Source organism: Haemaphysalis longicornis, unplaced genomic scaffold, assembly GCF_048455015.1.
Source record: "Haemaphysalis longicornis isolate Haplotype H1 unplaced genomic scaffold, Haemaphysalis longicornis Haplotype H1 scaffold_9, whole genome shotgun sequence".
Lineage (NCBI taxonomy): Eukaryota > Metazoa > Arthropoda > Arachnida > Ixodida > Ixodidae > Haemaphysalis > Haemaphysalis longicornis.
Window position 1 is genome coordinate 134213306 of NW_027526460.1, and position 72089 is coordinate 134285394.

At 46.6% G+C, this 72089-nt stretch overlaps 1 protein-coding gene across 1 annotated transcript; it reads right to left on the minus strand.

Moving 5' to 3' along the window:
* Window positions 1–693: 693 nt before the first annotated feature.
* Window positions 694–38023, minus strand: LOC144151388 (thromboxane-A synthase-like). The gene is made up of 15 exons (XM_077682426.1): window positions 37854–38023; window positions 26943–27018; window positions 26235–26331; window positions 25191–25243; window positions 22456–22552; window positions 20614–20739; window positions 18580–18814; window positions 17568–17707; window positions 16527–16659; window positions 12967–13057; window positions 12306–12414; window positions 8299–8387; window positions 5295–5435; window positions 3554–3719; window positions 694–1164 (listed from the first exon to the last, which is right to left on the minus strand). Exons 2-15 carry the CDS (start codon window positions 26993–26995, stop codon window positions 1087–1089), a joined length of 1608 nt encoding a protein of 535 aa, XP_077538552.1. The 5' UTR covers window positions 26996–27018; window positions 37854–38023; the 3' UTR covers window positions 694–1086.
* Window positions 38024–72089: the final 34066 nt, after the last annotated feature.

The window sequence follows — 72089 nt, forward strand, 5'->3', positions numbered from 1 at the left end:
CGATTTAAAAGCACAGAATATCCCTCCAAGTGTCTTGTCGCGAAAAATCTCCCTGAGACTGCAACTGACAAAAGTGTTAGGCCTCTGGTGGTGCCAAGAATGCCCCTCAAACGTGACGAGAGCTCCAATGATGTCACCACGAACAACGGTACTGGACCAATCCCTGTACATCACTTTAGGTGCCCATGCACTACATATCACCCATATCATCTCATATTCACTCATTTTATTCCACCCGGGTTAACAAGCTGGCTCTCTTTCCTGAGCAAATGTTGCAGGCTAACATAAACCTTTCTCTCTTCCTTTCAAGGATTAATACACACATAGCAAACAAATGCCGAGAAGATGCCAGCAAATCGCTTGCTTTAGCGGCAAAGGTAATGCCAAATTAACTAACCGGGTCCGACCAATGAAGGCGAGCCGAAAATTAATTTTTCCATAACTGAAGGAGAGCGCAAATAAGCAGATACAGATAGAAATGGAGGACGCAAATACGGCTCTGTTTATTTCCACAGGTCTACCCGTACACGCTTCATTTTTTCTTGCGCTTTTGTCACCAGAAAGCAGAGACGTTCCGGGTGCGCGGGAAGCTTCTTAAAGCGGACAGTTACCAGAAAATGCGAAAGCCGTTATGAATACGCAGGGACGTTCTGATAACTTGTTCCGCAACACGATGTAATAAAACCAGTTAAATAGTTGTTTTAGCACATCTTTATTGTATAAATATGGCAAGCCTCAGCTTATCACACAATTTACGCCAAAATAGAAAAACAAAACACTCCTCCATTCGAACATTTTCTTGTAACCTTGAACATTTACACACATTTCAAGACCGGGCTTCCTGTTCCGGTCACTTGGCCTGCATGAGAGTATTTTGCATGTAGGCATTGGCTTAAATGTGAACTTTGCTGAACAGCGGGCAAAATTATATGTTCTCCTCCTGTCATGCCCGCAAGAAATTGACTTCCGGAGCGCGTTGCACTAGAGTGGGTGTGAAGAAAAATGCAGGACTTCGTGGTGAGGCGGAGCTTGCGTCTGTTCCGCCCAGAACACATCGATGCTGAGGAGACTCAGTACGGAGAAGCATCACAAAGGGACGGCCCTCACTTTCACGCCGTTCTTGATTTTCAGAATAATAGGGTTCATCTCTATTGTGGGTGGATCCTGGAAACGAAGTAGCAATAAAATTAGAATCACTTTTTTTCGTTATCTCAAAACAGCGGGTGAATTTTAATAGACCAGAAGTTATAGCAAAGATGTCGGAACTTTGCCATTTAGGCAAGAACGAATAAGAAACAGCGGAATGCTGAAAGTGGTGGAAAGAAGGTAGGCAGACGTGGCGTTTCTATAGTATCAGTGGTGGTGCAAAAACAAAAGAGACTACTTTGAAATAGATCTTCATGTTGCCGTTTCACAATAAAACATAAATATATACTTTTGGAAGTCAAGCTGACCAGCATAAAGAGCGAATACTGAACTTCATACTGCAATTTAACTTCAGCAACGGGCAAAAATATTGTTCAAGCCAGGGGTGGTCTAAATACGCAGTAAGATGCGCTATTATCAGGACGAGTTAAAGAGGGATTGACTTTGTCAAAGTTTGTCAAATATATTATTCTGCGCGAAAACTACTTCTTCCCTTATTACATAAAACTCCCCTTAACGTTCTACTGAATCCATTACAGTAATATATATATATATATATATATATATATATATATATATATAACAGAAAATAAGGGTTGGCAGTTAAGAAAACCTCGGAAAGCAAAGGGGAGGTTGTGCTGGGTCATAGCAACAGATTAATTTTTTGAGTCAGAAAGCAAGTGGTGAAAAAATGCCCGCCGGGTGGGACCAGTTGCGTCTGATTCGCTTCAGATATATATATATATATATATATATATATACATATATATATATATTGCCACCACGTAACACCACGTAACGTAACCAGCCGAACCACAATTTCAATGATCTCAAGCTCTATATTCTGCAGTCAAACTTTAAGTCTCCAAGGGACCGGAAATACAGAGAATCGTACTTAATCCATAAATTCAATTGCCTGGAGCCGACTGGAATCACTGCTTCGAAAGGCAGCTTAGAAACCTTACGGTATCTGAATCGAACAGAAAAACAATGCTCTTACAAAAAGTGGGCATCTCCATTCGCAACATTTCTGCCTGCCCATCCCCGAAGCTGATACTTGAATGCAATTCGACCACTCTCGACATGTCGTAGACACTTGAGTCACGGCCCGGGGGTTAAAAAGAAGGTCCCCTTCACCCCGAGAACTCGGAGTGGCGCTGGCTACCACCCCCAAGCACAGGAAAAAATTACATTGACATAAATACCCCAGAAAGTGGAGGGGAAAATAGCCCCGTCGGTAGCGTTGTGGTTATCGCACCAGACCGGTATTCTGGAGGTCGTGGGTTCGGATCCCACCTGGCGGGCATTTTTTCTCCACTTTCTTTCCAAATTCTTTATCGGTTTTAATGACCTACCATATCCTCACCTTTGCTTTCCGAGGTTTTCTTGAGTGCCAAACTTTATTTCTGTCATATTTTCAACGAGCCCCTCATTTTCTATTCTGATTCGCTACATGCATAGCGAGGGCCTCTGTTCTGGCAGTCTTGGTGCCTTAGGAAGCATAAGACGGTTTAACGCTGGTCGACCACTCTCGACATGTCGTAGAGACTTGAGTCACGGCCCGGGGGTTAAAAAGAAGGTCCCCTTCACCCCGAGAACTCGGAGTGGCGCTGGCTACCACCCCCAAGCACCGGAAAAAATTACATTGACATAAATACCCCGAAAGTGGAGGGGGAAAATAGCCCCGCCGGTAGCGTAGTGGTTATCGCACCAGACCGGTTTTATGGAGGTCGTGGGTTCGGATTCCACCTGGCGGGCATTTTTTCTCCACTTGCTCCCTTTCCAAAATATTTATCTGTTGTAATGACCTACCATATCCTCACCTTTGCTTTCCGAGGTTTTCTTGACTGCCAAACTTTATTTGTGTCTTATATATATATATATATATATATATATATATATATATATATATATATATATATATATATATATATATATATATATATATATATATATATATATATATATATATATATATGTTTAAAATTGAAGCTAATACCTAAGCGTGTAAGACAGCTTCCCTTCCACAACATCAGCACCAGAGTCGACGGCTGTCACTTACGGGAATTCGAGCTATTTACGCACAGCGAGACAAGGTGCACGAAGTTGGCAGAAATTTAGGGGAACTTTTAATACAGCATCAATTTATCATTTAATCCTTTAGCACATGTTGTAGATACGATGCCTGCGATACCCTGCCGTGTAAAGACACCGTACCGAACATTCGATAACCTTGAACGGATTCATTGCTAATACGTCTCGTTTCATGCTGCAAAGGACACAATCGAGTATAAATGTTCATCATAGAACACTTTTTAAAGTGTTGCATATTAACAACTATCGAACTTTCAACACGTCAAACAACGTATTTTGTTAGTTTATTGAAATTGCTGAACCAAACCCATACCTTCTCGCTGTTCTCCGTCTTCTCGAGCCTGTACTTGCGGAGGATGTGCGCAAACGTGTAGCGTAGCTCCATATGTGCAAAGCGCATGCCTATGCAGTTGCGGGGACCGTTGCCGAAAGCCTGCATCGCCATTGTGTTGATTCGGAACTTGTTTTCTGGAAGGAACCTGCGGTGATAATGGAAAGTGCACAAAAATGTAAGGTAGCGGTCTCGTGACGTGGTGTAGAGTGTTTGATTTCATTAATGTATTTCTAAATATAATTTTTCCAGCTGGAAAGTTTGAAAGTAACGAATACATCCCTGTAACGAACACCCCAAAATTGGTTTTCAAGCTCTTAAACAAAAGCCCACCTCACAGCACATCACAATTTTAGAGGGCTATCTTGAGTACACTCTACCCTAGAGAAAGACGCTGCTTTGGTATTGCTTACACGTCAAAAATGACAGCTTATAACCTTAATTGTTTCGCTGCAAAAACGTTGAATAAATATAGCGGTTCAGCCTTTGCGACGTAGTATTAGTACTCATGAATTGAGTTATGAATTTAATATTGAACAGCCTTGCCGAAATTTCGGATTTATTTGAACTTGTGCTAAATTAGTGGGCATTACTTCTACAGAAATACAAAGCGCGTCTCGAAGAGCTGTAAAGGCTATAATATGCCTGTACTTGTGTGCGGCGTTCACCAGAATCTCTGCTGATTATTACAGTGACCAACGGGCTACCCACCAAAATAGACTTTCGGGTGGGTCACTAGCAGGTCACCCATGTGTGACCGTGACTCACCAATCACCATTGCGTAAGTGACCCTCAGTCCACCACGACCACCATTCAGACAGACGCAACTGGTACTACTTGTTTTCAAACTGATTCAAGGAACAAAAACCTAGGACCAAAATTTCTGCAGTTCCCTATACCAAAAAAGGCTATCATTCAAATTAACCACTTGCAAAATGTCCAGAGCTTAGCGGCTCGACGCATCTCTGCCTTATTTGATCAATCCCTTACTTCAGTTGTATTTATAAGATAGATTGGCGCCGGCTTATGACTGTCACAGAATTCCTTTCAGCGTGTCATATATAGCCTTTGTTTTTATTGTCGGTGTTTTTTTTTTCTTATTTCGAGCTTTTCAAAAGACCAAACGAGTCACTTTCAGTACCACAGAACAATGTCTACGCTTCCTTGATTTCTGTTCACTTCCTTCGTTTAATGTTGACTGGCATTTTATTACCAAAAAATTTTAACCGGTCATATTTGGTGCTCAAACTTCTACTAAATAATGTGTAACCTTCTACATACCTTATGTGTGTATGTATAAAGTTTTCATTACCAAAAATCTGCAGTGCTGCGCTATTTTCATTAAACTCCTTTTTCTGGTCGCCGACGTCCTGGTCACCGGCCGTAGTGGTTCAGACGCTAAGGCGTTTTCTCTAAACCCCAAGGACGCGGGTTTGACCCCTACCGGGGTGGCTGGTTTTCAGATGGAGGCAAAAAGCGAAAACGCCGGAGTGTCGAGATTGCGACACACGTTGAAGACCTCCTGCTGGTCAACATTCTTCTGGAGTCATCCACTACGATAGGCCTCACAGCACAGGTGCGGCTTCGGTGCATTAAACACCAAACCTAATCTTAAAATATCCATATGGCTAGCACCAAACAATGTTTTCAGCGGGTCAGAGTATGGTACACGGAACGGGTAATGCCTGTATTTTGACCCACACACATCGCAATGCCTTGTTACCTGTCCGGATTAAACTTGTCCGGCTCGTCCCAGTGTCTGGGGTCCCTGTGGATGTACTCGACAGCCGCCATGACCGCAGTGCCGGCGGGAATCCGTATTTTTCCATATTGTTTTTCCACCACAGCTTCACGTGTCACAAACCTGCGTGGAGCGAAAGAAAGCGTACTGCTACTTAATGCAATGAACTTTGCAGTTCACACTTCTTCTGCGACTGACTTTGCTTTTCAGGGGCACACAATATTTTTTTAGATCCCAGCGTAGTACCATTACAAGCACCTTCCCCTACTGAAATATTTTGAATATAGGAAAATATAAAATTACGGATTTCTTAAAGATTACGGCCCGCCGCAGCTGGTATTATTTCCAATAACAAAGATATCAGTTTATTTCTTATAATTAGAACGCCTGGTACAGTTTTTGCGTTTTTAACTTCAATAGCGGGCTAAATAAGGCTGCACATGTTTTCCTTACCCTTCGTTTGTACGAAATTCAGACGGACAATGATTCGGCATTTCTGGTAGATTTATAAAGGGAAAACCAGTGTCAAATTTTTCGCCTAGTTTGCATTATTTCATTATCCCCTGTTTCTGAAAAATATCTCTAGTGTTACAGGACCTTGTGTAGGCTGGGTTTTATCTTCATATTCCCATAATTCCGTATATATGGAACGTTTCAGGGGAAAAATATAAAAACGCGTACCGCAAGATAGGGACTACAATCACGTAGCTTTGTGATCTTCCGATCTTTGGCTGAATGCGTGCACAAGAGGTTTGAACACAATTGAAATTGCACACACAAAAGATTGTTTTTTACTCTTGGTCTTTGCATACAAAGCAAACATATAGGTAAAGCACACGGAAAAACACGTTTGAGGACACCATCTCGGCGTAAAAACAGGGCCCATTTGCCCGTACGCAAACGTTCCTGATTAAGTTCTTGCTTACGAATAAGACGCCAATAAGTCGAAGTCGGCACGGCAAAAGAGTCGGTTGCCAGAAAACCCGACGGAAACGCTACGTTAACCGAGCGTTCGTATCAGTTTCCGGCAAACGACTTATTACCTCGACAGTGGCAAAGTCGTAGTTGAGGGCTTATTCCCGTACTTATCGCGTTCTGGCAAACGGGCGCAGGTCTTGGTGTCGTTCTCTCACACACAAAAATTAATTACGTTAGCACGTTCACGGCTCCTAAGCAAACCTAATGTTTAATTCGTAAGATATCCGAAACCACATTTACTTAAAGTCACCCATGAACACCTGACACTTCAATAGCGTATCTTGGCAGCGGATCCAAATGCCATTCCCTCTTCATGTCCAGCACACCACTGCACCACTCGGCCGCCTCACGGCATACATTTTCAGCCGCAAGCTGGTAAGCATGCGGCACTTAGCACCAGCATACATGTATTGTTACTGTTAGATTTTCCATTCATGCAGCAGCTTGTGTGTTGTGCGCCGCTTTGCCTGTAGTGTATTGTGGCTGGCTTTCCTTTGCAAGCACGAGCTCTCACGCAGAGATGCTTTCCATAAAACATGACTCGCCACACAGGCCCTTCTGGTACCAGAAGGCCAGCTGCGGCAATTACCCATCTCTTTGCACACAAAATGGCCCAGAAAATGCGCTCTTTGTTAGCTCCGGATTCGGGTCAGCTTTGCTTTGATGACCGCTGCCATACTTAATCGTCCTAATGCTGCGCCACCTGTTGCCACGTCTGTGCAGCTCACACAGGGGCGCTGCTGCGTAGCCCAACCCGTGCTCCCGGGAAGTTATTGTTTATTGTATATTAATAATATCGCCCACCCCCCTCCTGCGAGTTTCTTTGCCTCTCCCACGGGCACGCTGCTAGGGTACCAACATCCATAGAGTTTCATACTAATATGCATATATATGATATATATTAGTATGAAACTCTATGCCAACATCATCTCGGGTCATAAAAAAACTTCACGGGGCGCCCGTTCAGTAAGCAGCAGCAGCAGTCTCACGAAAAACCGAGCGATTGGCTACAAAAAACTTCGCTTTAAAATAATGAAAGATCTATTCCTGGATCGTTAAGAACGCGGATCTAAACCTTTTTTTATTGTGAACGTCAGGTTCGGCCCTAACAGCACTCCTTTCTCCGACTATATATAGAAGCCCGCAGCAGGGCGTTTCCCTGGCACCCCTCGCACGATGCGCCGACCATGTTTGCGTTCGGACCGATTGAGTAGTTTCATTTGCGTGCTTTTGACGGGCCTTGGCTGCCAGTTGCCCCTTTTGTTCCTCGACAGTGTCGACGTTTCGTCGCCGTCATTGCCATCTATAGTTTATAGTGCCATATCCGTGCTGTATTCGGTTAAAAACCAGGCGGCGGGCGACGGACGTCGAAGCCGGAAAGGGGCGAAGAATGGTCGCTTCCAGCTCAGAACATCGGCAGCTGCCCGAAAGTAGCTTCGCGCAACGCTACCAAATCGGCTTTACGTCACCCCTTTCCTCACGCGCTTTGTCGTTCTCTGTTCGTCTGTAGCTCTCATAAAGAAGTTATCCTCTCACTGCGTCCGCGGGTAGACGCCGCAAGTTTCCGCCGAGCTACTTCGGTATATTGCTCAAGCAATATTTAGCAAATGCTTGTTCAAGCGCACTTGGGGCTTAGCAGGTTTTTACTAGTCGCCTTTTGCGCTTGTTATCGAAATTGCAGTATTCATCAATTATAGTAGACGCGCGTCGTGAAAATGGCCCAGATAAGACAGTGGACACAAGGTACAGCAGTAATCATTGGATCGTGTTTAAGCGCGTCAAAGCGCTCGCGCGTGCTAGACATCTAACTGCACGCGCTTTTCATCCCTCTCTTTCTTGTTGCAATGTAGAGAGCACGAGCGCTCAATAAACCGAGACCATCCAAGCCAGCTTGCTGTGTTCCGTGAGACGAAGCAATAATCTTTATCGATGGTCATACGCTGGTTTTCCGTTGTATGCGTATGGAACCAACTGTAGTCCGTCTTGCTCCGACAAATTGGGTACTCACGCAAAGGCAGGAGGGTACATTCGCATTGTCTCCTGAATCACGCAGTTCATGTAAGTCAGCTTCTGTATGGTGCTGTACGTGATGGGTTCCTGGAAAACAAAGAAAATATGAATGCCTTTTCCAAAACAGATAACATAATTGAGATGGCGCCTCCTACGTCCAGCTAAAGCCCGAAGACAACGGTAAACTGGGCGCACTCACCTAAAAATTCTACAAATTTGCTCTATGCCTCCTTTCATTTATCCTCCCCTCCAACCTCCTCGCAACACACTCATCGCGAAACGGGAAGTCAGTGAATTTGTCCTTGCGGCTACGGATCGACCGCTGCCTGCACAGTTAGGGCGGCCCGTTCCTGCATCCATCCACGCCCACAATGCCTTCCGCCACATCTTAGTCAGCATACCTGTTTCTCTCATTGGTCGCGAGATGCACCCGACGTATACAGCCGGAACAGGGCAAGCATGAGTACTGTATTTGCACAGTTTTACCACGCCCACAATTGTAACACATTGGTAACTGGTAAGCTCCCACAGAAAAATTTGAAAAAATAGTTTGACACCGATTCTACCGCGAAGATGCAAAGGACATGACACGCGGTACATGACGGAAGAAATTTTATTTGACGCATACAAATGTGGCACCAAAAATCTCTTGAGTAATTAACTTGCCTGTACAACTCTTGCTGGAAATAAAACTGGCGTGGGAAACATTGAGAGTGTTTGCAATTTTAAATACCTTGACCTTCAAAATTTCAGACGCGACATGCTAACAGCAGGATCATAGATATGTGCAACAGCTGACAATGATATGCCCATTCAGGAATGGGTGGTCCGAAATTTCCCGGGTAATTTTGACGGGTTGTTTTAAGTTGGATTGAATGGGAGAATATTGTGTCCGTGGCAATGCTGCTTGCCGCTTCAAAACTGATTTCTGTTTCTAATACGCACACACATTTCAAGACTTAGCGATAAGCGGTGCGCATTAGAATTGTGCAAATATGGTACGCTTCCGCCAGAATAAAAATTAAAGCCGTTCCACTCAATGTGAACGCTGCCGGAAGGGCGGAGCAGTGATTCGCCATAATGGGCTGCACCGCCGTTATCCGCTCACTACCACCCCATGCACTTCAAATTTCCTTCCTTCGCAGTGCTCGCGCACCCCCTACCTGGTGCTTGCTTTAATTTCGTATGCTGGAGCTGCTTGCGTCATTCCGAATACGTAATTTTTTTCTTGCGCGGCTGGAGCCTCTGCGTCATTTCGAACGCACCATTTTAGATGTGACGGCATCTCATTCACTCGCCTTGTCCCTCCATACGGCGTTGTTGTCCGTCCACACCCCTCCCCCATTCTCCTCGCCGCGCGAGCTGCGCTCTCCGCCGCCCACCCCCTCTCCTCTCCGATAGCGAACACTCTCTCGCGAGGGGCTTTGGATTGGATTCGATTGGCTTGGCTTGGCTTGGCTTGGATTGGATTGGGTTTGATTGGATTTGGATTGGATTGGATTAAAGTGGATTGTGTTGGATTGTGTTGCGTCATAGCCGCGCCACGTTGTGTCATAGCCGCGGCAGGGGGTTCACGGCACGTTTCACGCGATGGGAGAATCAACCTAACGGAAACAACAACGGAACCCCCTATGCGTCGCGTCCACACAGGGGTTCCCGCGAGGGGAGGTGGGAGTAATTTTTTGTCTTGAGCGGGAGGAGCGGAGCCTCTCTGCGGAATTTCGAACGCGCCATTTTCTTCTTGCGCGGCCGCTTTTTTTCCCTACTAACCCAAAAACCAACCCAACGAGCGTTCCTAACTAAATCAAAGCGGGCGGTGCCGGTTAATTACGTATATTTTGCCTGAACTGTACCTATATATTTCTTTGCGCTAAACAACGTGGAAATGTAGGACAAGCGCCAGAGGTTCACGAGTTTCGAACGCTTATTACTATATAAAACGCTTGTCTTTCGAAGCCTCTGGGGTACGCCACGACGACAGCGCTACAACGCAACGCCCTGTTGGTCTACTTGGGTCCAGCGAGCGAGCTACGACGACAAGGCGGACGCCTAATGTGCTCTGCACTTAATACTCAAACAATGCAGATACCTGGTACACAGAGGACGCAGTACACACAACGGAACAAGCTCATGCACTAGTCATCCTCTATTTGAATCGATCGCTCCTACCATAAACCACCCTTGCTTTACGACCACCGCAGAAGAAACAGCCATTGTACTCCCAGCCACTTGCCAAACACACAGGACGCTACGTCAACGTTGCAACCCATTCTCATAAACTATACTGGTACTACGTCACAGGCTGCATATCCTCCCCCGTCATGAAGCTTCCCTCGCCTACATCCAAATAAATAAACTCCTAGGCACGCCTCCCTCCCGAAAAATGAGGCGGCTGTCGCCGCTACCAGCAAATTCAGTTTTTGTGCACTCACTTTGTTAGCGTGGACAACTTAGCTGTACACCCTCTAATTCAAACCGTTCCTCCTTTGCTACCCCAATGGTCTCGACCGCTACCGACGCTGCCGCTTCCCCTATCCGCACCTCGCCCGTCTTAGGCGCTCACTACGCTGGCCTCTGACGCAGACTTTATACCGAAATTAGCTTTAACACCTCAAACCTACGCCTCATCTCTCTCACCCAATACCCATATAAGAAATTGGCCGCGTATATGCTCCTTTCGTTGCAAATGTAGACAAAAGACGGTAGTCTTTGTCGACATTTTCCAAATAAATGCCTGCCTTCGCTTTCCTTTCATTTCTCATGTTGTTCCTCTTGCGTCGCCCTCCTCACAAGGTAAACACGCCAAAGGTTTGCTCAAGTAAATTTAAATTTACCGCGTTCCACTGCTCCAGGCCGGGTGCCAAAATGCCAGCGCTGCCGTACGGCGGAGACGCGCGTGAATCGGGACGCCCTACTTCAACGTTTATAGAATCGAGTTGCCTTAGTCTACGTGCATTCTAAGCAGAACGTGAAACCTATCTTGTGAAGCCTTTTTTAACTGTTGCCTCTTGATTGCTTAAAATGCCGCCAGAAGCTATAGTGGCGCGAGGAACAGCAGGCTACGGTGTGAATTTTTTTTCTGCAGTGGATGTGGTATTTCATTTTGCAAAAATCAAGCATCTATGATTTTTTTTTATAAAGGACCACTGTAACTATCCCTTGTGTTTTATTTTCTGCCTTTTATTTGAACAATTGCTGTTGTTCAACAATTTTGGAGAGTATGGACATATAAACCGGACGTAGACGTTTAGAATTGGCTTTGAGTATATAAGACTATTGCGCTGACTTCGTTTCACTTTGGCCAGGTGGCTGAATCGGGTCACAGACTGGCAGACAGGGAAACAAAGAGACATACAGACACACCAAAATTTGTTGGATTAAGTAACCCAAGAAAACCCATTAAAACCCGTTTTGTCCCACTCTTTTCATTGCGAGCCATCTCTCCTGAGAATACCCCTGTCACCTGACGTCCGTCCCTTCCCCTTACTGGAGTGCTGGTAGTGCGAACTGACCAGCTGCCGGACCAAAGTTCAAAAACAACATACCCAATTGTGCCCAGCAGCAACTAAGGTGGTGGCTTTGTGCTCGTAGGAAGGATCGCACTCTTCTTTTTTTACATTTTTTCTCGGTTGAATGCACTTTTTTCCATCTCATTTACTGTACAGTGGTTGATGAGGTGTAGTAAAGGGCGACGTTGTAATTTATTTAACAGTTTCGCGTTTCAACGATGGCCTAAAGGCTTGCTACAGTGCTACAACACAAGTTAGGCGATGTTTAATTAATGCAGTCAGAATGGGTGCTCTACACTCAAGCCAGTTTGGCATAAGAGGTGATAATTAGCAGTCTATCTTTCCATGTCAACGGAAAGATTTCCTATGACCACACCATGACCGTCTCACCCAACGTCGCATACGCAAATCACTGCGTAAGAATAAAAAAGGCTCAAGCCGCGCTTAAGGCTTTTTGTTGTACCTCATTAGTATCATATTTAAACTTCTTGCTTACTTCAGGACCGAGGACGGACTGAAGCTCCTCCCGCACTTTCTCCTGTACTTCAGGATGATGGCTGAGCATGTGCGTCACAAGTGCCATCGTGTTGCTCGTAGTCTCAAACCTGCAAATCGACCAACGAGAGAAAATAAAAAAAATATATTTTTACTTCGCATAAAGTTGCACCATCAAAGGCAGGGCGGTTTCCCAAAGTGTTTGGGGATGGTGGAGGCGCGCATAAGTTCGACGAAGTTGTTACTTGCTGTCCCAGCTATTCTGATCGTACTATTTTTTTGTGGCCAGTTTCGACATGTTATAGGTCTGGGAGCATCGCCTGCACCTCAAACGAATATGTTATAAGCACTACGACACCTTATTTTTGAGTGTGACGCATTGTGAAGAGAATCGATAACTGTTCAAATAAACATCAAGCTCGATACAAAATCAATGAAAATTTTTGTAAGCCTATTGGAGCATTTTCTAATGGGTGGATACACCAACGAACTGTGTGAGGCCCTAGCCGCCTTACTAGCGAGGCATCCGCCATAATATGTTTTTGACGAAGTGTCTTCGTAACGCACGAGTCACTTTATTAAGAGACACCATGAGGTAGCCTCATAACTTCTTTTTGTTCTTAAGAGAAAGCGATAAAATCAACAGAAATGTCCCCACTTACCCTGCAACTAGTACCACAAATGCGTTCTGCGTAATGTCATCATCGTCGAGTACGGCTTTCTTGAAGACTGAAGTGTCAGATTTTCCACCGTCTGTGTAATGGGATAGAGAAACGAGAACAACAACGGTTACGATATTTCGAACGGTTTTGAATGGTTGCGATATTTCCACATATTTTACACAAGAAATTATAGGGCACGGCTTGTTTATATGAGGTGAACAAGAAAAAGAAGAATAAGAAATTTTAAGAAACTATCAGGGCATAATAAGAAACGTTCTATTATTTTAGGGAATAGTAATGAATTTTATGGGTGCGCTTAGACGACACTGGCCAGTTTAGTGAATGACCATGAGAGTTGTGCATCATGAATTTAAGGATTTGCATACGGCAATGGTTCAGCGAAGGATCTTTTACGCTGACCATGCGATATTTGTCAAGGTTTGTTACAATTTCAATATGAATCGTTACGATCGGGCATCTAGAGCGTTGTGGCGAAGAGAAGCACCAAACATTTCTGAAAGTGCAATGTGTCACTAGAACAATTCTGGGGGGCCGTGGAGCACTGCACGTATGAAAATACGTTGCATCATCTAGAAAAACAAGTGTTAGGTCTTTGCCGTGTGGCATATGAAGGTGATGCAACTTTATTTATGTTTTAAGGCGCTTAGCTATCGAGGCGCATAGCGAGGTTTTCGCTACAAGTTCTAAAGCTCCAGCTCTAGTATCAACCCCTCGTGACGTAGCCGTGCCGCGTAGGTGCAAAACAATTTAGCGAATGTGACTGCCAACACAAATAGGCACAATGCATTTATGTTTAAGGTACGTTATACGGTGTGGCAGATACATTTATCATCGGTTGTTACGGCGAGCTACTCTAAAAATCAGTAAGGATGTCAAAAGCACAATTGGTTTTCTAGTAGAGACTTTGCAACACAAATAAAGCAGGAGTTATTGTTTGGCTACACAGCAAGAAATCCCGGGACATCTCCACTAACATGAAACCCGTGGAGGGGCGAAGCATGCAGTGTATAAATGTATTCAAAGCTTGTAAGTCTCTCTCTCTCTTGCCACACAGCGCTCGCTGATTGGGTGCCAGGGAAGCGCCGGCGAGAGGAGCAATCGCGTGCTTGCTGGGACGGGGGCGCCCTCTCTTGCGTTGAACCGGATTTAAGCAATTAAATGAAAGACAGGCTGGCCGTAAGTTGCCTTCGTGTCACACGCTGCTGCATATAAGAAGTATGCTTTACAGGAAAAAGCCTGGCTTTTGAAACCAATTTCGACACGAATTTAACAAATTCGGGTACCCTGACTATTCCTGTGTTCCAAGTTATTTTAAATCATGTTAGTTTATTTTGGACCGGTTGTATCCGCGATACACTCGTTTTTCACCACTGTTTGACAACTAGATTTCCCGTGACCACATGAGACCACGATAGGAGACACCGACAGCCCGAACCCCTAAGGTGCTTCACCCCTAAAACATTCACATTTCCTCGATTCGTACGTGCTAAATTCCCGTATGGGTGTTTCGCATGCGTTTTCCACACCTTCTGAGCGTATAATAATACGACAGCATAAAAAGGCAGAATTGCGGAAAACGCAGTTTTCGGCGTCTGTTGCAGCAAAATAACTACTGAACCGCTCATTGGTTGGGACGAGGCAACACACACCTGCACACCTGTTAACAACGCCCACTTGCAAATATACATTCAGAGCAGCATTATGCTTCGTAAGATCTAACCGCGAGTGGCGTATTCTGTCTCCGCTTCGCAGCGAACCTAAGTACAACTATATCTTAGGCTACAGACAGGCCCTTGCCTCAGAGATGTGGGTGGTGACTGCGTGTGCACACAACGCTGCGCATCCGCCTCGGCGATGCGTGAGTCCGGTCTAAACGGCTAGGAGCGGTTAGAATATATGCGATCGCATAGATATTGCATCAATTGCTGCCGCGACATCTCTTTGCTGTATGCAACACAGTACGTGACACTAGTACGCTGTCGTACAAGAGAACTACCTAGTAGGCATTTCGTCTGGTATTCCGGGTATTCCCGGGTAGGCACCGGGTTCGATTCCCGGCCGCGGCGGCCGCTTTTCTGATGGAGGCGAAAAGCAAAAACGCCCGTGTGTACGAGATTTCGGCGCACGATAAAGATCCCCAGGTGGTCAAAATTAATCCGGAGCCCTCCACTACGGCGCGCCTCATCGCCTGCGTTGCGTCGGCGCGTTAAACCATACAATCACTCATTTCGTCTGCCTCTAACAATCGCATGTAAAAAGCAGCGCGAAGGGAAGACTCCTAAAGACCAACGCCGATTCGACCAGCCGCCAAGGAAACAGAAACAGCACGCCGGTTAAAGCTTTGGTTACTACATTTACTTGTCTTTGTTCAATTATCTGGAACAGGCATTTGCAGTCGTTGAGGGAGATGAGGTTCGATTTCTAGTCTTCTTAATATGGTTGATAACAGATAAACTTTTATTTTACAATGCATTTGCCATAAAAAGCTTGTTACTGATATTCAACCTGAAACAACGCTTAGAGCGCATAGTAGTGGCGCAGCGTATTTTTTTATCATTGACGTTCTGCGCATTTGTAAAAATCGCGTGTACTGCCAGTTGCCTGATACACTGTTACATGTGTTTGTATACAAGTTTCTACACAAGTTGCACCGAATTTCTGAGATCATTCACCATTTGTGGTGCCAGAAATGGTCGTAAAACAATATGTGCAATGTACGATTACCCCTTTCACTTAAGGTGAACGTTATGGAATGCCAACCAGCCCGAACGCAAGCCCTTTCACTTTTTTGGCATTTTGGCATCCACAAGTAACTGCTGCCTTACTTGAGCGGGATATTTTTATTGATTGCATTCTAACTTACAAAATTACACAGACGGGTTGTCCCATTTTGTCCCCCTTAAAATCGGTGTGCTCGGCAGCCTTGGTTGCGCAGATAATGCGCTCAGCAGACTTCATCAACCACCTCTGTTTTTTTACCTTTTTAAAGGGACCCTGCAACACTTTTTATAAACGCGTTCACTCTTTCCTTCGCGTCTGGAAGCACTGCAAAAGCTACAGTTATCGCCAGCATGGAGCAGCACTGTGTGATTTTCTCGTCGCACCAGATACGCCTTCCGTTTCTGCTTTGTTTTTGTGGCTTTATTTTTAAAGTTGCTATTGAGAAGCGTTCATTGCTGCGACTGAAGGAAAACAGGTCAACAGCCGGTACATGGTGTCAGTGACGTAATTCGGACCGTCGAAGAACTTCAAGACAGGGAAAGAGAGCAAAATCTTTTGAGCGAGTGTCCAAGTTATCTGATGGGCATAGAGCAGTATTTTTGGCTGAGGTACTTTGCTACGCTCTAATATAAGTACTACATGTGTTAATTGACTACGATCTGCAAGCATTTGAGATTTCAAAAAAAGTTGAAAAAGTGTAACAGGGTTCCTTTAACCCAACTGCGATCTATACCAACATTTTTTATCTACCTGCTAAGGCATGCGTAGTAATATCGGAGCTACATATGCACTACCGGCAGCAATACTTTAAATTTTACCGTTTGCCTCTGCAGTAGGCAGCTCCTGCTCGTTGTCGTCCCCTGCGGTGAGCTGGCTGGATGTCACAGAACCCATGTCCATGCGTGCCTCTTTCGCGTCGATCATCAACTGAAGCAAGTCTTTTTGGCGCAGCTGTTTGAAAACAAGATATCGCGTATGGTCTTCGACATATTCACGGCTACTGTATGTGTTGCGCAAGCATGGCCACCGTGAAATGTGAACAGTCGCTTTTGCCAAGTATGCATACCAAAGAAGCCTGTTTTTGTTCACATCAAACGTTTGGTATCATCCGCAAATTTTGTCTCTGGAGAAATTGAATAAATGCCGGTAATAAATGTAAAGGAGAAAAATAAAAATGTAATGGGGAAGGTAATCAATACGTAGTACAGTCTTCACTCTTCTACTGCTTTGGACAGTGTGCCGCTACTGCTGCAACGTTCAGAGCTCTACCAAAAATAGACCAAATCAGTAGAGGACTTCACGAATTATCACAGCAGGAATTTTTTGCACAAGCAAACTTAGGTCGTACGATATCTAGGCCTTAATTTTCGTACTTCTTATCAAGACCTATCATACGTAAAGTATTTATTCTGAAAGATGAAACAGGGCCGGCTACAAATTGTAGTAACAGATTTGGCAACAATCTACTGAAAAGTACTCCTAAATGGTGACCAACTAGATTCTCAGCTTTATCGGTAAGAAACGATTACTGTTTTTCTTTCACTTCTGATTTATTTTTAACCGTGTTATGCCAACCTAGGTCAATGCTGTTTTGGGATGGCTTGTTGACAAGCCATTGCATGCACCGAGAAGCACCGAGCATCACTTGTGGCTACTACAGTGGACTCCCGTTAAGACGAACTCTGTTAAGACGAACACTATGGTTAAGAGGAACAACATTTTTGCTGTCCTGTAATGTCGACAATGCAAAAAACCTCTGCTTAAGAAGAATTGGTGACAATACGAACACATGTTTACGGTCGCTTCGAGTTCGTCTTAACGGGAGTCCACTGTAGTTTGGTAACTACGAAATGTCTCACGGAGAGGTCCTGCTGTCGCTGGGCGACGATTCGCTTGCATTTTTCCTGCACCTCGAGAAAAGGGTGGACGCCGTTGTTTTGGTAGCGCAGCCAACGCATGTTGATGAACTTGAGCAAGGACGCAAGGCCAGGAAATGCAGCTGCAGTAGAAAAGTGACGTTTGCAATCTCATTGACCTTGCTTTGACACCTACATCTTATTATCGTTCCGACTGCTTTCGACCTTCTTGAAAGCAATCTCTAAATAAAGCACAGGATATTTTGTTACATAAAATCGGAATCATCGCGTTTCGCCGTAGTCACGCTCAGCATGACAATGGCCGGACTGTTGAGTTTTCTTGTCAAAGCAGGAACGTGCGATCACAGCTGAACAAACGAAATTGCACGTTAGTTATAATAAAGTCCGCAAGTAACCATCTTTGTTAACGCAGCTTTCGTACAATACCTCATCCACGACTAAAATCAGGTATTGCCAAACATTCCACGGCAATTGAACCTTGCACAGAGTCATGCCTTCAGTTTCAGCCATCTCCTTATCTCCGGCATACGAATTCTTGGGCAAGTTACGTGCTAATGAAAGTGTGATATCAGCACTCGAATGCTGTCAATATTTACATTTACGTGTCTTCCAAATAAAATTAGTTGGAAAATAACGCTCGTCAGAGTTATTTCTCTTCTCCCTGCTTTTTTCCGCAGGGTATTTTTTTCGGGCTTTTTGAATTTCTTCATTTTTCCGAGTAGATATGTTGAGTAACAACTACAGGTGCTTTAATCTTTCGGCCAGAAATGACACGCCTTTATCTTGCCCGCGATGAATTACACTTGTTTTGGTATGGTTCAGTCGGGGCACTAAATTATATTTACTAGATAGATTAAAAGAAGACATTTTTTGTACTCCGGCCCGATTGTAGCGTCATAAATTGTCAACATGGTTTTAATGTGCACTGAGCTTTTGTTGTGAAAACACGAAGAAATAGTGTGTTGCGCACACTGTTTAAGTTGGGATTACTTACTCAAGATGACCGCGATGAAAGAGTATGCACATCCGAATAACAGTCGACAGCAGACCAGGAAACCATGGCGGGGATGGTCCTGCAGATTGTAGTCGATGCCCATAGCGCTTTTGCAGATCACGTCCAAGGCAAGAGCTGCGTACATTTCGCCTGCCTCAAACTCGTCACCACTCTCGGCTTTCCGGTCTATCTTGGACACCAGTTTCTGTACCGCTTCAATGACGCCCGGAGACATCTGCGCCAACGATAACATCCGATTCACGTAATTAATAATGCGAGGAGCGCCTCCTTTAGTGCAGATAAAAAGCGCGTTTGCATTGCAGACGCGCGGTGGTCATATCCAACAAACCACAGCGTTAACCGACGGCGAACACGACGAGGAATTTTTTCTTAGTTTCAGTTCTATGCAGCGCGAAAATTTTGACTCACCTATTTCTTACCAAATAGTGACTAACTGTAAGGACTTATTGTCCACCATACATACAAGTAATATTTGTTCTTTGTGGTGTTTTATGTATTCACAGTTAAAACAGTTCTGCGGTTTCATGGACCTTGTGTGACATGGTGAAATCAAGAAAATTTTTACCGGAAGATTTTGTGAACACAAATCACGCAAAACCCACTAGAACGTATTCTGTGCGCCATTTTAATAACTTTTTTTACAAGTATGACTTGTTATATCCAGAACAAGAGGACGACTTTGCCGTGGAGACTGTGACTGCACCTGCGTACCGGTCCTTAAAATTTTAGATGGCAGTTCGGAATGATATGTAGCATTATCGTTACATATCATTCAATATTTACCAAGCACAGAAGGATTGGTGTGCGCCTTTTCGACTCATTCTGGCAAGGAATACGAAGGCCAAACCAGACGATGCATAAACTGCAGGTTAAGAGAGCATAACTGTAACAGATGGCAGAAGCAGGGCCACATTGGGCAGCAGTGCCGTGATTGTGGGTGCGAGCCATTGCTCTCAAACTCCAAGATTTTGCTAAAAATCAATAATCACACAACTAGAGAAATTGTGGAAGCGCTGAAAATTTCGAAAGCCACAGACAGTCGCATCAGTCGAGCATGAATTGCTTTATTCGGAAAAGAGATTGCGTATTTGTAAGCCCGGGGCTCGAGAAGGGGACGATAATAACGCGTAGTGGTATATCAACTTTGTTTTGCCTTGGATTTGTTTGCGTCGCTTGTTTTCCTTGTTTCTATGTACCGCGATGTTATAGATACGTGCTTTCTCCAATTAACTAGTAATTGAAAGTTAGCGCTGTGTCCTGGTAGATCCTTACTCTCCCTCGTCTTTTGTTGCACTGTACATCCTCTTAACTACGATAGAGCAACTAGCCCAACATCGAGCATTATTGGAGCCAGTTTTCATTTGCGACGTTCCGTTTAAAATTAGAGGAAAACAATGCCAAAATTGTCTGCGCCTAGAACCAACAGCGTGACACACTCAATCCTCCTGTGATATTGCCGACAGGTACACGCTCGTGACATTCCGTTCCCAAATAGGTACACGCTTGGCACTTCTTGTACGCACCCAGCGCCATCAACTGGTTCGTTTGTAACACTCCTTTAATATTTTAGGCAACGGGTAAACCAAATAAGTGACTTGGCTTCAGCGGCATAGGAGTACAATCGTAGGTTTTCGATAGAACAGTGTGGGTTCAAGCCCCAGCAATGCTGAACGGTTTTTTAAGACCCGTGATATTTCGCTGAAAAATGTTCTCTTATGTCAATTCTATGCATTCTTTCCATAAGTAAGGGTGGTTTGCTATCTTTTAGGACGGTGTAAAAACGGAGCGCGGCACATAAATGTGCCTATTTAAAGCGCCGCCTGGCATCGGAAGCGCCAGGCTTGTAGCTGCCTCAGAACAGAATATCGCCTCGTCGACATGTCGGTGCTGGGCAGCGTCGCTTTATGGCCTAAAGCGCAAAATTCAGATTCGTGAACCTGTTTTAAACAGAGTCTACTGAGATACATTCTTCTTCGTTTGCCTTCTGGCTGTTAGGCGCCGTTAGTCACGCACCATTTTGAGCTTGTTTGTCGTGAATGACGGGGTTAGCACACTGCGAACTTCCTTCCACCGAGTGGATGTCAGCTGCAGGAGGCTCTTGTTGTGGGGACTCGGGGGCCTCTTGGCTTGGAACAGCAGCTGGAAAGATCAACACGCACAAAGAACGCCGATTATGGCTTCACAAGACGTGGAAACAAACACAAAAGACATTGCAGCAAAGTTCTCACGTTTTAGTACGGTAGCGATAAAGTAAGGTATGAAACTTCGCACTCTACACTCTACTTTTCAAAAAACTCGGGACGTTCACGATCACAAATATTTGACGCCCTCTTTCACTGACCTTTAATCATGGCGCACAACATGATTATAATTAAAATGCCCAATGGGATCACTCTTCATTTTTACGCATGACTGAGATATCGGTGATATCTCCCAGGTATTGCTTGACTTACAGAGTTAAAAACAATATCTGCGGAAAGGCTGGCAGGAAACAACCTGGGAGTAATTAAACACGCTGACTGAATGGACGTACGTTCTTTGTGGCGGTATTTTTTTTACCCACCGTAGGCCACTAGAAGCCCTTACTAATGCTAACAATCGAAGGAAGGAGGCCAAGTGTATCGCTTGAAGAGCTGTGTAGGGCCGCATTTTGTAAAGCCACGGCCTTCGTTTGAACTGACGGCTATTAGCCAGAGAAATGCTGTGTTCCTTGGTGCGGGAGTCTAGCGGGAATGCGAGAGTGGCAAGAAACCAGCAATTCAGGCATATTAGATGGCCCCTCGAACCGATGCACACATGTTAGCACAGGTTGCAGGTCTGTTTCGTGTGGCGTTCGAAGCGCTTCCAACACGCCGTTATGGGGTGGCCCTTTCTACCGGTGGCCCTTTCTAACACGCCTTGCGCGGATTGGCGCGCCGCGTGCTAGCCTCGTTTGCAGTAGCCTAGCCTTTTCCGTAAACTGTGCCTTTAATACCGGTGTCTTTAGGAAGGTTTTTACAAAGCGGGGCGGCCTTTTCTTATTGTTGTCGGTTTCTGAAAGCTACGAAAGGCTGCGTATAGAATAACTTCTTTGTTTTCTGAAAACAGGGTAATGTGAATTTAGACGGTAAAATAGCGTGATGGCTCTGACCACGTGCGGGTATGTATATAAAATCCACCCGTCAAAATATACTGTCAGGCTCTCGGCTTGAAAGCCCGTAAGCACGTAAGAGCACTTGGGTGTGAGGAGAAGTGTCTTTCGCCATATCTTGAACATGTTGTGAAGTGTTCAGCCGGTGAAGAGAAGAAAAAGAAGATAACATGGAAAATACGGCACCAAATGCTGACACTTGTGGCTTACAAAGCAAGCGACAGACAGCCAATGTTGCTGCTAAAGCAGACCAAATGTGACCACTGAAATGGTTAGAATGCAAAGCACGTTTTTCCCTCGGTGCCAAGGACGTGCGAGGGACGCCATTTTGCGGGCCTGTAAAACAGAAAGATGGCGTGCGTTTCTCCACAAGCCTTACTTCATGACGGAGAGGGCTGAGATGCCCCGTATTTTTTAGGACACCATAAAAATGTTCTATTAGTTGATAATCAATAATTAATTTGTACCGCCGAGGCTCGTTTACCGTGTAGTGAAAAAAGAGTTTCGATAAGACTTATCCCATAGAACATTCTAGTAATAAATACCATCCCAAAAGGATGGTATTTATTACAACCATCATAGGCATTGCCCTCAACTTGAAGTCGGCACAAACAGGCTGACGGCAATGACGATGATGACGACGAGTATGATGATGATGATGATGATCATATGACAGAAAATATCAGAAAAGTGAGGAATTAGCAACGAAATAGGAGATTTGTTACCCCTCGGTCGGTGAAATCCTGGAAGTCCTTGATTTGAATCTCCTTCAGCAATTCCAGGTCGGCCACAAGAATGACCGGCCGGTAACCATTGAAGTACCTTGTGAGAGAAGTTGCAAAAAGTTGCTGCTTTGGTTAACTTCTTTGGAAGCATGCTCTCTTAGAAGGCTACCTAAAGATGGTAGCTAACAAAGCTTATGGAATACAATTTCCCCACATTAACGCTGGTGAACAACAAATGCATCCATTTTTCGTTAGTACGAAGCAAAATAAAGATGTTGACAACAAGCGAGAATTTGCTGTGCATGTTACTTGAGCGGAGGATGTACAAAATAGTTTGTATCAAGTAAATAGATGTCTCATTTGACATGAAGGAAGCAAAATAACTGGAAACCAATGAGCCAGGAAGTACATACAATTCTGCCGATCACAGAAGCATTAGCCCACTCAACGTTGCAGTGGGTGTTACAGTACTTCAATGCGATGGGGCGTTTAAGCACCCTTTTGTCACCGCGAAGAAATCGGCATTAGGCGCCGTCGCAGTTCCTCCGCCTAACATTGCCTATGATCCGACTCTGTAAAAGTATGGGCCTGCAGTGTTTCCGAGGTACCCTTGCAGTTTCAGCAAATCCGACAAGTAATATATCTAAACGTTTCCTATATTGGCGCAGAATGAGTTATTGAAGTATATGCACCTAAAAAAAGGACATATGGATTGAAACATCAGGGGCACTTTGAGTTTAGTTCTGGTTAGCGCGTTCTGCGCGTACCTCTCTGCATACGTTGCATATTCCCTCCCGTCCCCATCCGTCGTGAGCAAGTAGTCATTCAGCAGGTGCAAACATATACACTGTGCACACTCCCTCGGCCCCATCTATTCCAACGCACGCCAGGCACCCCTGTCCCACTCGGTCCCCACTACCTTATACTCCCAACCCGGGACCACATTTAGTGGGGGTGTCCTTACAACCCTACACAACTACACAATTACACCGGAGACTGGTCAGCTGTTGCGGTAAGTCTCCAAGAGCAACAGAAACTGCCGGTCCACATTATCAGTGCGGCCCTCAGCGGTGGCCTGCATTGCGACGACTGATTGATTCCCACCATTTCGTGACTAATAAAGTTGCTATCTGTCTATCCATCACCGAAAATGTGCCGGAAATATTGGCTTGCACGAAATGAGCGACTGAAAACAGAAAGGAACGGCACAAGCCATAAATCAGAGTTCACGTATGGAAATATTAAAAAATACGTCCTGCTGGCATATCTGGGCCACATTGAGCTTCTTCCGAATTTCTCGCATGTCAATTTATCTCGCAATTGGTTATCGCACTGGGTACATGGTAATATTCATTTCAAAAGTCAAAGCCAAATGTAGTGTTCAGTGCACCGAAGCTACACCGTTCCTTTGGGACGCGCTGTAGTAAAAGGCTCCGGATTTTTTTAAAGCGAAGCTTTCTATGTCTTCCTGATGGCCTATGTCGCGTCGAAAACGCACTACAGAACAGTTAACGTCCCCTAAGAATGATAATGACCGTGGGGGAAGTGAAAGAAAAAAACGCTTACAGTGGTGGGAATCGCACCTGAACCCTCGTGTTATGAAGCCCATGTCTATCCGATTGCGCCAATAGGACAAGGCCAAAGCCGTTTGAATTCGCAGAGCGGTGCATGGACGTGCAAAATTATACAGAGAAATCATGCACCCCTCTGTCTAACGACGATGATAGTTAAGGGCGAAGCTTTCTTCATGTCAGATCAAATGGCGAAGGATCAAAGTCGAAGCCACTCTGATCAAAAGTCCGGACTGCGTGTGATCCAGACTCAAAGCTTAACGAGTCAGAGATCAAATCATCTGCGAGGGAAAGTCGAAACTGGTGGCGATTATGATAGTGTTTGCATTTTATTGGTTCAATGCCAACTAAAGGCGAAGAGCGCGAAACGAAAGTCTTTTCATGACAGTGATATGAAAGTAAAAGTAAAGCATTTCATTCTTTCTCATTTCATTCATTCATTTTCAAGTGTTTTCTTTCTTTTTGGCTTTCGAAAATTGTGCCAGCTATGTTGTTCCTTTTCTGCATGATATAAAAAAATATTGTATCTATTTTTTTGTTCATTTGATTTTCTGATGTGTGCTGCTCCCGGCTTCGGTGCAAGTTACTTTGGGAGGAAGGGCCTCGTCAGGCTGTAGCCTCTTGCCCACCTCCTGAGGTGTGAATGTACTTTCACCCCTCGAAAACAACTAAATAAAAAATAAAAAATAAAAACGAAGTAAAACACAAGGCAATGAAGATGACTGGTGTGAAGGGCCAGGTTGTCAAGATTGTCCAGGTTGTATCGTTTGAGTTCGGACTTTCACTCGCAGGCGGCTTGACTCACACGAAGTTTTTTTTTTACAGCAGCAGCCTTGACTTTGTCCTTTCGCCCCTTGATTTGGCACAAAGAAAGCTTTGTATTCAACTGTCGTCGTCGTTAGGCAGAAGCTGCATAATTTTTATGTCTAATTTTTCACGTCTATGCATCTCTTGCAATATACAAACTGCTTTGGCCGTGTCGAAATGGCACAGTTGGGTGTACATCGCTTTTATGACGCGAGGAACCCAGGTTCGATACTCTATATTTGGTATCAATGCATGCATAATGTAATTTTGATACTTATTTTGCTCAAAGCAACTTTTCGCGGGACTGCCACTGTAATATCACTAAGCATAGATCAGAGAAACTGAAGCTTGTCGTACCCTACAACATCGCCGTACGTGTCAATCCATTCTCGGTAAGCTTTAGCTGGAGACTGCAAAACAAAGAGAAACATGTAAAAACAGAGGAAAAAGAAAGGTACAAAGCTTGTATGCGATGTCGGTGTAAACACGTGCGCCTGTAACTGTGCGCTCCATATTAATACTCGTTTGCTGTCGCAAATTATTCGTATCAATGCTTTTATTAAAATGCAGTGATCTTCACTACATTTTTCATTACTTGTGAATTTGAATTGTTTTGGCGTAGATGCGAAGAAATACATTCGCTTATTCACGCGTTTCACCAGTTATGCTTACGACAGAGTCCTGTGTTTGGGTAAGTCACTGTAGGAAAAACTGAATATCGAAATTAACCATACTACTGCCAAAGCACCGGTAGCGATAGAGCAACTGTCGAGGCTCGAGAGCTATTCAAATCGGCATTTCAGCATATGCAAGCAAAAAATTCTGAGCAAGACGCATTTTCCTTGCCCCTTAGAAATACAACAGCGGATGCAAACATAACCTGAGGTTTATTAATACTCGTTTTTATATAGGACCCCCCAGCTGCATCGCACCACGAATATAATCTGCGCGCCTGACATGCGGAGGTTTGGTTTAGTACATTTATTTGCTTAATTACTCAATTCTTTTGCGTTACTTATTATTACTTTATTCGCGGCCGCAAACTGCCGCTTTCAAAGAAAACATCCTTTTGATGTTCTACTAACTGAGAGAAAACATAAACAACTGCGCCAGGAAATATAAAAACGGCAATGACAGCTGACGAAAAGAATGGCAACAACCGTGATACTTCCACTCCTAAGCAAGAAAGCGAAATTTCAACCAATAAATATCCCCCATAATATCACTTCAGTAATACTTTCATGTACTTAAAATGAGCGCCAGCATAACCAACTCGCTGGTATTTTCCTTGCTATTTATAATATTTTTTTGTGTTTTCACAAGCTTCTGCTGAGGCACGGTCACGGCAGGCGTTCACCTACGGCTGCTGAGACTCTCCTTCAAGAAAATATCAGCTCTCACCTTCTTATAGACCTCCAAAATGTTGCCAAAAATAATGTTCGGCTGGGGTCCCGGTATGCCAAGGTTTTTGAAGAAGTTGAAGTGTTCTCTTCTCTTCCTGCATACCAAAATAAATCCCAATGAATGGGATTTCAGTATAATGCAAGTTTATTCAGTGGCAAGAGTAATGCTCGGTAAGTCACAAGATGATATGATTTTACCTAACTTATATTAGTTATTATAATATTTTTACCTTATCATTAACTTCTTATTACTTAACCTATTATTAGTATTATTTCGTACGGTAGTCAGAACAAATAAGTTTCATAATTTCATGAACAGACAAACCCCATTTGTCATCACTTCGCGTGACACCAGTACGCATTATTCCTTACCTATAAACCAGCGGTATCCGTCCGAATCTGCAGCGATTTACCGCAAATTGTTCGAACTGTAGTAGCTACCTACCAGTTTAAAATATTTACAGTTCATGAAAACAATAAAAGATCCGTGAATGCTGTGACGAAATAACTATTTGGCTGTTGATATGGGGAGGCAGTCATAAACACATAAATACATAAACCATTTAAGATTGTCAGGAACTTAACTCAGTACTTCCACCAGCACCTTGCTCACTAATTTCACCTGTGTTCGGTTTTAAACGCTCAAAAGTAGCTAAAATTACCAGAGCTGGAAAACAACGCTTTGAATGAAATGCCAGGAACTCACAACAGCCAGTGCACGAGGAATAAAGTGACACTTGCAATGACAAGTTCCCACATGGTCCGCTCGTCTAGAGAACAACCTGCGCCGAGAAAGGGGTAGCAATAAGAGAACGCAAATTCAAGGCACCAAGAACATTTCGCAACAACCTCGTTCACTGACACCTCTGTAAGCGTGGTTTTACTTTTTAGCGCGGTTTCGCCTTTTACAAAGCTCTGTATAATGGGATATTCAGGCGAAAGGTTAAAATTATTGTGCGCCTGAGCGCATTTCTATGACTCGCCCCAGACGGAAAACTGCCTAGAGCTAGAAGCAATCGACGTCAACGTCTTACCCCGTACATGAGTACACAAGGCTAAGGATACAGCACGAGAGCTGTGCAATCCTGCACCACAGCACAGAGAAAAGGCGCGTCTTAAAATTCGGTCTTTATTTAACCTTCCTAACCATTTTATCTCGTGAACATAGATATGCCCTCTTCACTAGGCCGCTAATGATGAACAGAGCCATGTGTATTAACTTTCTTTGGTGCACAAGTAATTTCCACTCTTAGCGTCCACACCGCCCTGGCTGCCCCAATTCTCAGTGAGAACTACTCCGTAGCTCACGAAGAGCACCGCCTTTTCTCAATTGGAAGGTCGCAAATAAGAAACTGAACAATTTAGCACGTGTCCTACCCCTTACGTACCACAAGTAAGTTGAAAGCAGTGTGAGGCATATTTAAGCTTTTCCTTTATTTTGATAACACTTTCGCCTGAACTCCAGCTCAATTTTTATCATTGAGGACGGAGTGAAGAGTGATGCGGTTTATTGTAAGGTGCAAGGCAGGGTGTGGGGCTTATTGAAAGACCAGCACCTCTCTTTACTTAAGCAAGATAACATAACTTATTTATTTCAGTCGCAAAATATTCCAGTGACACCATAATTTCATCTGTTGGCGAATGAGATATCCGAGACCGGGCCTCAAAATAAAACTGCCAAATTGGGACCATGGGTGTCAGGAAAGGATACGTCTCCAGCACAACTCAATGTCGCTGAGCGCGGCGGCCACCACTAAGAATCGTCGTAGGGCAGTGTTAAGTCGTTGTCCCGAGGCTGAAGAACTTGAGGGATACATTCCGGGACGCCGATGTCCTAAAGGCATCGGCGAAGTTCATGTTTGTTTGTTTGTTTGTTTGTTTGTTTGTTTGTTTGTTTGTTTGTTTTTATTAATTACAGTTTTGTGGTCCAAAAGCCACAAAAGCGGTTCGCATTTCAAACAGTCGGAACACCGGCACGCATTAGCTAATATATATTTTGACTTCCCTCCAAATTTTTCCTAATGCATTTTGCATAGCCCTTTCTTAGTTAGCCTCTTATGCATGCTGTAATTTCATCACCTAACCCAAACACCTCCAAGGAGGTTGGAAGCGAAAAAGCTCATTTTAGTCGGTCAACATAAATTTTTTTGTTTATCTTTGCATTTTTTAGAGGAGATTGAACATAAATTTTCGCGTATTTTAAATACCGTGTGTTTGTTTGGTCTTTTCCGAGCTGATTACAACCGTTTTTCCCATGTTCTTCATAAAGACTCCAAAATAAACGTCTGGGAGGAACAACTTTTAGGACGTTCTAGAAATAGCTGTTTTGACAGCGCCAGATAACCTCGAGAGTGTTGTTTGCTTCTGCATAAGCAGAAAATAAAAGCGAATCTCGCACTTGTATTTCGACTTCTCAAGGGCTTCCAATATGTCTGCTAGGTGAGCGAACACCTTTATCAAGGGGTTTGCTCTGCTTCAGCGCCTGAGCAGTCAGCCAGCGCCGAAGGCAGAACTTTCAAGTGCTGACGCAGCCTCGTCGCTATCACTGCGCCGTCGATGGTGTTGTTTCGAGACTGCGGGACGTCGGCATCTTCGATGCTTGGACGATTCTTGTGAACGCTCCGCCGGATTGAAGGCGCCCAGTCAGCTTGTTCAGAGGTGCTAGGAGCGAAGTTCTCGCCCTCCCTGGGTACATTGTATGTGTATCTTTTCTTAATTTAAACAAACTTCAAACAAACCCGGCGCCGGCGCCACCAATTAGTTAGCTCTACCCTAGTTTTCTGAATCAGTTCTCCCCGAGCCTCTACTCGGGCAGATCCTTCAAAGAGTTTTTCGCATGTAAAACTTTGTGGTATCGAGTGGTGGAAACACGTGGAGTGAAGGAAAGACACATAATACTGGCATACTATAATTTGGAATGATTTCGCCGCTGTATCTCGATGAAGTTTTGTGCCATAAATGTTCGCTAGTTGACACTACACGAAGAAGCGGCGAACCGGCCGTGTTTTCTACAAGACAGCGCACGTCAAATTGCTGCTGGTTGGTGTTAGAATACTGCGCGTAAGTAATCTAGATTTTGAACTTCAGTGGGTTTAAAGCGCCGAAGCTACAACCAGGCTATGCGGCGTGCCGTAGTGGAGTGTTCCGGATTGATTTCCGCCCCCTGAGAATCTCTGACGTGCTCCAAAATCTCGGCCCACGGGTGTTTTCATTCTTGGCCACCATTTGAAAAGCAGCCACCGTAGCTGGAATCGAACCAGTGTCCTTGGGCTCAGCAGCACGATCTAATGCCGAAACATGCACACAGCTGTGCTGCGTCACGCCCTGATTGTATAAAATGTGGACCAGCCGTTCATAACAAACTCATGAGAATGAATAATTCAGGAAAATACATCCATATTTTCTAATCAGGCACACATATATCAGTAGTAGCTGGGTAACAAGGATAGATTTATTTAATACGTAAGCATGTCATATGTGGATTTAACCAGAAAACCATCTGTCTAAATAGTTATTCTCTTTCCTGCCATTTCTACTTCTTTTCTAAAATGCCAAAAATAATTCATAATAGTTCTAAAAACTGCCAAGCTACCAACACTATGGTTTTCTTAACGTCATAGACTAGTACATATGTCTTTGTTCACCTGGGATTTGTTGGTTTTTTTTTTCATTCAACTTCACCATATTCCTTTATTTCTTGTTTCTTCGAGCCAGACATTTATTTATTTATTTATTTATTTATTTATTTATTTATTTATTTATTTATTTAGGAAATTCCAGAGGCGACAACGCTGCCCGCTCAGAAATAGATTACAAAGGGTCACTCACCAACGCATTGTATAAAAGACCGACGGTCCAACATTCAATACTGCTCGCGATAATTCATTAACAATGAATTATTATTTTAGTATTTTTATCACTTGTAGATTTCGTAGTTCATTACGAACTTTTTAAACAAAAAAGTGTTCAGAATAAGTGTTCATGACGTTTTATATATAATTTTTCTATGCGATGTACTGCCAGTGTGACAGTGTCACTAAGCTGCGAAGACGGGCGTGCATACCGATACTTGCGGCTCGTCGCACTGTCTGTGCAATAAAGTTACTTTCTCGTTTAGGTCACAAATATTTATATATTTTACCATAGATAAAGCAAGTATATTAAGCCACCTTCTCACCATTCACTTTATTCTGATTATATTAAGTGCATCAGACCCTCCATGGCGTGCTGTAAGACTTAAATATGCAATATTCCTGTAAGAAATCGAATAGTGGAATAAACTTTTCCGTGAATATATTATTATTCTTCTGCACGTGCGCTAGTGCAAAGTGTAGGAACACTGTTTTATGAAAGTGAAAAAAGTTAAACAGTTCCACTCAATGGGAATGCAGCCAATTGCGGAGCATTGATTGGCCAGAGGGGCTGCGGCACCCTTGCTTGACTAGCTTGATTATAAGCCTGGCTTAAAGTAGTCACGAGAGGGCCCGCAGCCCCTGAAGAGGCCTATAAAGAAACACTAGATGGAGTTTTCATTAGTCTTGGGTAATTGCTGCCTTAATTCGTGATGTTTTCAATATTAAGTGTTATTGTGCACTGATTCGCGCAGCAACGGAAGCCTTCGTGGCAACGGCGCCGAGCAAAAGATCAGCCCCAACACTTTGCGTATGAACAGCGTGTGCCTCCGCGGCGCAATGGGACTGACATCGGCTTCGTAACGCAAGGGACCCAAGTTCTATCCTGGCCAAGAGAAGGGGTGATCTTTCCGAAGCCTATGTTTGGGTGTGTGACGCCGGACGAGCTACGACAACGAGCCTGGCCCCTAAAGTTATCCGCACTTAAGATTTATTGTTTACCCGCCGCGGTGGCTCAGTGGCTAAGGCGTTGCGCTGCTGAGCACGAGGTCGCGGGTTCGATTCCCGGCAGCGGCGGCCGCTTTTCTGATGGAGGCGAAAAGCAAAAACGCCCGTGTGTACGAGATTTCGGCGCACGTTAAAGATCCCCCAGGTGTTCAAGATTAATCCGGAGCCCTCCACTACGGCGCGCCTCATCGCCTGCGTTGCGTCGGCGCGTTAAACCCCCACAATCAATCAAGATTTATTGTTTGTTTGTGAGCGTTTCTGAACGCCCCGATGACAGTCTTATCAACATGATACCACGACTATGTTTTCGACAAGGACACGATGATGCACGGCAGCTCTTTGTTGTTCAATTTTATTTTTACTTGTATTTGGTGATGGCCACTGCGTGCGTGTGCGTGCGTGCGTGTGCGTGCGTGTGTGCGCAATATTGTGTGATTTGTACACATGTGTATGTAATCAAAAGCCCATCCCGCATGATTCACCCGCCATGGTCCCCAGGTGGTCAAAATTAATCCGAGGCCTTCCACTACGGCGCACCTCATCGCCTACGTTGCACCGGCGCGTTACACCCTACAATCAATCAATCCTGTATAACCATCAAAACGGCCTACAGTATAAATGAATAATTAAATAAATAAATAAAAGATCAATCAATAAACTGAATAAATCGCGCAGCAACGGAAGCCTCACATTACATCAAGGTTCATCTATTTCTACGCCGGTACGTCACACGTGCATATTTCGGGGCAAGGTTCCTGTATTATACAATTCCTAAGCACGGTTTAACGTTATTCTAAGTTCAGAAAAGCGTACAATGACTAAAATGTTTTCATCTATTTTAATGACTGCGCAATCAATTAGGCTCTAAGTACTACAAACGAAGAGACACACTCTTACGTAGGCATAAAATACCAGGGGGAAAATATTTAGGGCGAAGGAAAAGCACTAAAAAAGCCTTCGTAGCCGGAAGATATTTGTAAATAATCTAGAGAGCCTTTGTAGGGTGTACTTTCTTCACATGTGCCAGCCACAACCACTTGCGCTGGTTTTAATGACGGCTGGGAAAAATTTGCTTTCATGGGCTATTTTTATTAGGAATACGGCCAGGGCGGAAAATTTCAATCACGGCTTCTTAAATTGACGCTGAATGGCTATAGCCACGGGAACAATGTTGATAGCCCATCAGTCCAGGGAAAGATTCATTTCAGTTAATTTCAGCTCATCGCTCGAGACAGTATTCTTGTGATACGCTGCACATGACCGAAAGTTTAAAGAAGGTCCAACCGTTTAGTTCACTTCAAACGAAAACGTGAATGGGTTGTCACGACATCGGTGAGTGAAGAAGCTAGCAGTCATAACATTTGTATGACATGCTTTGGATGACGCCTTACCCCTAGGGTTAATTATCGCGAGCATCGTGCTGTTTAAATGAAATGAACCACTGGTCGAAAGCTCGAACAAGAATGAACATGATAATATTGCATCTGTTTCCAAATTTTACTTTTTCTATATTTGCGCAAAACATCGCTCGACCTAGGACAGAGATTTAGGCGGAAGGAATCATAACGCAAGTGAGTCCCCAGCTCGTAGTTTTTTATTCCAATTGTTAAGGGTCCAGATGTCTCTAGTGTTATTTCCTTGTGAGCAATTCTGCATAGGAGCCCCTGTTATTTTCACAGCACTGCAGTTTGGGAAAAAAATGGGAATTGTAACATAGCAAGCGTTCCCACGAATGATCTTTTTTTTTAGAAAGTATTTTCAGTTACTTCTTGTTTTGTGGCAACGACGTTTTCTCGCCCGGCAAGCCTGGAATAAAAATAGAGTTAAACTGTTAGGTATACCTCAGGCATGGCATTGCGTGGTACGTCTTCCTCGGCAAGTCAGGCGTTTTCATTTAAAACGTAATTCCGATGTTTCACAAATATATTCGCCCAAAATTAATTTTGCTAGACTTGAATCATTATGATATTGTTGCGGTACAAGTGCACGACCGCTCGCCTTTCTGTATGCCTTTCAGTTCCTTCTTGTTTGCCCAGTACATTCTTTGAAGCTGCTGCAACAAGATCTTTAAATCAGTTGAAGCAGTTCTGCAATGGCTACTTTCATAAGTTTCGAAATCTTGAAAATGTAGGGCGTTGGCATTGTCTGCAACATATAAAACATCGCTCCCGTCGCCGTCGTCACTGTGCGCGCGGCATTGATCGAGAACCAAATTTGGCCCGCATCACTCTTGCCGTTATGTATATAGACGTGGGATGAAGCTTGAAGTTAAATGAACCGCATCAATACGGGCCTGTCGAAGATCGTATCCCAAGACGCGCAAGGTGTCCCAAGTATACCATACAGAAACCTCGTTGTCCAATCACCAGCCAACGTGGTTATCATAGAAAGAGTAAAGATATTCATTGATTGATCATGACGGACGCGGATCGGAACGTGTTCGTGCGGTCAAAACGTCAAGAGCAGCGCAAATGTCTGAATTTAGGGTTTATTTATATCTCTACCGTAAATAAAGTTATACCATAAGATTCAGAAAATAAAGTAATCCACACTGTCTTGTTTCCATTGGGCGGGAAGGACTTGAATAACTTGTGCGAAAAAATGCCGTTTGAATTACTTGTTGCTCGCCGAGGAAACGACCGCGGCAATAAAGATTAAAAAAAACACATTTGAGTTCGCATGTGGTGTGAACCCGGGTACGCGAAGTACAATCCTAATGAGGTTACACATAACCCTGTACGTTGGCGTACTCATAGAAACGTTGTACGTCAAATAAAAGTTGTTTTTGTTGTTTTTTTCGTGAAATCCCCCCCTCCCCCGCGGGGAAGAGGAGGGGGGAGGAATCAGAGATTTGAGAGACTCATGTTCCAGTTTTGCATAACTACGAACTTGATGGCACGTGAGTAAGACCTGGGCAAGGCAGCTGTCCAGAACACGGAAGCAAGGTGTGGCGTGTGCCAGCCTTCTTGTTAAAGTAATGCACGCCAAAGGACGGAGAAGCAAAAGCGGAGAAAGAAACGCAAACACAATATAGCACTAAAAGCCTGTCGAGTACGTTGCTCGAAAACGCGAAGAAACGAACGCGGAGGCAGAGACACAAATACCATGTAGGAGTAAAGAAAACATTGCTGATTATCGCCACGCTTTCTGCTTCAAAGCAGTAAGCAGATTTAGGTTCCGCGGTTCTTTCTTTTTTTTTGTATGTTTGTTTTTTTTTTTTTTTTTGATCCGCCGGATTTCCTAACATAGCTGGCGTGTGCTTCTCTGAGACCAGTCTTGCTGTTTCTGAGTGCTTTTTATCACATGCAACCATTTAAACGATTCGGGAAGACTAGATTTTTATAATACTCGGCGAGTGTTCTGTACGTGTTCGCGCGGAAACACCTGTTTCCTGGTCAGTTTGCATTAACATCTACATCAATCTACGTTTACAGTACTGTTTATAGTCACTGCATACATTGTATAAATCTGCGAGTTTTGTTTCTGTTGATTTTTATTAATATTGGCCAATTCCGCTTGCCGCCTGTCGAGGCTTGGGCTAGTTCCCGGCTTTTTTTCCCGGCTGTGTTCGCGCTAACGTGTTCGTTGTTTTTTTGCGCGAGAATAAACAAGAAAAATGAAATAAAACTGACCCGCAGTTCGTCCGATATTGCTTTTGCATAGCCTGTGTACTTCGACAACTAGTACGTCATTAGGTATCTACATTATGAACCAATGGTTAATGTCTCCTGCGTTACATCAAAGTTTCAAGGGACCCTGCGACACTTTCGATAAGCGCTTTCACTCTTTCCTTCGCGTCTTGAACCACTGCGAAAGCTATAGTTATCGTCAGCACGGAGCGGCACTGCGTGGTTTGCTCGTAGCCGCAGAACCGCCTTCCACTTCTGCTTTGTGTTTGTGGCTTTTTCTGTAGTTGCTATCAAAAAGCGTTCATTGCTGCAACTGAAGGAAAACCGGCCAACAGCAGCTACATGGCCTTAGTGACGTAATTCGGACCGTCGAAGAACGTCAAGGCCGGAGAAAGACAGAAAAATCTTCTGAGCGAGTTTAGAAGTTGTCTGATGGGCATAGAGCAGTATTTTTTTGGCTAAGGTACTTTGCAACCCCCTAATCTGAGCACTGGGTGTGTTGGGTGACTACGTTCTGCAAGCATTTAAGATTTCAAAAAAAGTTGAAAAAAAAAGTGTGGCAGGGTCTATTTCAAGTTCCTGGCAACACATTTCTTGGTCCGGGCTATCAAAAGCAAAGGAATGAAGGATAATACGGTACATCAAAGGCCAGGAAATAAGGAACCGGCGGAGCAATTGCATTGCGTCGTATTTTGAAATCATACCTTTTTATTTCGCCTATTAGTTGATTCTGAAAAACGAAAATCGGCGTAGGGACCAACAGATCACACATGAAACTGTCTATGGTGCAAGAAGCATACAGCCACTTGAGTTGAAAAAAACATATTGAGAAATTTCCGCTATAAAGGAATGCCGAACCCTCGTAAAACAAAATGCGACACGAGCGGAACCCAAAATTTCCGACGGCTGGATGGGTCCAGCTGACTGAAGGTAGACAGGGAGACCCAATAGCGGCGTCGTCTCCTTGGGCTTACGCGAGCTCCAAACATGTACTGGGGCCTACATTAGTATTTTGAGCAGGCTTATTGCAGGTGTAGAAATCAGGCGATTAACAATGGAAGTTTTTGCTAAATGTCATATTTGCTTGGCGTGTACCCGTAGCGAGCGCCATCACAAGGAAAAGTACGGTGCGGCTCCAACACAGGCTAATGGCGGCGTCAATGCGGTCTTGCGCGAGCCCGACTATTACGCCTAACATTACGCCTTGAGTTCTAGTGTCGTTAAGCGGTCCCGCAGCTGGACAAACAGTGAGTGTGGCACTGCTTGGCCCGTCGTAAAGCTCAATGTTGCGACTACTTAACGCTAGATGCAGGCCTAATATGGACAACTGGGAAGGTGTCTCGGGCATAGCAATGGAGAAAAAAAAAAGAGTACCTCGTGGGAACTTCATCTGCTCATGTGGTTCAAAGGCAGAAAACTAGCGATACTTAATACCAACTTATTTACTGCTTCAACTTATTTGCATCTCCATTTTCGCTCCCGTTTATTCGTCCTACGGCGTCTAGTACGTCAGCAAGCAGACTAGCACGCACCACAGCTCCTTCAGGACCAGAGCGCACCTGTTCTGCCAACGTGCCATCCCGTTCACGTATCACGCGGCACACACTACACTACAAACTGACGTTTCCGAAGACGATTACGAAGAATCTTTTGAAGCGGGCACATGGCCCCTCCTGCCAAACCCCCAAGTGGGTAAGCCCATGAAGAAAGGAGCAACAACAACAGCTGTTTTTCTACACTGGTAACGTGTGCAGACATCACATTTGCTACTCTAAAGACCAGAGTTTAAGTCGCATCGGATCACGCTTGTGTTTTATTATTCCTCAACTCTTTGGGGATACGACCATTTTCATGACCGGATAACAACAACAGCAGCGCTTGTTCGCAGAATGAATGCCTAATGCTTTCCCCTTAAAAGGATTGCTGGACTACGTGTGATTTAAGCCCCCGCTGCGCTGTGCCCCGCTCTTACGCTGCTGCCTCATTCAGCAGTCACCAGCGCGACAGGCCTGCTGCATGCGGCGCCCACAATGCCAGCACAGCCAAACACTAATTTTTAGAGCGAAGTCCTTAAACGCCCTCTCCTCCTGTGGTTTCGCGTCGCAGTCCTCGTCATTGCAACCGAACGAATGAAGAGGACACCGAAGGCAGACAAGGTAGAGTGAGCGGGAAAGCGCAGGAGGAAGGTATGGCGAAAGTGTGAGGGGGAGGGCGGTATGCAGAGGCCGCGCGAGACATACTCGGCGGCGACGACGCGCTGGTACATACCGACCGAGTCGCGTGCGCCGTCGCGCGTTCCGTGATGGTACGATCCCTTCCTGAGACGGAGCAGCTATGCTGCGTTACCGAGAAGGCTGCAGAAGGCTTCACATTATGGAGTACAGTAATCCTCAGCCAATTTTTGCGCATTCAATTAATCATGAGGAATGCTTGCGCGCCATAGTAATTTTCTTATTTTGAGACCAGCAGACATCTGAAACTACCCTTACACTCGGACCTTACTCCTGTACTGGAGTTTTTACTCCGTTCGCCATGTTTTTACAGCCGGATAGTAAACGTTTTAAGTTAAACAAAATAAGAACGGGAGAAAATGTGGCCCTCAGGTCACAGAAGATAATGCAAATATTTTCTGTTCCCGTTGTGAAGCTTGTCGCGTAGACTGCAGAGACAGATTCATTTCCCGTGTACTCTGTGAAAAAATACGTCGCTCGAAAGCGTGTCCCTGCCGACGAGAATGTTCATCGAAAGGGACGACGATTCGTTCATGTATCAGGCCAGGGAACTCAGAGAGGAAGAGTTTTTCGGCAAGCACACCTCAACTTTGTGCCCGCAAGCAGCATTTCTATACGCTAACTCTGTCAATCAAAGATAAATTGCGGGTAGAAGAATATTTGAAACTAGTAATGATTTCGGCTGGCGTTAATTTTAGATTGTGATGATTGTGATTGTTTCTAATAATCACGTTGGTTCAAGCAGAATAAATTCATAGTTCGCACCAATGTTTGTGGTATTTTTGACATGCTTTGCACATCGTAAAATAACTTCGCAGCCTTGGCGGCTACATTACATAGCTTCATTCTTCCGGGGAATGGCACCAGATAAAAATGAAACCCCAACGGCGATACTTACCGTTAAACTTTAAAGTCCAAGCAGGTGTTCATCCGATCTACGACGTGAATTCGCGGTTGTGTCCGTCTCCCGCGCGATACTGGGCCCACAATGACGATGGCTTGGAAGGCCCTTTGGGTGCTTTAGAGTCACCTCGCCTTCCGGTGACGCTGTCGAAAAGGGTGGCGGCGAGGATAAAATTATAAGAAAGAGAGAAAGAGAAAAGGGGGAAGAGGTAAGGTTTTCTTTCTATTTTGGTTCGTACTACTCTCTTCTGCCATCGTTATCTCTCCTCACTTTGTCGTGCGCGTACATTTTGACGTACGTCGTTGCGCAACCCGTCGGTGCATTCAGGGGCAGGTGCGGACAGTTGCACTCGCTCGAGTGAGGCCTCTCGCCTCCGTCTGGTGATAACTCCGCTCTTGAGAAAGCGAGCTGCTAGCTGCAGTGAAAGACTGGGGATGAAGGGGCTCGGCCGGACATAGCCCACCGCCCTTACTGCCTTCAGCGGCTCATTATTCCCCTTCTTATCACCGTATCAGCACGCCGACTTCCCGGTTACACTACGTGGCTTAGTGATAATACGGGGTCTGTTAATGTGGAACAACATCAGGTGCAAGAAATTCGTTCTGTCGAAAAAAGGACATTGCGCATACACTAATCAAGCGTTAACAAATCGGGAATTCAGTGCTTTTAGTGCCAATAGAGATCGATTGATTGGACAAGTTATCATTGAGCGCATTTGGTTTTAAGTGTCGTAATTTATGTTCCCTTTATTGTTTTTATTGTTCATACGCAATACGGGGAGGGTGGGTACCGAAGTTACGAGAACTGTCCTGGACCTCCCATGAAACACGTCATGCACTTTTACATGAGAAAAGCAGCGGCAATTATACATTAACTAAATAAGGCAACGAGATCAGTACGATAGGCGAAAGCAGTTGAGATAATGTACAAGGGCAATACATCCCATGAAATAGTAAAAAATAAAAATTTGAACATGTTCATTAACATATGCAGAACATTATTCAGAGGTTAACGTCAAACTCAAAGTTGACGCAAGAAGTACATACAAATAAGCTTATGAAAGTTTCAACGAATAACTCAAAAACAGCTATGAAAAATTATAACATTTGAAGACTGCCGTAAAGTTATAAACCAGTCTCTTATAAGAATATTATAAAATATTGCTTCATCCTACGACTGAACTCTACTGATGTGCGAGAGGATTTAAGATAGCTAGGGAGGCGATTCCATAGTGAAATACCAATAATGTAAGCTGTAAATTGACGATAGTTTGTTTTGATTTGGGTAGTAAAATATTGTAATTTTCGGAGAACCGCGTGTTGTCGTAGTTAGATAGCGCAGTGTCTGTCAAGCTTCCAATAAACATTTCTTGGACACTAGCACGGTGGATCACTATAGTTACTTTTTGCTGAAACATGTAAATCAATGGTTTAGGCTATGAAATGTCAGTTTCGCGAGCCGTTAAAGGAATAAACGTAATGTGCCGCAACGTTTGTAGAGGCTACACATACGCGAGATCAGTGGCGTAGGTTACCCCATGCAGATACGCAGTACTAAAAGTGGGCGTGAACGAGAGCGTCATCCATGGAGATCATAATGCAGCGCAGAAAGTAGTGACGTGATTTGATAAGTACTATCAGCCGAATCCTTTTTTTTAGATAGCATGTCAGTATGTAAGTGGCAGTTTAGTTGTTGATCTAGTAGCACGCCTAGGAACGTCACACCTGATGAGGAATGAATGGTACAGTTTTGTAACAAAAACGGCGATTTTAGTTCTATAGTCCCAAGCATCATGTGAAAAATAATAAATCGAGTCTTTGTAGGGTTAATGCAAAGTTCGTTATTTGCGCGCCAGATGGATAGCTTGCTCAAATCACCATTTAATTGCTAATGTCCCCGTTTGCAGTTTTATTGCGGGCATAAATGGTGGTATCCGCGCATAACATCCGCGCTTAACAAACTGTTGCTAAAACTTTTACATTTGTGCTTGTCCTTTACGTACATTAGCAGTAATGTTGAGCCCAGAATTGAACCCTGCGGGACATCTTTTTCGATGCTTCGCGGTTGTGAAAGTGAATCATTAATTTTTTTACGGTCTGAGATTGGTTAGTTACGTAGCTGCGCAGTAGTGATAAGGTGGGACCGCAGATACCAATGTTTCTACGTTTTTGGCAAGGCTTTTTAAGACAAATGTTATCAAACGCTTTTGTAAAATCACCAAAAACTGCTCCAATATTGTCACCTGCGTCAATAAAGGCATATTATATTGTCGGTAAGAGCTCTTAGAGTTAGATCCGTAGAACATCCTGGGTGGAAGCCATACTGATTTTGTCTTAGAAGTTTGAATTTAGTGACAAACTTTAACAAGCGAATTGGAAATATTTTCTTCAATATTCTTGCTTAAAAAATTAGTGCACCAATCGCACGATCATTCGAGACTACTTCAGAATTTCGATTTTTCAATACAGGATAAACTGTATTAAGCTTCAGGGTGTCCGTAAATCTGACTGTTTTAAATAATTATATTATGGTATGAGATAAAGGGGGTGCGAGATGATAGTCCTAAAGCCTCATTTTTATTGGATGTATTCTGTTGCACTTTCATGTTTTACTTTCGCTTTTAGCAGTGCCGATTTATTTGTAAGCATTTTAAACCTGCTCTAAATTTACCATGCCGAAAGTGTGTCATATTCAAATCGCGACATCATTTTATTTATGTCCTCTGTGAAAGCGGGAAATAATAAATACAATTAATAAAAGGGCATCATTCACAATGTTGCAAATTGCAGTCCGAGAGTTTGTCTTACGAATATTAGTCAAACAATAAAAAACATATCTGTGGACGATAGTAAAGCATCGACTTCGTGGAATAGCCCTAAGTTATGCCCAAAATCAAAGCCTATAAAACGCTGTCATTTCCGCATAAAATGAGAGGAGCAGAGAAATATAACTTCGTGACAACGGTGAAAAGGTCGATATTGTAACGACCATGTTTAGAAAGAAATTACAAGCGACAAGCAAATCGCATTTCACTACATTGTCTTCAATTGGGAAGCTCTTTTGTGGCGAGGAAGAGTTACTCAAGAATTATTCCGTGAAAGGTAGGGTTGCAAGGAAGAATTACTGCGAATTAACGCCCACTTTCCCACGCCTTCAAAATTAGATTTCCAAATCGTTAAAAGAGGAAATCATCCAGTGCCAGCTGCGCGGAAGTGCGTGTGTGCATACGGGAGCCTAGACGCTGGTGTATATCGTTACCCCAATGGGGACCCCAAAACGGAAAAAATGAATCCGTATTGAATCGTGGAGGGATTTTGGCCAACATATAATGCTCAAAACAATTCTCTAGAAGAGCAGGTAGATGAAAGAGAACTTCAGGCTACCCGCCCCTGTAAGTGAACCTCACGCGCTATCCAGCTGGCCGAGGACGCTGCTAGAGGCCAAGGGTTCTTGGCCGACGCCTACGATCACCAGCTTCTCGTAATAAAGTTATTTCTCCCTCTCCCTTCATCGCTTCACGCAGCAGTTTTGTTAAAGGTGCAGCATAAGCCCCGAGTACATCCAGGGATTGCGTCGGAGCCGAAGGCTTGTACACTGCCTCCCACCACTGTTACTATGAGTCCGACCGAAGATCCTGAACGACTCGCCCCCTACTGCGAGCTAGACGCGCCAGAGAGAGCGTCGTGAGTTTTCCGGGGAGCCGCGAAAGACATCGACCAATGGCTCCTGCACTACCGACGCGCTAGTACCGACGTGCTGGGACACCACCGTGCAGATTGCCAACGTCGTATTTTCTCTGGAAGGCACTGCGTTTCTCTGACTCGAAAACCCTAAAGAGATGCTCACAAGGTGGGACTGTTTTGTTGAAGACATCAAGAGGAGGGGGACAAACATTTTATTGAGCCTTTAAAGACCCCCATTTTATTTTATTGAACCTTTAAAGGTCATTTCCGTGACGGATATGACATCAGTCAGATCTTGGTGGATCCCGGCATAAAACACTTTCGTGTTAAAAAACACTGCGACAGTGAGGGCTCGAAGAGCATTTTTTGTCTTTACTGATCTTCCTTCGCTTACGAACCTTCCTAGCATGGCAGCCTGTGGGCGCAGGGGATTTTGTGGAAGCAGAAGTGCAATTTTATCTGTCGAGCATGTCTCGGCAATGCCGGACAGGTCTTGTCTCATCCATTTTCATCGCCTTGTTTTTGAAACCGTAAGCCGCCCGAAAGAAGCATTTCTGCTTGACAGAGGCGATAAAAAACAAAGTGTGTAATGAAAAGCCGGAACAGCTGAAACATGTCGACTAAAAAAATCTCGTGGATGTTTAGGCAACCGTTTAGACATATCTGAGATTACCATGCAGGGTATGTATTGCGTGAGAGACAAATGGGGCATGCCATCCAACCTTCCGCATCACTCCGTCAACAGTACCTCGTCACTGTTCCATTGGTGAGGGCGGTAGAACGGCACAGGACGAAAATAGAGAGGAGAGGCTGTGCGGAGAGCCTTCTAGAACAAAAAGGGTGGCGCTACCAAAGAGACGTTAGTTAATGCGCGTCTACTTAACACCGACTTATCTAGTCGTTGTTGGTCTACTCTTCCTCTTTCCTGCTCGACCTTCCCCAGTCGCTAGCTTTCCAACGTACTCCTGGTTTCGGCAGTGTCCGCCGGCCCACACCACACCGTTATCAGCTGCCGAACGAGGCTTCTCGGCTGTCACCGTTTGCCGCCGTTGCTGCGCACTGTGAAATGGAGTGTGTGGTTCCTGCAGATGCGGAGATATCCGGAATGTGTTCAACGGCGGCCATTTGGCAAAACTGTTTGACAAGGGAATAAAACAAATTCTCACTCATACCTCACGGGCTACTATTATATCTTCCCTTAAGTTTCAAAAAAGTGGTTGGGCATATATTCAAGCAAAATAGAGTAAAGAAACTGAAAGAAAAGACGCCGGAAAAGAGAATGGAGATGAAAGTGAAGCAATAAAACTGGATAAAAATTATGCTCCCGGTTGCTGTCAGCTGGAGCGAATCCATCAATTACCGTTGAGGTGGTTAAAATGAACACATTCTGCCACCTTCCGCCCAGTTGGCGTCTATTGAGGAAAAAAGGCGAGTACCGGACGGTGCATCTGTTCCTAGAGGCTATGTCCCACTGATCGGTGGTTTAAGTAGCGACGGTCGTGGGCACGCCCGACGGTGTTCTACTTCCCCATGCGGCATTGGCGTCGTCCAATGCGACATGTAAATTAAGCTAAGTAAATTAGGCTCGCGCTAGTCATATCACAAGTACTCGTTTTGTGAAACGACGCTCAAATCCGCCAAGTAAGAGTCTGTCCTCAATTAACTCCTTTTGTGCTTTGCATCCTGTGAACAACCTTCAGAGGAATCTCGTCATTCTTTTACAGCAGATCTGTTTAGGCCGACACAAATTCGTCAGGCGTAGACAGGAAACCCCGAGCACACGTGAGCGCGTGCCTCGCGGCGACCGCCCGGCGTCGTCCAGGCTGGCGCGTGAGCATACGCCACTCGAGGCGCTCCCGCCTTCGTAGTCGTCGTCGTGTAGTGACCGGCGTGCAACGGGTCCGAACCACCGAAGACGATTACGATGAATCTGTCAAGCTACCCCTTCAGAATCCAGACGTGGAGACGGCCACCTGACCAGCTGAGGAAGAAGTGGAGGTCTACCAAGACGAGGATGCGCTACAAGAGGATTTGCCCTACTCGGCTGTGCCGTCGGAAGGCCACGACGAAAGGGAAGACGACGATTGCTACTGAGTAAAACACTGTACATACTTTATTGGTCTTTGCTTTACACTGCTGTCCAAAACAGCTTTGCACTGTTGAGGTCCGGCTGCTCCCTGTCTCCTGGGATCCCCTGCGAGTGTGGGGAGTAGCTAGGTCAACCCCCAGCTCTGCTGTTTCTCCAGCCTTGCGCCAATTTCTTTTTTCCATTTTTTTTTCTTTCCTCGGTCATGCTTTATTTTTTTTTTCAGATTGTATATGACCGGAATTCCGTGCCAATGCATCCGCAACGTTCCCAAAGTGCTGAATTCAAAAGCTATCATCGTTCTTAGCTTTTGCAGGCCAAGTATTCGTTACTACTCATAAAAGTTACGGTATGGCTGCTACGGTGTGGCTGCTACGCACACAGCCACTTGCACAATCTTCTACGACAATAAGTGGCAGCGGCTTTAGCAAAACAAAATTAAATCTTCCAGAGTGATTTTTTTTTCTCGCTTAGAACTATGCCACCTTCCGAACACAGGTACAGTGTTGGATTCATGTTACCCTGCCGTGAACGTGTTCACGCAGCAATGTGTAGGTTCCTAGCTATTGGCTAGCGATGGACCCGTTCAAAACCTGGAAATTAGCGTAGAGGGATAAATGCGCACAGATAAGGACTCAGGGCGTGAAAGCTATAGCCGCTAGTGAGCAGGTCAGGAGCACGGCACAAAAAATATAATGGCAAAAAATGAACCGGTAAGATCCGGTAAGAACATCAGGCGTTTCTGTAAGAGAGCCGGAAATAAATGGATTTAAATATTGTTACGCACTCAACGGTACGCCTGCGACAGTTTATCTGACCCTGACGCCTATCAGCAAGGCTAACGGGAAAAAGAGGAGGACGAAGCTGTTTGCCCCGCTAGCTTTCCATCAGCCCACTGCCGCTCCATATTGGCTTTGTTTCTCAAACCAAATCAAATCAAATGAATTTTATTTTCAACATTACAATGTTGAAGGTCACCCTGGCATAAAAGCTGGGGCCAAGGGGCCCAATATAAATTTCGATGACACACAAGAATACAGTGAAAATTGAAAATAAAAATTACACAATCACGTGATATAACAAGTCCTTTTTACAAAAACATCTGTATAACAGCAGCATTGTATTTGTAACAAAAGCGGAGCAGACCATGACAGACAAAACTTTTCCCGCACTTTATACTTCTTACAGAAAGCACTCGACACAACAGACCGACAAAATATGTAAATAAAAACACTGTACACAACATTTACCCATTGACGTAAACATTACGAGGGGCATGTCGCGTAGGCCTCCGTCCTGAAAATTTGACGCTGTTTCTGTTTAATGTGGACGGAATGTTATGTGCCAGTGCTTGGAAACAGTGATAAGTTCGTGGAAGTAGTACTAACAACATATCAGGTGTGCGAGTTAAGTAATTCTGTATCCGGGTTGTTAGGCAAGATAATCATTTCAGGAACTACTGATAGAGAGCAACAGAAAAGTGGAATTGGAAGAGCAGCGGTAATCATATCGATTATCTATTGTTATTAATCTATGCTATGCAAAAAGGGCTCGAGTGGGGTGAAGGAAAGGCACGTTATTAATGCAGCGAACGGCCTCATTCTCTACTAGCGACACGCTGGTAATGTTCTTTTCTGTTGCAGCGCCCCAAACCAACGTGCAATAGTTTAAACGCGATCTAAATATACAGTGGTGAATTTGAAGTTTGAAACTAAGTGGTAAGAAGTCCCGAAACCGATACATTGTACCTACAGCAGAAAATGATTGTTTGGTCGACAGTTGATTGTGTACATCCCAGCTCACCTGATGTGAAAACACAACCCCCAAAACTTCGTGTTTCTCCCGAGGTTGATCGTAGAATTACATACATAAAGTTCTTCCTGCCAACACCGCTGTGCATCGCTGCGGCCACCGAAGAGACCTCCCACAGCCACTACCGCTTAATCCAGTGTCCTCCATAGAAAAACTGCTGGTGAAAGGGATTTTTTTCTAGTTAATTTTAATTCTGCATTTCGCTAGTAGGAAGGTAGTTACCCTAGGTTTGAGGTCTACGAAGTTAGTCCCTACCTGCACTTTGACTACAATCAGTAGTTGTTCCAACGGCAACCGGTTCACAACGCCCGACCGGGCATTTTGACGTTAGTACGTACATTACTCTCCCACGGAGATAGGAGAGGACAGGCAGTTACTTCGAAAGGGCGACAAAAGGCAATTGTCTTTTTACCAGCTTTGCATTGCAGAAATCACGTACGCGACGAAAGCTTCAGGCGAAAAGCTTAAGGTGGCGAAAGCCAAAGGTGATTTCCGTTTGTTCTGGCAAAGAATGGAGGCTGATGCAAGAGTTGTGCGGCAGGGTGGGCACAGCGACTAAAAAAGATTCAGGGCGAAGACGGCAGTGGAGGCGAAACAGGATAACCGTAAGGAAAGACCGGAAGGCATAGAGACGTGGAGACTAAGCGTAGTAAAGGGAGGGAGAGAAAAGGATAACAGAGGTGCGAAAAGAGTCAGGAGAGCCATGGTGGAAGAAAGCAGAGGGAACGGACGGGGGGCAGGTTGGATCAAGGCGATGCTCGCCTTACCCACTTGGACCGAAAGCGCGATACCTAGCGCAGTTAACGCTTTACACAAACAGCGACACAATGCGTGTTCGCTTTCAATAAAACTGGTAACTCGCTTTTCAGAACGATGTATGAAGACCAGCGAATTCGCGAGCATACAAGGACAGAGTGAGGGCACATAGTGAGGGGAGAGTGAGTGGACATAGTAGGCGGCTCTCGTCTCTCATATTGATTTCTCGTACGGTCACAACTTTTAGAAGATTGTGAAACAAATAGCCAGCCAGAGCGTCTTTACGTATACAAATGATTCGACTCACCCCGTACCTATTGCCACGAAAAGTGTCATGCAGCAAGAAAGTTCTCAGTGAGCCGCCGGTCTGCGTCTTTCACGCCTTGCTGCTTAAAAATGAGGCCAAGTGAGCGCTTCCCACTCTGCCTGTGTGGAGTCGGGGACGTCAGCTTGGTCCCGCAGGCAACTGGCGGCGTGCTATCTGGCTGCCAACTAATGTAACGCGCACGACACCATAAGCTGCAGACGACGGTATAGGCCGCCGAAAGCACAGCTGCGCTCCCACCCGACGGGTTAATCTGCAGCTTCCTTCCACTTGCGTCGTTCACGCTTCTTGCTGAGAACTCAGTTCGCCCGCCGCTGAGAATTTACCCATCTGGCGCGAATCAGAGTCGCTGTCAGAAATTAAGGACACGATAGAGGCCGCCGCCTTTAACAAACAGTTCGTGCAGTTACTACGTGCTACACCAAACACCGGCTGTCACGCAGCAAACACAGTTAGATTGATCCTCGATAAAAATTGCAGCAACGGAAAAACCCATACTAGCAAGCGCACATCTATGAAGCTATTTGTGTTGTGCCGCAACAACCCGACGTGGGAGAAACTATATTGTTCGGCGGAGCGGCGCTGAACTTCCACGTTCTGTGCATGAAAATTGGCGGTACTTTATGGCTACAGTTGATGGCTTGATGGACCAACATATCCCGCCCGATTCGCAGATTCTCCTGTGATAAGCAGTCGCCATGGTTCACCCAAACTTTGAAACGATTACTAAACAAAAAGAAAAGAATATTTCGAAAATACGAGCATTATAAAACTGCTGACAGCTGGGCTTCCTATTTGCGCGCTGTGCAGGAGTACAAAACGGCTCTTAAAAGTGCACAACATACTTTTTTTCACCAGACGCTTCCGGCATTGCTATCTACAAATGCACAGAAATTTTGGAACGTTGTGAACATGCGTAGTAGAAAGCCCGTGACTTTGCAAACAGAAAATAGGGTTTTCGAACCTCACGAGAAATCACGTGTTCTTCTGAATAATACGTTCTTTTTATCATTCACTAACAACGCACCGACATTTTTTCCTGTTATGCCTGGTACAAATTTTCAACAAATGGAGCCCATATCAATCGACTGAATTCCTCGTAAAATTCTGATCCTGATTCCTGAATCCCGATCAAATTCCTGAAAAGCACTGACGAGTTATCATGTCTTATTTTGGCTTTTATTTCCACCCAGTGATGTACGGAACGGCGTTCCAAGGAACGGCGTTCCTGGAACTAGTTCCTTTTTGAAGGAACGGAGAAACGTCACTGTTTCATTACGGTTCGTTACTGGTGGGATTGCCTATCTCCTCTGACCTCCTTTCTCGTTCGACATTATCCTGGATTTCCCGGCTACTATGCCGATCCCTATAGAACTCCTCGGCTACTGTGACTATTTTATCCCTATTTGTGATGACATTGCCTTGCCTGTCTTTAAGTGCAACATCTGATTTTTCCCCATGCCAAGACGCCTCTTCACTGCTTTCAGACTGCCACCATTCTTTACAGCATGTTCGATCCTCTCCATATTATCTCTCCATATTCGATCCACTCCATAAAAAAAAAGTTCCTGCGTTTTTGCAGCCGCCCCTTCCCATAGGGGCGATTTCTCGTGCAAGTTCCGTTTGTCAGCTGTCTTACGCTTATTGATTAACTTCGAAGGCTCCGCTGGTTCTATTCTGTCAGCGGGGGTGGAGATTCTCATGGTTTTCCGTTTCCTAGCTATATCTTTCGTCTCCTGGGAAGGTTTACCAGTATCCTGTCTAGCCATCGTGCCCCTGACTTCTACTGCACACTCCGTGATAATGCCGGTAAGGTTGTCGCTGACTTCCTGTGTCGTAAACTCTGCTTCCTCGGTAAGAGCTAAGTATCGGTTCTGCAGCGCGATCCTCAATTCTTCTATTTTACGTCTTACTGTTAGCTCATTGATCGGCTTCTTTCGTACTAGCTTGTTACAGCCCCTTCTCAAATCTATCCTGATTCGAGATCTTGCCATACGATGGTCACTACACCTCACCCTTCCGAGCACTTACACATCCTCTACGACGCCAGGGTTATCGCATAATATGAAGTCCATTTCATTTTTATGCTCCCCATTCGGGCTCCTCCAGGTCCACTTCCGACTCTCCCGTTTACAGAAGAAGGTATTCATTATGCGTAGGTTATTCCGTTCTGCAAACTCAACTAGTAGGTCCCCCCTGCTATTTCTACAGCCCAGACCACAGTTCCCAATTGCCTTGTCTCCACCCTGATTCTTGCCTACTTTAGCATTGAAGTCCCCCATAACTACGGTATACTGTGCTTTTACTTTAGCCATTGCCGATTCCACATCTTCATAGAGGCGTTCCACTACTTGGTCGTCGTGGCTGGATGTGGGCGCGTAGCCCTGCACCACCTTGAGCTTGTACCTCTTATTGAGCCTAATTACAAGACCTGCTGCCCTTTCGTTAATGCTATAGTATTCGTCTATGTTGCCAGCTATGCTTTTATTGACTAGAAATCCCACTCCCAGTTCTCTTCTGTCCTCTAGCCCACGGTAACATAGGACGTGCCCATTTTTCAGCACCATTAAGGCTTCACCTGTCCTCCTAGCCTCACTACGCCCTAAGACATCCCATTAATGCGCTTTAATTCCGCGAAGAACACCTCTATACTCGGTTCGCTGAATAAGGTTCTCGTGTTAAACATTGCCAGTTTCAGATTTCAATGGCGGCCTGTCCGGGTCCAGGGATTCTTAGCACCCTCTGCTGCGTCACAGGTCTGACCGTCGCCGTGGTCAGTTGCTTCGCAGCCACTGGAGACTGAGGACCGTGGGTTAATTGGCGTATTCATGTGAGGCTGTGGCCGTTACTACACCAGGGTGGCCAATCCTGCTCTGGTGAGGGAGCGCGTTACCGGCAATGGTCGCCGGGGTCAGGCCACACCCCAAGACGCATTCTGCAATTGCATCAATACGTGGATTTTTTTTAATCCGATGGGAATTGTCTGGCACGGGGATTCGAACCACGGTCCTTCTGCATGCGAGGTGGATGCTCTGCCCCTACGCCACCACTCCACCCTGATAAATATCACATAATGCGTATATATACCGTGTGTGTGTCATTAAAGCAGCAGTAAGCATGATAATCCAGCTAATCCTAGACAACCAGGAAAGCTATGAATAACCAGCGGAACCTTATCTCACGCTTCGTATATCCTGCTGCTGCTAATTTTTTGGGACCGACTCAGAGAAGTGTTTTGATGGTTCTGAGAGCGATAACGTATATTCTTGGCAAAATTGTAGGTCGGAGTGCATTCCAGCTTCTTCTGTCGGGGGAGCTTTGTTGCGGCCATCTTTAATTTTGGTGCCGTTCCGGGATAGCGTATCCTCCCCACTTTGCTCTCGAATTGCCTGGAGGGGCGCTTTCTCTGAATTTTAAGGTGCGCTCATTAAACTATTGTTCCCGTAACCATGGAGCCCACAATGTTAAATTCGGCACACTACTATGCTTTGCTGAGCCTTATTCCATAAAAACTACAACCATCCAGGAAATATTTAAAACTAAACCATTTTTACGTGAAAATTTTCAGTGCATTTCAATTGCCGACATCAATAAGAAACGAAGGAAAAAAAATAGGAGTGGCTTAGCTCGGCTACGCCCGGATATACGTAACGTGAGCTAAGGTTCAGCTGGTTATTATTAGCTTTCCTGGTTGTCTAGGATTCGCGTGATTATCATGCTTACTGCTGCTTCAATGACACACACACGGTATACGCGTTATGTGACACGTGTATATTTATCAAGCGGCTCCGGCGCAGCGTCACCAATCGCCCCAGAGCTGAGCTGGGTCGGCAGGTGCACGCCGGTGTTGCTGCGACGCGCGAGCAATCGGTTGCACACACGCCCATCTCTCGCATGATCATCAAGTGCACCGGGGCGCCACGTGTAGAACGGAGGTCGGCGAAGACGCTGGGCGCGTGGGGTGTGTGAGAGACGCCGGGCAGCGAGCAACATTCTGTGCGCCGTGTGACGTCACTGGTCCTCGCACATGCGCAGCACGGCTCTCCAGGAGCCACGCGGAACTGCTCAACCTCGGCCAGCGTAGCTTAACAAAAGACCACTCGTGCCAAGCCATTGTTTGCCCTTTCACGTGGATTGAGCCACGCTTTCAACACGGACCACTTAAACTCTTTGTGACCAGCGTCCGTGCTGGCGAAAATGCGACCAGCCCGAGAGCCCACAAACTTCCTGTTGAGTTACCCTTTCAGTGCCAGAGCCCTAGATGTGTCTTCCCCTCCCCCCCCCCCCCCAAAAAAAAAAAAAAAACGATGACTCTGAAGCTCCTGAGCAAACAAAGGACGGAAGAAAGAACGCCGAGTCAGCAAGAAAGCAGTGGGCTCGTCCCCGCAGCTAGGGAACGTCCAAGCGCACGCAGAGCGGCTACCCCCGCCATCACCGGTGGAACGGCTCTCAATTTCAATGCTGACGATAGCTAAAAAGGCGAGTTCTGCTTATGGTGGCTGTGGCGACAGGGGGCGAATACGGTTTCATGGAGAGAGCGGTGGTGTGGACTGAGGGGCAGGAACGAACGAGAGATCAGTGGGCAGTAGGCACTGAAAGGGATAAAAAGAGCGAAGTTAGAGACTGAAGGAGGAAGAGAGTGAGGGATGGAGTGGGGGACAAAAGAGGTGTTCATTGTTCTCGCAATGGACAGACGGGAGGCAGTGGAACAAACCAGACGGAAGGCGCGGGAGTGAAAGGTATGTCAATCGGGTGAAGTCGACGTTTACCTTATCATCATCATCATCATCACCAGCCTACCTACGCCCAGGGCAAAGGCCTCTCCCATTAATCTCCAATTGACCCGGTCCTGTGCTAACTGCGACCAATTTATTTCGGCAAACTTCTTGCTTTCATCTGCCAATCTGACTTTCTGCCGCCCCCTGCAACGCTTGCCCTCTTTAAGGATCCACTGTTACCCTTAATGACCAGCGGTTATCTTTCCTGCGCATTACATACCCTGCCCACGCCCATTTCTTCTTCTTAATTTCTACTAATATGTCCTTAACACGCGTTTGCTCTCAGACCCACTCCGCCCTCTTCTTGTCCCTTGATGTTACACCGGTCATCTGCTGCTCCATTGCTCGCTGAGTCGTCAGTAGCATTCTGGCTGCTGTTCACACCTACTAGCAATACCGGCTGGTTCCTTGCTGGACTTGAGACTCGTGGGCCTGATATTTACACGTTCCCGGAAATGAGCGCTCTGCAATTTTCTGAACCGGCGCCGACACCTGGGTGTTCGTCAGGCGCTTTGGCAGTATCTTCAGTGTTATCTGATCTTCACCAGCTGCTTTCCCCCTTTCATTCCTTTCAAAGACTTCCGTACTTCTTCTGTCGTTACTGGTGGGATGTCTATCCCCTCTGAACTACTTTCTCGTTCGGCATTATCATGGATGTCCCGGCTACTGTGGCCGTAAAGCGGTATAACTAAACAGTGAACATTTCGCCCAAATGTGAAACCGTTTACATCAATGTTCATTTCATCATCCAACCCCTGTGTTTTTTGAAATTTTTGAACGAACTAGTGAGCCACAGGGTGTTAACATGTGCCAATTCTTCGCATTACCAGTTGCATACCTGTTTCAACGAAAAGATGCAAAAGCAACCTACCGCAACGAAGTTCGGAGTGAGCCGCCCGCCTGGGTAGTTCGCGTCACACTGCTCTGAGATGGATCCAAGTGAACGCTTCCCCTTTTATCGGTGTGGCTTCGGCAACTGGTGGAGTGCCAACCTAACAGGCGTCCCGCAAGCGTGTGTAATATTGTTTATACCACGTACACGGCAGCTGCAGACGGCGGCACCGGTCCCAGTATGCTCAGCTGGGTTACCGCGTAGTTATCTAATCTGCTGCTGGAAATTTACTGAGCCAACCTGAGCGTCCCGCCTGCGTGGTTCATGCTACATACTGAGAACCCAGTTCACCCGCCACACAGAATTTCCCAACTGGCGCGAATCGGGGCAGCTGTCACAAAGATATGGCACAATACAGCCCGTCGTGTTGCACAGACTTCGTGCAGCTCTTCGTACTGCATTACGCACCACCCGTCACAGAGCCGATGTAGATATGTTCTATTTCAAGAGTAGAAAAACTGCGCATCGAAGGTTAAACTATAAGGATGGGACAGGACTGGCGCAGGCTCACACAACTCATCGTGAGTCTGTTCCCGTCCTGTCCCATCCTTATGTTTTCGTCTTTGACGCGCAGTTTTTCTACTCTTGAAATGCAGTACCAATTAGCCCAACAACGTGATGTACAGCCGGTAAAACGCTTGTCTATAACAGCGATTTCAACTTCAACCAGCTACATACGAAAACTGACGAAACATACTCGTTCCAAACATGTCGGAGGCAAACGCGAAGGGCTAAGACTTCAGAATTCCGCAGTAGTTTTATTCAAATCCCGCTCCGGCGGGGCAGGATAGGGCTGAGAGTACAAACGCTGTGTTATAGACAAGCCTTTTACCGGCTGTACGTTGTTAGATTGATCCAAAGGTAAAAGGTATAATTGTCAATCAATCATTGAAATGTTCATATGGATGGGATTACATCAGGCGGAAAGCAGTTACATTCTACTTGAGGAAGCCTGACGACCCTTACAGACGACAGGTAGTTGCAATAATAAGCACTTAAAAAATGGCCTATCCACAACCTAAAGTACTCGAGAAAAAAAGTAGCGCAAACGGAACATCGGCAGTACTACACAGTGCTTTCCTTTCCAAAAGGTGAACTGCATTTATATTTTTAGCTGTAGTCGTGCACCAAACAAGTATGCAGTAATTAGCATGCGAAGCAAACAGGGCATGATAAATTTACAGCTTAGCATTTTCTTGGAAAAAATGGCGACATCCATGGCTAGTGCTCCTGAGGCAGATGATAGAGATTCCACTATAGACTGCCCGTGGCCTGTCTACATCATATCACAGAAAGTTACACCGAGAATCTTGTGTTTGCCAACCATTTCTATTGTATCAGACGCCAGTGTCAGCGACTTATTAAACTTCATCTGTTTGTTCGTGGCTCTGAACGTTATCGCTTTTGTTTTATCCGTATTTATTTTTACACCATCTGAGTTAGACCATCCGGATTGTTGCGATAACCTCTTTTCCGCTCTGGTGGCAAATTCTATTGCATCTGGACCTGAAATACAGACGCTGTTGTCCTCTGAATAAAGTACGAAGTTTGCACTTGCGTTAAGCCGCCGGCATCGATTAGGTTACTTAATTGGATAGAATGACTTGTATTTGGGGAAATGTTAATGTTCAAGTCGCTCCTAAGTAAAATGGTATAACCGTTAAGGAAAGCATAGCCCAAGAATTTTTCGATGAATTCAAGGCATGCGCTACTGTTTCCATCTGATGGACGTTAGATAACCGAAATGAAGTGGATATTTTGCCGGCTGCCGGCATTTTGTTCTCGCGTGAGTTATGCCGGCACAACGGCGGCGCAGCCGTCACAACTGGAAGAGTGCCGGCCAAATTACGGGAGCAGAAAATGCCGGCATCCGACATTATTTTGCGAGTATGCCGGAAACCGGCATTTACTGGTCCAGTTAATTATACTGGCAGCTGGAATGTTTACGGAAAGTGAGTACACTGCCCTGCGGGGATACATGGCCGGCAGCAGGGATCTGTTGAATTGACGGCGGGCAACATATATCTCTACCGGCTAAAGTACCTGCTCCGCAATATTTGAATAATAATGCCGGCAGTTTTTACGCCTATCAATTATGCCGACCACTGATCACGCCGAAGGACTGTCAATTGGGAAAGTTGGTAATTGTCCTCAGTGCTTCCTGTCTCCCTTCTTTTTCTAAGTCCATCGTCGTTGCGCTATTTTTCCATCATGAACTGATCACACCGACACAGCCAACACAACGGTAGGTCCACCGTCGCAAAGGGTGTTGGCATTACAAATCAGTATACGTTGGGCACATTAATACGTGCATTATACCGTAGTGGTTGCACCAGCGCATTACAGGAAGGGATCTTCACAAGTACCGGGTATGCGCGAACAGTGATTGGTGCCCTGGGATTGGTGTATTCTATCGAACGAGCTTTTTTTAAATCATCATCATCAGCACCAGCCTATCTACGCCCACTGCAGGGCAAAGTCCTCTCCCATTAATCTCCAACTATCCCGGTCCTGTGCTAACTGCGACCAATTTATCCCCGCAAACTTATTGGTCTAATCTCCCCATTTAACTTTCTGCCATCCTCTGCCACGCTTGCCTTCTCTAGGGACCCACTCTGTTACCCTTACTGACCAGCGGTTATCTAGCCTTCGCATTACATGCCCTGCCCACGTCCATTTCTTCTTCTTAATTTCTACTAATATGTCCTTAACACGCGTTTGTTCCCTGACCCACTCCGCTCTCTTCTTGTCCCTTATTGTTACACCTATCATCTTCCGTTCCATTGTTCGCTGAGTTGTCCTCAAGTTAAGTTAAACCCTCTTAGTGAGCCTCCAAGTTTCTGCCCCGTAGGTGAGCACTGGTAAGATGCAGCTGTCATACACTTTCTTCTTCAGGGACGATGGTAGGCTGCCATTCATTATCTGAGATTGCCTGCCGAATGCACTCTACCCCATTCTTATCCTTCTAATTATCTATGCCTCGTGATTGGTGTACAGAGTCACAACTTGGCCTAAGTAGATATAATCGCTTACCACTTCCACTGCCTCGCCACCTATCTCAAACCGCTGTGCTGATTGATTGATTGTGGGGTTTAACGCGCCGACGCAACGCAGGCGATGAGGCGCGCCGTAGTGGAGGGCTCCGGATTAATTTTGACCTCCTGGAGATCTTTAACGTGCGCCGAAATCTCGAACACACGGGCGTTTTTGCTTTTCGCCTCCATCAGAAAAGCGGCCGCCGCGGCCGGGAATCGAACCCGCGACCTCGTGCTCAGCAGCGCAACGCCTTAGCCACTGAGCCACCGCGGCGGGTAAACCGCTGTGCTGTCCCGAGGTTATTGATCATTACTTTAGATTTCTGCATATTAATTTTCAGGCCAAGTTTTGTACTATGTTTGTCCAGTGCGGTAAGCATGCTTTGTAATTCGTCCCCCGAATTACTTAGCAAGGCAACGTCATCAGCAAATCTGAGGTTTTGGCGGTGGCGTAGAGGTAGAGCATCTTCCTCGCGTGCACAAAGACCGTGGTTTGAATCCCGGCGCCGGACAATTCCCACTGGATTTTTTAAGAAATCCGCGTGTTGATGGAATTGCAGAATCAGGCTTGGGGTGCGGCCTGAACCCGGCGACCATGGCCGGTAAAGCACTACCTCACCAGAGCAGGATTGGTCACCCTGGTGTAGTAATGGCCACAACCTAACATGAATACGCCAATTTTGTTAAATAATTGAAGGATATTCGGAACGAGATCCAAAACGGTTTAGTTGTTTAGTGCTGCTAATTCCCTGTCACAGGAGCTCACGTCACGTCTGCCTTGCGGGCCGTGAAATTTCTCCATGCCCATCACTAGTTCCCGCAGGCTCCCTACTCCCGATGAGAAGGCCTCGACAAAGTCGTCGTCCGAGGAACACATTCCTTTCGGCGAGTTAGAAAGTGCCGTGGTATCAGGAGGAGTGGTAGTCCGTGGTCGCGCGTAAATAGGAGATACGGAGTGTACGCCGGTCGTGGTAGCCGGTAGTAGTGCCACTAGATAAATTATCTACTGACGCTAGCAGGTAGCTTAGGACAGGGCCGGTAGTGCCAATGCCAACGTTATAGAATAGTACGTTGTACCACTGCCGGCAGGGAGAGACGGCAAAAAAACGGAAGCGGAGAGTTCACGTCATAGCAACAGCCAGCCAATCGCACGATGCCGCCGGCATAAAAACTAAAAACCACCGCGGAAAAATGCCAGCTGCCGCCAAAATATCCACTTCCTAACCAAAAACATATTACTGTCGCTGAGATGGGATAGGCGTTTGTAATCTGCAGTGATCCACGCAAGTTTGGGTAGCAGTTTACATGAAAGTCGTCGCGTAACACGCATTGCAACTTCCCCTTCGCGTACTCCAGTGCGATTTAAAATGTAGCGATTGTAATCACTTAGGGTCCACATGTCGCTATCTTTGTGGTACCCAGTTTGGGAGAACATTATTATACTGAAATTAAAGTTGTATTCATCAAAACATACTTTGATTTGGTCTTGCTGAGAAAAGGGGGAGTGGGAATTTATATAAAACTGTGAAATAAGTGTTAAACAAAGGCAGAAAAGAGGATATATACACGAGTCCATGCCTCTGTCTTCTTTAGTTAGGGCATTTATATTGTAGCGTAAACGTAGCAACTGGTCAACAGTAAGGGGTATAGTTTAATAAGAAATAGACCAAAAACCCTAGAGCAGACTAATGGCGTCTCTGCTTGCTGAGGGAAGCCCGCGCGAGAGAGAGAAGTCCTCTTCCTCCTTTAGCCGGGGTGTTCCCGTGCACACCCAATCTCGCGCGAACGAGGGATTGACGGCACCGCCCTGCGCTTCTTGAGTGCCTCAGAGTTGCCTTCTAATGACTTGACTGTGGCATTGCCCCCCTTTCCGGAAGAAGCATCGTCTCGATGCTCGAAGTGCGGGTCACCAAGAAGTAATAGATGACGGCCCCGGAACGAGATAATGGAGTGCTTCATTGCCGAAGGGTAACCATCACAGGGATTCGGCAGGGAAAACGTTCAGTCCATCAGCACTGTAGAAGACATGGCTAGTCTCTGTCGTAGTACGGTTTCATTCGGACCACGTGCACAACCTCTGGAGTTAGCCTGACGCGTCGGGAGCAGGGTGCCCTTCCATAAGGTGCTACTTCATAGTTGACGTCGCTAAGGCGGCGAATAACTTTATATGGCCCGAAGTACCGACGAAGCAGTTTCTCAGAACGTCCACGCTGTCGAACTGGTGTCCAAACCCAAACCGCGTCCCCTGGTTCGTAGAACACGGCCCGCCTGTGCTCGTTGTAGCGAGCAGCATCGGAACTTTGCTGACGTTGAATTCGCTCCCGTGCTAGCTGGCGTGCTTCCTCGGCCCTTTGCACGAAATAGTCGGCGTCGCCGTCTTCATCCTCATGAACCGAAAGCATGCTATCAAGTGTCGTAGTGGCAGTGCGACCATAAACCAGCTGAAATGGAGTCATGGCTGTGGTCACCTGAACTGCGGTGTTGTACGTGAAAGTTGCGTATGGCAAGATCTCATCCCACGTTTTATGCTCGACGTCGACATACATTGAGAGCATGTCGGTGAGGGTCCTATTAAGTCGCTCAGTCAAGCCATTCGTCTGCGGATGGTAAGCAGTTGTTCGCCTGTGAGATGTGTGAGTTTGTACCATGACGGACTGCATGAGGTCAGCTGTGAAAGCAGTGCCCCTGTCCGTTATGACAATCTGGGGAGCTCCATGCCGTAAAACGATGTTGTGGACGAAGAACTGTGCTACCTCAGCCGCAGTTGCCCTTGGGACAGATGCTGTCTCCGCGTACCGCGTGAGGTAGTCGGTCGCCACCACGATCCACCTGTTCCCCTTCGTGGAGGTAGGAAATGGGCCCAGGAGATCCATGCCTACTTGCTGGAAAGGGGACATCGGTGGTTGTATTGGCTGAAGAAGCCCTGCTGGTTTCAAAGGCGGAACCTTCCTCCTCTGGCAGTCGCGGCAGCTCTTGACGTAGTGCTGAACTGTTCGCAATAGCTTCGGCCAATAGTATTTCTGGCGTATCCTCGCCAGTGTACGGCTGACACCCAGGTGCCCCGCCGACGTTTCGTCGTGGCAGGCGTATAGAATTTCCTGGCGCATCGCTGTTGGTACAACGAGTAAAAACGCGTCCGAGCTATTTCTGAAATTCCGCTTGTACAACACTCCGTGCCGGAGGCTAAAGGACGAGATGTTGCGGGCAAAGGCGTGCGGAATTTGGGCATTGAGACCTTCCAAATACTGGATGACAAGAAGCAATTCAGGGTCCTCTCGTTGTAGTTGGGCCATTTCAGCAGGAGTAACGACTCCGAGAAAGGGGAAGTCTTCGTCGGTGTCTGGGCTTGCCGACTCGACAGGTGCCCGTGACAAGCAATCAGCATCGCTATGCTTCCGCCCGGACCTGTAAACGACCGTCATGTCGTACTCTTGTAGGCGGAGACTCCATCTGGCGAGGCGTCCAGATGGGTCTTTTAGGTTTGCCAGCCAACACAAGGAATGGTGGTCACTGACAACATTAAACCGCCTGCCATAAAGGTACGGGCGGAACTTGTTGATGGCCCAGACGACGGCAAGACACTCTTTTTCAGTGGTGGGGTAATTCATCTCCGCCTTTGATAGAGTGCGGCTGGCATAGGCTAGAACTCGCTCGGCTCCGTCCTGCCACTGAACGAGGAGTGCGCCAAGATCGACGTTACTGGCATCGGTGTGGATCTCCGTATGTGCGTGTTCGTCAAAATGAGCTAGTACTGGCGCTTTTTGTAGCCGGTCCCGCAGGTGATTGAAGGCAACTTCTTGCTCGTCTTGCCATGCGAAAGGTACGTCGTCTTTTTTCAGTCGCGTCAATGGTTCCGCCAGGTCAGAAAAATTCTCTACAAAGCGTCTGTAATAGGCGCAGAGGCCTAGGAAGCGCCTAACAGCTTTTTTATCGGCTGGTCGGGGGAAGGCTGCTACGGCTGCCGTCTTCTCAGGGTCTGGTGCGACACCGTCTGAACTGATGACATGTCCTAGGAACCGCAGTTGTTTGTAGCCGAAGTTGCACTTTTCGGGTTTTATAGTCAGACCAGCCGACTTTATAGCGTCGAGAACTAGTCGAAGTCGTTGTAGGTGGTCATCAAAGGTGGCAGAAAACACGACGACATCGTCCAGGTAAACCAGACACGTCTGCCACTTTAAACCGGACAAGACAGTGTCCATCATTCGCTGGAACGTCGCGGGTGCCGAGCAGAGACCAAACGGAAGTACTTTAAACTCATAAAGCCCATCGGGTGTGACAAACGCAGTCTTCTCTCGGTCTCGCTGGTCAACCTCAATCTGCCAGTACCCACTTTTGAGATCCAGAGAGGAGAAGTACTTTGCATTACGCAGTCGGTCTAAGGCGTCGTCTATTCGTGGAAGAGGGTATACGTCTCGTTTTGTTACACGATTTAGCTTCCTGTAATCGACGCAAAATCGTAAGGTTTTGTCTTTCTTTTGGACCAGCACAACAGGGGATGCCCACGGACTTGTCGACGGTTGAATCACGTCGTCTCGTAACATTTCCGTTACTGGGGTCCGGATGGCTTCTCTTTCCTTATAGGACACGCGGTAGGGATGCTGGTAGACTGGCTTGGTCGTTTCGTCGACGATGATGCGATGTTTGGCCACAGGCGTTTGTCGAACTTTCGATGAAGTAGAGAAACATTCGCGGAAATCCTCGAGGAGGGCTGTCAGCTGCCGTTGCTGCTCTGCCGACAGGTCAGGGCTGATGTGGATTAACCCGACAAAGTCTTTCGGAGCCGATGCTTCATGCCCACCTTCTCCCAGAGTGCAAACTTGTGCCGCTTGAATGAATTCATGCGAGGAGGCGATGGCGGTGCCTTTTGGGACGTGTTGAAGCTCGTTCCCGAAGTTTGTCAGCACCACATTCGCACAGCCGTTATGCAGGCGGATAAGGCTCCTTGCGACACAAATGTTTCGTTCTAAAAGCAAATTCATGTTGCCTTCCACTAGCCGTTCGCAACTTTCAGCCACGTCCCCCTTAACAAGGATCATTACGCTGCTTCGTGGCGGTACCACCACGCTGTCGTCCACTACGCGGAGAGCGCCGAATTGCCCTGCTTCTGAATCGTTTCTGGCGATGGCTCGTTCGGTGGAGAATGTAACGGTCGATGTCTGTAGGTCGATGATGGCGCCGTTCGTTTGCAGGAAGTTCATACCCAGTATGACGTCCCTCGAGCATTCCGGGAGTACGATGAAATCGCCCACGTAGGTGTACCCCCGTATAGTAACCCTAACCGTGCATTGGCCTGTAGGGGTAACCAGGTGACCGCCTGCCGTGCGAATGTGAGGCCCAGTCCACTGCGTCAGTACCTTCCTCAGCTCTCTTGCCAGATTGCTACTAATTACCGAGTAATCCGCACATGTGTCCACCAGCGCAGTCACGTCGTAGTCGTCGATAGTAACGGCGCCATGTGGCTCTTTTCCCATAACGTTCTAGATGCGTCGGTTCCGATGTACGTCGTCGTAAACACGATGGAGGATCTTCGCTGACGGTCTTTTCAGCGGCCCCACCTCCAGAGGTCGCTGGTTTCAGTTTTCCCGATTGGGGCTGGGCGAGCGCCGCCCAGGCGAGCTAGAGGAGGGACGAGGGCTCGGCGACCTGTAACGTCGGAACGATGCTGGCGTGGTTTCCGGGCGAGAGGGAGCGCGCTGCGCGAACAGATACTGCTGGATTTCGGCAGGTCTTTCACCGTTCCGAGGGCAGGGCGCGTTTGGAGGGAAACCTCGAAGGCCAGCACGGCGGTAGGGGCACGACCTGTACAGATGACCAGCCTCCCCGCAGTGGAAGCACAGTGGTAGCCCGCCCGGCGCACGCCACACGTCCGTCTTGCGTACGGCGCTCCGTCCAGCAGGAGGGGCTGGGCAGTTTCCAGGCTGGCGACGAATAAAGACACCAGCAGACGACGGAGCGTACGCGTCGGTAGTAGCAACGGCGACGTTCGAAGTAGCGTACGTAGGGGCTTCTTGCAGAACCGTGGAGTATGTCATCGCGCTCTCCGAGATGCGTGAGGGCGGCGGCATGTCGAGGTTCACCGGTGGTTGAACCGCTTGTTTAACCTCCTCTTTCACGAGTTGGGTCAGAGAAGCGTACGTCGGTGAGGCCTGAGGCAGTTGTAGGAGGTGAAGCTCCTCCCTAATCACTGAGCGGATGAGCTCCCGCAACGTGTCACGACTGGTCCCCGAGGCCGAAGCAACCACGTCCACCGACGCGCAAGCAGGGTGGCGGTCGTATTGTCTGGCACGCTGTTCTAGCGTCCTTTCCATCGTCGTCGCCTCCGTAAGAAACTCAGTCAAGGTGCGTGGGGGATTGCGCACAAGCCCAGCGAAAAGCTCCTGTTTCACACCTCGCATAAGGTGACGAAGCTTTTTATCCTCAGCCATGCTCGGGTCTGCACGTCGGAAAAGACGGGACATCTCCTCGTAGTACATCGAAACGCTTTCATTGGGGCCCTGGTTTTTGGAGCGCAAGGCGGCTTCAGCCTTTTCTTTGCGGTCACCCCGGGCAAAGGTCTTCAGAAATCTGCGCCGGAATTCATCCCAGCTTGTAAAATCTGCTTCGTGGTTTTCGCACCACGTCCTCGCACCGTCTTCCAAGGTGAAGTGCACGTCATGCAGCTTCCGCGCTTGATCCCATCCATTAAATCTCGCGACCCGCTCATACAGCTCAAGCCAATCCTCCGCGTCTTCGAAGGCGTCTCCATGAAAACTTGGAGCCTTTCGCGGCTGTTGGAACACGCACTGACATGGCGTAAGGTTGTCGCTTGCCATTGTTGGGGCCGTAGGGTGTGCCGCTGCTGCCCTGGATGTCGCCGCTGCTGCCCTGGATGTCGCGGGCAGAAGTCCGTACTCAGGCGATGCCCCTCGAATCCGACGACTGGTGCGTTGATGAACGGGCGTCAGCTCCGTTTCACGCGCCCGGTCTTCAGAGGCGGTGTCCTCGCTGTGCATGCGAGATTCGCGGCTGGTACCCCGCACCTCCACCAAAAATGTAGCGTAAACGTAGCAACTGGTCAACAGTAAGGGGTATAGTTTAATAAGAAATAGACCAAAAACCCTAGAGCAGACTAATGGCGTCTCTGCTTGCTGAGGGAAGCCCGCGCGAGAGAGAGAAGTCATCTTCCTCCTTTAGCCGGGGTGTTCCCGTGCACACCCAATCTCGCGCGAACGAGGGATTGACGGCACCGCCCTGCGCTTCTTGAGTGCCTCAGAGTTGCCTTCTAATGACTTGACTGTGGCAATATGAATGGCAGATAAAGTGTTTCGGGCAGATTCAGGTGCTTTTACGTCTGAAGGCCAGCAGTATTCCTGGTGCTGCATGCAACCGGTTAAGAGGATCTAAAGAAACCCCAAATAGCTCTGCCTAATCGATATTATGCCTGCCAGTTTTGGATTCAACGCGGACCACGTTGGCTGATTCAATTTTCTGTGCAAAGATTTTTTTTTGTTTCGTGTCCACATAAACCACCATTTGAACTCGCGTTTCCTCGCCTACGCCAGTGATGGGAGGCGTTTCAGAGTTGAGCGTAAGTGTTCGTTTAGATATATTTGTTCTTCACTTTGAATTCAAACCTGGCTCTTTTTGACGCGCTTTTTTCGTGCCATCTCAAGAAGAGCGTCCCTTTTTTGCCTACTTTTGAACTAGACGACAACAGTGTTTTTACCAGCTTCTCCAGTAGACAAACGGTGACAGACTTCTCTCGTCGCATCTAACGGGTTCAGACACCGCGTCGCTGATTTTTTCACCAAGTCAGCTACGTTTTCGACGTCTCTTTCAACGAGACGTCTTATTTCAATGTCGGACCCACGCGAATACTGCTCGCACTGCACGAGCCTCTTAATAAGCTCCCATATCAATGATTCATATCATTCATGTCTTTTCAGCCGCATAATAACGCGGAACCAATACCACCCAGCGCACAGCTGTGACGCAATTCCTATTGTGCCGCGTCAGCAGGACGTAACAAGGAAACAATACGGCGGCTGGACGAAGTCACGTGACCACCAGCAGGGTTCAGAAAGGGTGGCGCTCAACTGCAAAGCCCCCTTGCGGGAAGACCGAAAAATTGAGACCTATGATGTTCGCTATTGCAAACGCTAGTACATTAAAAGAACACTCAATTTTATGGACAACTGAAAGCTGCAAAAAGAGACGAAGAAAATTCTGGGACACACGAGCGTTTTTTATGATGTAGTAAATGCAAAGGCAGTAGCGGTAATTTTTTTTTTTTTGCGAGAGTTTGCCTTACGGCATAACAGTCATATATACAACATTACATTGGTTTCACGCAGAAACGTCAACAGAGACCGGTACTGAGGCCCCCATATCCACCGCTGTAGATCAGGGGGTCTCCCAGGATGGAGCCCTGTGCCCCGGAGGTGTTGCAGGCGAGAGGTTTGAAGGGCAGGGCAGGTCCATAGAAGGTGGCTCGTGTCGGCTTCAGACGCAGGGACCGTACAAAAGGGACAGGTGTCCGCAAACGGTGCGTGATAGCGGGCAGGCCAAGCGTGGGTCACTGCTGGGGATAATGCCACCCCAACTCGAAGCCTCCGCAGCAGGACCTCCTCCCAGCGAGCGAGCCCACTGGGGAGGTCGGTTCCACGCGGTGGAAGTAAAGCACGCGTGGCGCGGCGGAGGTTCTCCTTTTCCACCAGCAGTTCTTCTCGGGTGGACACCGGAAGAAGTGACAGCGGCCTTTGTAGGTCTTTACGGCGGCAGGCGCGATCCGCCGCTATGTGGGCAGGAAGCATGTCCCGGCGAACCCACAATACACGCACAGGGCATGGGTATGTGTCCAGGATCGCGTGAATACGTGCCGACATGCTGGTGCTACGCGCAACGCGACGTAGATCACGTATCGCCGTCGTTGAGTCCGTGTAAATTTCCAGTTTCACACCGGTAGTTACAGTCGATGAGAGCGCTTGGAGACCATCCCGAATTGCAGTAAGTTCTGCCAACAGGCTTGGGAGAGGTCGGAGGGTCTCGTAGGCGCAGCACTGGTTTAAGGTTGGGTGAGAGGGACAAGCCAAGGCTGTGGTTACGAGGCAGTCATGTGCCCCGGCGTCCACGAAAGCCTGTATGACTCGTGTCCGCGTCGCAGGCGCCCAGTGACGGACATGAAGGAGGGCTGCATCCGGAGGTTGATGAAGGCCAGAGGTTCGGACATGTAGCCTTGCCAGAGGCTTGTTGTCCGTCACCTGATGGTAGAGCCAGGGTGGTCTAGCCGCAGAAAAGGCTGGCATCGTATCAGGAACGTGGCCCATATACGCAGCGAGAGCCGCTGCCTCCGGTACATATCCACGCTTTAGCAGGCGAGCGGAACGACGCTGATGGATGATCTCATCTAGGGTGTTTAGCTGGGCTTCGGCTTGTAGCGGCGGGATTGGTGTTATGCGAGGGAGGCCAGTAATGGTGCGCATGGCGGCCCTGTTGATGGCCTCAAGCCGAGCCCAGTCCGCTTGCGTCATGTGCTGGAACTGGGCCTGATACACAAGCCGTGGCTGTAGTACGGCGCGCACTAGGAGACGGGCAACAGTCCAGCAGGCCCCGCCAGACTTCTGAGCGATGCGGCGAACGAGGTGGAGCATCTGTCCGGCTTTCTGCCGAGCAGATCGAAGCCACTGAGCTGCTGACCCTGATGCCGATATTTCTAGTCCTAGGACCCGAAGACGGTCAACCACGGGTATGTCGTTCCCATTCAGTTGCAGTGAAACGGGAGACACTGCAAGGAGGCGGCGGCCCCAAGCGTTGGCCACGGGAAGTAAAGCAGTTTTCTCTTGCGAGAGAGAGAGGCCCGCATACTCGCACCATCTCTGGCAGTCTGTTAGTGCTTGCTGGAGACACTCAGCTTGTCGTGACAGGTCTGGATGCACTGACCACACCGTAATGTCATCCGCGTACATGAGGAAATATAGATCTCGGATTGAAGCAAGGTGCCAAGCTAGCGGCAACATGACGATGTTGAAAAGAAGCGGAGACAGAACTGATATGCGGGTATTTTCTGCGCCACCGTCTTTTGCAGCTGCTGATGATGTGGAGTGCGCAGAGCCGATCGCTCTGTACACCTGCCCAACAAATCTCTGGAACAAATGTCACGTGGGAGGCAGTGCGATGTAATGGCTTAATGCATATGGTGGCTCAGAGCTTGTGAAGCGGATGTGTTCTCCCATAATCATCAACCCTTTCCATTTGCATTTTTTCTTCTTTGTTAGCTCACTTGGCCAGTCGGACCTATTAAAATTAGACACACGCTATTAGCGGGACCGTGGTTTAGTAGTTACCTAAAATGACCATGTTGAAATTTCTGCGTAGTACCCAGTTCGTGTCTGCAACGCGCGTATCGATATTGAAGCTCACAACCGATTTACAGGGTTCAGCTTTAGTCAGCTGAAATATTACTATAAAGGAACGCATCATTCACTTCTGCTAAACATTATTCAACAGCGAATAAGCTTTCATTTACCTTCTTACCTTGTTTCAATGGGTGAAGTTAGTACGAAGCCGCCATAGGCTTTTTAAAGGAGGTGGTCCACACCTCTCGCTTTCTTACTGCGAGGTTTTCTCTGCAATATCTGTTTACCCTTTCTAGGAAGCCTTTGATGAACACTTTATTAGAGAGTCCATTCCCAGTGCCGGTTTATAGCCAGCCTTATATTAGCCACCATAAGAGCAGTGTTTCGAAGCCTGTCACACGTATGCGCCCTCCGCCAAATGCAAAAACGTTTTTCTTTAAGCTGCATACATGAACATTCCCAGTGAAAATATGGTTGCGCGAGGAAGGAATGTCTATTCCTTGGTCTGACAATTGCCGTTTATGGAATCAACCTGAAACCATTTATCATTGTTTTGGTTTGTGCCGGGATGCGGTGTTTTTCTGTAATGTGTTGCAACGAACTGTTAAAAAGGACATGGACAATACCCCTTATAGAATTTTGTTCTTGCCTTTTCGAGATGCTACTGGAGTGCCTTATGATATATATATTTGTTGTGATGGGATTGTATGGCTTGTGGAAGTGCCGCATGACTGACCCCCCCTCCCAACGAAGTCCATTTTTCGGGAGCAGGCTGCATTGGTGCGGAACATTTAGGCTGCGCAAAGTGACCCACGAGAACGGCTGCATCTGTTGGACGCGTGCGTCTGCTTGCCGGAGTTTTGACGGACGGCTTATTTTAGTTGCACTGATGTGCATCTTCTTGGATGACTCATAGATTTTTAGGGTGTAATAGGTGCAGTTTTCCATGCACTAAAAAAAGCAGTTCGCAAAGGATCGGGATAATTGGACATCCATGGGAGAGGCCTTTGACCTGCACTGGGCGTAGATAGGCTCATGATGATGAGGAAATAAAAGATACGTGGTGTTACAGGCGTTCTGTGTCTGTCTCACATTGCGGAGAACCGTGGATTGAATTCCACACATCGGCAAACTTGCCTAATTTTCTTTCCAACTTACTTAGTTACGTTTTTTATAAGAGCTTTTCTGAGAAATGAGCCGTAATTTTTAGCATTTATAGACCCGTGTAATTCTCGTACTTTCTTTTCTATTACTTAGCCCGGCCCAAAGTGCACTGCGGCCACTAACCAAAACTCGGGCGATTGTCAAGGCTACCCTTTTTTTAACGTTTGAACACTCAGCCATACTTTGTGCGCCGTGCTTCAGCCATGTTCTGCACCATCCGTCGGCCTAATTTTCTGGGTTGTTGACGTCGGAGTTTCAACGTATTTATATTTTAAAAAACGCTTTTGCACCAACAAGTCATCACAGCTGCCCTTTAAGACACCCAGATTAGTCGTTTTTGTGGACGTAGTCGTGGCCGCTGATTATTACCGAAATACAGTAAAAAGCGTGTCCCTTGCTTCTGTGAGGAAAGTTGAATGATCAGAGAATGTGAGTGTAGTTCCAAAGCTGTAAGATTGGCGGCACTTGTTAAAGCAGGTTGGGTGATTACCTCATGGTATAGCGTTGACTGTTATGATGGGGAAGGATGATAATGTTTTGGCCGACTGATCTGGTTTTCCCTCTAATGAGAAGCCAGGTGACGGCGCTCTCTCTGACGTATTCTTTAAGCTTAGGGACTCCCGCTGGGGGGCCAAGCGATGCTTACACGTCTGCAATCGGCTCCGTGTTTGTTCCTTGTGTTTACCGGCTGAACCCATCTACGCTGACGAGACAAGCGCCGCGGGATCCGCGAGGCCCCAAGGCACCTCGCGATACCACGTTCTTCGTTTTTGGTGCAGCACAAGGTCAGCTACGACGCGTTGAACATTTTGCCACACCACACACCTGGCTAAGCCTACATAGGCTTGCCACGCCGGCTTCCCTGGCCTTCGCCAGTAACTCACGTGCCCCGTGCGACGCTGGCGGAGCTGAACGCGACCGCGCCAGCTTTTGATCGCGGCACCGGCTAATACCTCGCCATGGAGTCTGTCATGCTCGGAGAAGATCCACCATTCGGCGACGACAAGCCTCTCTGAATGCCACCCCCGGCGTTCCACCCAACACGACGCCAACTGCACATAACACCTCCATGCAATAGAAGAAAGGTCAGCGTTCTTGGCACCGGCACCCGCCTGAACCTCTGCCGCCCGGTGACATAAAAATTGTTCTCCGACCACGGGGCGGTCTCGCGCTTGCCTCTGCCTCTGGTTCTACTCGCCGACCACATTCAACACCAAGCGGGTGTTCACCAAACGGCGAGGACCAAGTGCGCGTTCAAGCCAAGTCTAACATTGTTGTCGTAAGCACCCCGGACGAAGCACCAGCAACAAGGTACGCAAACATCTCGACGCTCATAATCAACAGCAAAGGATATAACGTGGCGGCGCATGTATCGGCACCAGCGAACACGTCAACAGGAATCATCTTCAACGTCCCCGAATCCGACACAGCAGAGCAGATCTCGCAAAGCATCTTCAACTTCAACTCCCAACGGAAAATTCTCGACGTTCGCAGACTGAATACATCCAGGATGGTGCAGATACTTTTCGATGGACCCCATGTTCCATACTGGGTCAGGTACCGCGCCGCTACATACCGCGGTAAACCTTTCCGCCCGAAGACTGAGGCCTGCACCCGATGCTGGAACACCGGCCACAGGCAAGACGTTTTCCCTGGGCCGCAAACAGCCACAAGATGCGCCCGGTGTGGTGCCATCGACACACCGGAACAGCACCCATGCACCCCCAGGTGCGTCGTCTGTGGAGGGGGCCATGTGACCGGTTCCAGTGAGTGCCAGCAGCGGTTTCGTCTCCGCAAGACCGTCGCCATGGCAGCCTCCACAGTGCCCGACCAGAATCAATTTCCGCCGCTACCTCAACTAGAGGAGAAGCTGAAACCATCCGAGCAAGATTGCGGCAAGAAGCAACAAGAAGCTGGCCTGAAAATATCGAGCAACGTCCTCGGGACCAATCAACGCAACCAACCAGTGGGCAGTCCCCGCTTGCCTCCCTCTGCTCACATGCAAAATGATCAGTTTAACGCAACTACCCCTAATCCAGTGGCAGACATAATTCGAGAACTGCGCAATATTAAACTTGAAATCTCCTCACTCAAAGCAGAAAACGCGGCTCTTAAGCAGGGGAACATGTTACTCAAAGCTCGCATGCAAACGGCCGCACTTGATTCTGACCAAACAGCATCCCCTATTCCCCCAAGACGCAAGGCACCATGCATGCCAAATCTCGAGGAAAAAGGATCCACTCCCCCTATCATGGAACTACGCGTAGAAAAAGTCGAGCAGATTCTAGTGGAACAAAAAACTGAATATACGCAGTTACACCAAATCCTCCTAGGAAGCCTAACCACCAGGAAGTCCACCATAGACGCAATTAGAGCAGAAATGCGCGCTGGAGATATTACAGATGTCGACATCCCCTGATTCGGCCCAACAACCTATCAAGAATTAAAAGAATAAAATCACCCGAATTTGTCAGTGGAATTGCCGGGGCTTCTCACAGAAGAAAGCCGTCCTACAACAGTATATTCAAAATGTCGATACCCCCTCTGATATTATAATTTACAAGAAGTTGGAAAATCTGTAAAACTTTCGGGATATAGAGCATACCAAGCAGAACAGAACCCAATGACGGCGATACTGATACAGCAAACATTCCTGCCAGTAGGACTCAATTTGACACCATTGATATCCCTCACAATTTTATCACTATTTTGTCCACAAAATAAAATCAAACCAAACTTTTCCTGTTTAATATATACAGTAAACCTAAGGCCACAGATCATAGGTTTAACTTACTTTTCTCACTTGCCCGCAAGGAAGCTGAACTCCATAGCCTAGTCATAGTTGGAGATTTTAATGCGCCACACACGGCTTGGGGCTACCTCCATAATACGAGGAAAGGGCAGGACCTTTGGGATCAAGCACAAAAACATCACCTTACACTCGAGAACGAACCGAAAACCCCCACCAGGATAGGAAACAGCATACAACGATACTTTACACCAGACTTACATTCACAATACGCATAAAGAAATCACAATGGACTGTAACAGACGTTAATTTCGGCAGTGACCACTTTATTGCTCAAACCGATCTTGAACTCAAGCACCCAATTAAAAGGCTACATAAGCAAACACGGTTCATAGACTGGGATGAATTCAGAAAACAACGCCTAGCCAAGCAGGACTCCCAAAACAGTGCAGACCTCACAGATCTATAAAGCTGTACCACTCAACTGATAGAAGACACAAAATTGATCACAAAAACATTAGATTCGGAATTCCCCGCTGACAATACAGGTTCACATCTACTGCATTTATGGGAGGCGCAGAAAAGCATTCGTAAGCGATGGACAGGCAATAAACAACATCGTAAACTTAAACGCAGACTCGCTGAATTGGAAAAACAAATACAAGAACCTGCAGCATACCCTGCACAAACTCAATGGGACGAAATTTGCAACCAGATGAAGGGAATCCTAACTTTGAAGCGCACTTGGCATTTACTGAAGCATCTAATAAATCCCAACCACTCGAATGCAGAGCAGAATCACAGGCTTAATCACACAATTCAAAATTATCAAGGCTCTGATGCAACACTCCTAAACGAGATCATAGACACATACTTTCCCAAAGGCACCCATGATACACTTCCAACCTACGCCGGCCCAGACAACCCTGAACTAGATAAAGACATTTCCGAGGCAGAGGTTAGCGGAGCTATCCTTAAAGTTAGACCCAACACTGCACCAGGTATAGACAAGATTACCTACAGGATGCTAAGGAATCTAGATGATAACTCTATTACAGCCATCACGAACTTCTTTAATCACCACTGGACTCAAGGCACTTCACCTCAATCCTGGAAACACGCAAAAATCACGTTTATCACCAAACCAGGAAAACCACCCACGCTTAAACATCTCCGCCCGATCTCTATCACATCCTGCCTCGGAAAGCTCATGGAGCACATTATACACAACAGACTCGTCAAGCATTTACAGCACAACCGACACCTTCCTCAACAATGATTGGTTTCCGACCTAAACTATCCACACAGGACATTCTTCTTCAACTATCCCACGACATAATCACGCCACAGCATAAACATGAAAATGTCGCTATACTAGCGTTAGATTTAACTAAAGCCTTTGATAATGTTTCACACACAGCGATACTCAAACGCTTCCACTCCATAGGCCCAGGATCACGCACATACAATTATATCCGAAGTTTTCTCACCAACAGGACAGCTATTATACAAATCGCCGATATCACTTCCACCACCCTGACTCTCCCTTCAAAAGGCACGCCACAAGGCTCCGTCCTTTCTCCTTTATTATTTACTCTCGCCATCTTAATCGTCCCCCAAGAACTCCAATAAATCCCTAATCTTAAATTTGGTTTGTACGCTGACGACATTACACTTTGGATCAACAAAGCAGCGATGCTCAAATTGAGAGCACTCTACAAAGTGGAGTAGAAATAGTCATAGAAGAGGCTGGTAGAGCGGGTCTCACCTGTTCGCCAACCAAATCGCAGCTGCTCATACTCCCACCAAGAACGCAAAACTCATCCCCCCAATATCCACATTAACAGGCGAGGTGACCCTATCCCGAAGGTTGAAATAATCAAAATCTCGGGCTTAACCATTCAACATAATAGATCAAATACTCACTTCATACGCCAGCTCGAACAACACGCCACACAAACGATAGGTTTCATTCGATGAGTTACCAGTAGACACACAGGTTTAAGGAAACTGAACGACCCCGTCTGCTTCAAGCCTTTGTCCTTAGCAGGCTGACCTACTCCCTTCCGTATCTAAACCCATCTAAAACAGAGCCTAATAGAGTCAACGTCATACTCAGAAAAGCTTATAAAGCAGCACTGAAACTGCCTTTCAGCACTTCCACTGCCAAACTCGAAGCTGTAGGTGTGTACAACACCGTGGAAGAGCCTGTTAAATCTCCCGCTGGCTATGCGCCAGTCACGATCATCATCGTGGATTTACCGTGGGAGTAAAGGGATGATCCCCGCTAAGGGCAGCCATGGCTTCGGTCTCGCTTCGGTCGTTCTTCCGTTAACATTTTGGTGCCGAAACCCGGGAGAATGAACACGTGCGGCGAAGGAGACCATGCGACGTCCCCTCCGGCTTGAGGTTCGTAGAACCCCGTGATTTGACTGCCGTGGACCGCCGTTGCCCCGCCCTCAGCCGGAGGTCGCTATGCCTGGCCCTGACCGCCTACTAACCACCGACGGAAACCTTCAACGGGACGCAGATACGCACCGTCACGTCCAGGGTACCACGCTTGGGATCAGCTGTACGTCCCCCGAGTACCAAGCTGGTGACGACCTGGTCGCCCTG

Bases quoted from the DNA above. Each gene is read 5' to 3' on its own strand.
- LOC144151388 (XM_077682426.1), bottom strand. From the start codon at position 26,995: ATGTGGGAACTTGTCATTGCAAGTGTCACTTTATTCCTCGTGCACTGG. The intron at 17,708-18,579 runs GTAAGTAATCCC...TTTCTACTGCAG, and splicing joins TTTCATCGCGGTCATCTTGA to CTGCATTTCCTGGCCTTGCG. The intron at 3,720-5,294 runs GTAACAAGGCAT...TTATCACCGCAG, and splicing joins GACAAGTTTAATCCGGACAG to GTTCCTTCCAGAAAACAAGT.